The following is a 58,345-nucleotide window of genomic DNA, read 5'->3' as shown; positions in this document are numbered from 1 at the left end:
GCCGTACCGGACATGTTAGAACTTCAGTATGAACTGGAGTCAAAGGCAGCCAAGTGGGATGCCACAATTGACATTGCCAATGCATTTTTCTCAATCCCTTTGGCAGCAGAATGCAGGCCACAGTTTGCTTTCACTTGGAGGGGTGTCCAGTACACTTGGAACCGACTGCCCCAGGGGTGGAAACACAGCCCTACCATCTGCCATGGATTGATCCAGACTGCACTGGAACAGGGGCAAGCTCCAGAACACCTGCAATACATTGATGACATCATCGTGTGGGGTGATACAGCGGAAGAAGTTTTTGAGAAAGGGAGGAAAATAATCCAAATCCTGCTGAAGGCCGGTTTTGCCATAAAACGGAATAAGGTCAAGGGACCTGCACAGGAGATTCAATTTTTGGGAATAAAATGGCAAGATGGATGTTGCCAGATCCCCACAGACGTGATCAAGAAGATAACAGCAATGTCTCCACCAACTAACAAGAAAGAAACACAAGCTTTCTTAGGTGTTGTGGGGTTCTGGAGAATGCACATCCCAAATTACAGTCTGATTGTAAGCCCTCTCTACCACGTGACCCGGAAGAAGAATGATTTCAAATGGGGGGGCCCTGAGCAACAACAAGCCTTTGAACAAATTAAACGAGAAATAGTTCATGCAGTAGCCCTTGGACCAGTCCGGGCTGGGCCAGATGTGAAAAATGTGCTCTATACCACAGCTGGGGAGAATGGTCCTACCTGGAGCCTCTGGCTGAAAGCTCCAGGGGAGACTCGAGGTCGACCCCTTGGCTTTTGGAGTCGGGGATATAAAGGATCCGAGGCCAGCTACACTCCCACTGAAAAAGAGATACTGGCAGCCTATGAAGGGGTTCGAGCTGCCTCAGAAGTGATTGGAACTGAAGCGCAGCTCCTCCTGGCACCCCGGTTGCCTGTGCTGGGCTGGATGTTCAAAGGCAGGGTCTCCTCTACACATCATGCAACTGATGCTACATGGAGTAAGTGGGCCGCACTAATTACACAACGAGCTGGAATAGGAAATCCCAGTCGTCCAGGAATTCTAGAAGTCATCATGGACTGGCCAGAGGGCAAAGATTTTGGGATGTCACCAGAAGAGGAGGTGATGCATGCTGAAGAGGCCCCACGATATAATGAACTGTCAGACAGGGAGAAGCAATATGCCTTGTTTACTGATGGGTCCTGCTGTATTGTGGGAAAGCATCGGAGATGGAAGGCAGCTGTGTGGAGTCCCCTGTGACAAGTTGCAGAAACTGCTGAGGGAGAGGGTGAATGGAGTCAATTTGCAGAGGTGAAAGCCATCCAGCTGGCCTTGGACATTGCTGAACGAGAAAAATGGCCAGTACTTTATCTCTATACTGACTCATGGATGGTGGCAAATGCCCTGTGGGGGTGGTTGCAGCAATGGAAGCAGAGCAACTGGCAATGCAGAAGTAAACCCATCTGGGCTGCTGCATTGTGGCAAGATATCGCTGCCCGGGTGCAGAACCTGGTGGTGAAGGTACGCCACGTAGATGCTCATGTACCCAAGAGTCGGGCCACTGAGGAACACCAGAATAACCAGCAAGTGGATAAAGCTGCTAAGATTAAAGTGGCTCAGATGGACTTGGATTGGCAACATAAGGGTGAATTATTTTTAGCCCGCTGGGCCCATGACACCTCAGGCCATCAAGGCAGAGATGCAACATATAGATGGGCTCGTGATCGAGGGGTGGACTTAACGATGGACACTATTGCCCAGGTTATTCACGAATGTGAAATATGTGCTGCAATTAAGCAAGCCAAGCGGTTAAAGCCTCTCTGGTATGGAGGACGATGGCTGAAGTACAAATATGGGGAGGCCTGGCAGATTGACTATATCACACTCCCACCAACCCGCCAGGGCAAGCGCTATGTGCTTACCATGGTGGAAGCAACCACCGGCTGGCTGGAAATATACGCTGTGTCCCATGCCACTGCCCGGAACACTATCCTGGGCCTTGAGAAACAAGTCTTGTGGCGACACGGCACCCCAGAGAGAATTGAGTCAGACAATGGGACTCATTTCCGGAACAACCTCATAGACACTTGGGCCAAAGAGCATGGCATTGAGTGGGTATACCACATCCCCTACCATGCACCAGCCTCTGGGAAAATCGAACGGTACAATGGGCTGTTAAAAACTACACTGAGAGCAATGGGTGGTGGGACTTTCAAACACTGGGATACACATTTACCAAAAGCCACCTGGTTGGTCAACAGTAGGGGATCTGCCAACAGGGCTGGCCCAGCCCAATCAGAACTTTTACGTCCTGTAGAGGGGGATAAAGTTCCTGTGGTGCACATAAAGAATTTGTTGGGGAAGACAGTCTGGGTTATTCCTGCTTCAGGTAAAGGCAAACCCACTCGTGGGGTTGCTTTTGCTCAGGGACCTGGATATACTTGGTGGCTAATGCGGGAAGATGGGGAAGTCCGATGTGTACCTCAAGGGGATTTGATTTTGGGGGAAAACAGCCAATGAACTCAATTGTACGCTGTTGCCTGCTCTATAACACTTTTATAGCCCACCAGCTAGATATCTTCAGGTCACCAGCCATTGACCCTGACTTCCCTCTGATCATCACCTCAACAAAGAATGAATTTTGAGGAAACCAGACGAGCTCAGCAGTGACCAGACGAGTTTGGCGGTATCATCAGCAGGCAACAACCCAACACTATGTACCGTCCCTCCTGCCCTGAAAGACTATTACAAGAGATGGAGCCTGACATCATGGACTGGATGAGTTCAGCAATTTTACAGGGATTGGTCCATGGACTAGGGAACGATATCTTTCTCTGTGTGTGGGTGTGGGTGTATATATATGTGTATATATGGGACAGGGGTGATGGTGTGCTGAGAGATGTGGGATCTGAGCATGACGTGAATGGTATGGAATAAGGGGTGGATACTGTCCTGGGTTCAGCTATAGCAGTCATTTTTCTCCTGCTTAGTAGCTGGTGCAGTGCTGTGTTTTTTAACTTTCAGCCTGGGAACAACGCTGATAACACTGATGTTTTTAGTAGTTGCTAAGTAATGTTTATTCCAACCAAGGACTTTCTCAGTCTCATGCTTTGCCAGGGAGGAGGGGAAGCCGGGAGGAAGCAGAGACAGGACACCTGACCCAAACTAGCCAAAGGGGTATTCCATACCACAGCACGTCATGCCCAGTATATAAACCGGGGGGAGTTACCCGGAAGGCCTCATCACTGCTCGGGTCGGGCTGGGTATCGGTCGGCATGTGGTGAGCAATTGTATCCTCTCCCCTTGTTATTTCACTAATCGTTATTATCATTGGTGGTAGCAGTAGTGGTTTTGTGTTATACCTTAGTTGCGGGACTGCTCTTATCTCAACCCGTGGGAGTTACATTCTTCCCATTCTCCTCCCCATCCCTCTGGGAGCGGGGGGAGGAAGAAGGGTGGGGGGGAGTGAGCGAGCGGCTGTGTGGTTCTGAGTTACCGGCTGGGCTCAAACCACGACATGGGTTTACTGGACTGTGTGGATCAGGTGGCCTGGCACATCAGTGCCACAGGAGTATAAGGCTCTAGTAGATACCGGTGCACAGTGTACCTTGATGCCATCCAGGTATCAAGGGGTGGAAACCATTTATACTTCTGGAGTGACAGGAGGATCCCAAGAGTTGACTGTACTGGAGGCTGAAATCAGCCTGAACTGGGAGGAAGTGGCAAAAGCACCCCATTGTGACTGGTCCAGGGGCTCCATGCATCCTTGGCATAGACTATCTCAGGAGAGGGTACTTCAAAGACCCAAAAGGGTATCGACGGGCTTTTGGTATCGCTGCCTTGGAGACAGAGGAAATTAAGCAGCATCCATAAGCTGATCCATACACTGGAGAGCCAAGGAGTAATCAGCAGGACCCGCTCACCCTTTAATAGCCCCATATGGCCAGTGCAAAAGTCTAGTGGAGAGTGGAGAATAACAGTAGACTATCGTGGCCTGAACGAAGTCACACCACCATTGAGTGCTGCCGTACCGGACATGCTAGAACTTCAATATGAACTGAAGTCAAAGGCAGCCAAGTGGGATGCCATAAATGATAATGCCAATGCATTTTTCTCAATTCCTTTGGCAGCAGAATGCAGGCCACAGTTTGCTTTCACTTGGAGGGGCGTCCAGTACGCTTGGAACCGACTGCCCCAGGTGTGGAAACATGGCCCTACCATCTGCCATGGATTGATCCAGACTGCACTGGAACAGGGGCAAGCTCCAGAACACCTGCAATACATTGATGACATCATCGTGTGGGGTGATACAGCGGAAGAAGTTTTTGAGAAAGGGAGGAAGATAATCCAAATCCTGCTGAAGGCCGGTTTTGCCATAAAATGGGATAAGGTCAAGGGACCTGCACAGGAGATTCAATTTTTGGGAATAAAATGGCAAGATGGACGTCGCCAGATCGCCACAGATGTGATCAACAAGATAACAGCAATGTCTACACCAACAAATAAGAAAGAAATACAAGCTTTCTTAGGTGTTGTGGGGTTCTGGAGAATGCACATCCCAAATCACAGTCTGATTGTAAGCCCTCTCTACCACATGACCCGGAAGAAGAACGACTTCAAAAGGGGCCCTGAGCAACAACAAGCCTTTGAACAAATTAAATGAGAAACAGTTCATGCAGTAGCCCTTGGACCAGTCCAGACTCAGGAAGACTTGAAAAATGTTCTTTACACCACAGCTAGGGAGAATGATCCTACCTGGAGCCTCTGGCTGAAAGCTCCAGGGGAGACTCGAGGTCGACCCATGGCTTTTGGAGTCTGGGATATAGAGGATCCAAGGCCGGCTATACTCCCACTGAAAAAGAGATACTGGCAGCCTTTGAAGGGGTTCAAGCTGCTTCATAAGTGATTGGCACTGAAGAACAGCTCCTCCTGGCACCCCGGTTGCCCATGCTAGGCTGGATGATCAAAGGCAGGGTCTCCTCTACACATCATGCAACTGATGCTACATGGAGTAAGTGGGCTGCACTAATTACACAACGAGCTCGAATAGGAAATCCCAGTCGTCCAGGAATTCTAGAAGTCTCCATGGACTGGCCAGAGGGCAAAGATTTTGGGATGTCACCAGAAGAGGAGGTGATGCGTGCCGAAGAGGCCCCACCATATAATGAACTGTCAGAGAGTGAAAAGCAATATGCTTTGTTTACTGATGGGTCCTGCTGTATTGTGGGAAAGCATCAGAGATGGAAGGCAGCTGTGTGGAGTCCCCTGTGACAAGTTGCAGAAACTGCTGAAGGAGAGGGTGAATGGAGTCAGTTTGCAGAGGTGAAAGCCATCCAGCTGGCCTTGGACATTGCTGAACGAGAAAAATGGCCAGTACTTTATCTCTATACTGACTCATGGATGGTGGCAAATGCCCTGTGGGGGTGGTTGCAGCAATGGAAGCAGAGCAACTGGCAACGCAGAAGTAAACCCATCTGGGCTGCTGCATTGTGGCAAGATATCGCTGCCCGGGTGCAGAACCTGGTGGTGAAGGTATGCCACGTAGATGCTCATGTACCCAAGAGTCTGGCCACTGAGGAACACCAGAACAACCAACAGGTGGATCAAGCTGCTAAGACTGAAGTGGCTCAGATGGACATAGATTGGCAACATAAGGGTGAATTATTTTTAGCCCAGTGGGCAAAAGACGCCTCAGGCCATCAAGGCAGAGATGCAACATATAGATGGGCTTGTGATCGAGGGGTGGACTTAACAATGGACACTATTGCCCAGGTTATTCACGAATGTGAAACATGTGCTGCAATTAGGCAAGCCAAGCGGTTAAAGCCTTTCTGGTATGGAGGACGATGGCTGAAGTACAAGAATGGGGAGGCCTGGTAGATTGACTATATCACACTCCCACTGACCTGCCATTGCAAGTGCTATGTACTTACCATGGTTGAAGCAACCACCGGATGGCTGGAAACATGCTGTGCCCGATGCCACTGCCCGGAACACTATCCTGGGCCTTGAGAAACAAGTCTTGTGGTGACACGGCACCCCAGAGAGAATTGAATCATTGAATCATAGAATAGTTAGGGTTGGAAAGGACCATAAGATCATCTAGTTCCAACTCCCCTGCCATGGACAGGGACACCTCACACTAAACCATGTCGCCTAAGGCTCTGTCCAACCTGGGCTTGAACACCACCAGGGATGGAGCATCCACAACCTCCCTGGGCAACCCATTCCAGTGCTTCACCACACTCACAGTAAAGAACTTCTTCCTTATATCTAATCTAAACTTCCCCTGTTTAAGTTTGAAGCCATTCCCCCTTGTCCTACCACTACAGTCCCTAAGGAAGAGTCCTTCCCCAGCATCCTTATAGGTCCCCTTCAGATATGGAAGGCTGCTATGAGGTCTCCACGCAGCCTCCTCTTCTCCAGGCTGAACAGCCCCAACTCTCTCAGCCTGTCTTCATACGGGAGGTGCTCCAGCCCTCTTATCATCCTCGTGGCCCTCCTCTGGACTTGCTCCGACAGCTCCACATCCTTTTTATGTTGAGGACACCAGAACTGTACACAATACTCCAAGTGAGGTCACACGAGAGCAGAGGGGCAGGATCATCTCCTTCAGCCTGCTGGTCATGCTTCTTTTGGTGCAGCTCAGGGTACGGTTGGCTTTCTGGGCTGCAAGTGCACACTGCCCGCTCATGTTAAGCTTCTCATCAATCAACACCCCCAAGTCCTTCTCTGCAGGGCTGCTCTGAATCTCTTCTCTGCCCAACCTGTAGCAGTGCCTGGGATTGCCCTGACCCAGGTGTAGGACCTTACACTTGGCTTGGTTAAACTTCATAAGGTTGGCATCAGCGCACCTCAGAAGCGTGTCAAGGTCCCTCTGGATGGCATCCCTTCCCTCCAGCGTATCAACCGAACCACACAGCTTGCTGTTGTCGGCAAACTTGCTGAGGGCGCACTCAATCCCACTGTCCATGTCGCCGACAAAGATGTTGAACAGGACCGGTCCCAACACCAATCCCCGAGGGACACCACTCGTTACTGTTTTCCAACTGGACATTGAGCCATTTACCACAACTCTTTGCATGTGGCCATTGAGACAGTTTTTTATCCACCGAGTGGTCCATCTATCAAATTGATGTCTCTCCAATTTAGAGACAAGGATGTCGTGCGGGACAGTGTCGAACGCTTTGTACAAGTCCAGGTAGATGACATCAACTGCTCTGCCCCTGTCCATCAGTTCCGTGGCTCCATCATAGAAGGCCACCAAATTGGTCAGGCAGGATTTCCCCTTAGTGAAGCCATGTTGGCTGTCACCAACCACCTCGTTGTTTTTCATGTGCCTTAGCATGCTTTCCAGGAGAAACTGTTCCAAGATTTTGCCAGGCACAGAGGTGAGGCTTACTGGTCTGTAGTTCCCCGGGTCTTCCACCTTCCCCTTCTTGAAAATGGGGGTTATATTTCCCTTCTTCCAGTCATCGGGAACTTCACTTGACTGCCATGATTTTTCAAATATGATGGACAGTGGCTTAGCAACTTCATTCGCCAGCTCCTTCAGGACCCGTGGATGGATTTCATCAGGTCCCATGGACTTGTGCAATTTCAGGTTCTTAAGATGGTCTCGAACCTGATCCTCTCCTACAGTGGGCCTAAGGTCTTCATTCTCACGGTCCCTGCATCTGCCTTCCAAGACTTGGGTGGTTTGGTCAGAGCATTTGCTAGTGAAGACTGAGGCAAAAAAGTCATTAAGAATCTCAGCCTTCTCCATATCCAGGGTAGCCAGTTCTCCCGATATCTTCTGGAGAGGGCCCACGTTGTCCCTAGTCTGTCTTTTATTTGCTAAGTATCTATAGAATCTTTTCCTGCTATCTTTCACTTCCCCTGGCTAGATTTAATTCTAGCAGGGCCTTAGCTTTCCTAACCTGGTCCCTAGCTTCCCGGGCAATGCTCCTATATTGTTCCCAGGCCGCCTGTCCTCGCTTCCACCTTCTATAAGCTTCTTTTTTCCCCTCTAAGTTTCCTCAGCAGCTCCTTGTCCATCCATGAAGGTCTCCTGGCCCTCCTGCTGCACTTGAATATCCTTGAATATCAACCAGCAGTCTTGGGCACCCCTGCCTTCTAGGACTATATCCCATGGAATCTTACGAAGCAGGTTCCTGAAGAGGCCCAAGTCTGCTCTCTTGAAGTCCAGGGCAGTGAGCTTGCTGCATGCTCTTCTCACTGTCCTGAGGATCTCAAACTCAACCATCTCATGATCACTACAGCCAAGGCTTCCCTGGAGTGTCACATTCCCCACCAGTCCCTCCCTGTTGGTAAACACGAGGTCCAGCATGGCACCTCTCCTTGTCGGCTCCTCTATTACTTGCAAGAATCAGACAGTGGGACTCATTTCCGCAACAACCTCATAGACACTTGGGCCAAAGAGCATGGCATTGAGTGGGTATATCACATCCCCTACCATGCACCAGCCTCTGGGAAAATCGAACAGTACAATGGGCTGTTAAAACTACACTGAGAGCAATGGGTGGTGGGACTTTCAAACACTGGGATACACATTTAGCAAAAGCCACCTGGCTGGTCAGCGTGAGGGAGCAGGGGGAGGAAGAAGGGGGGGAGTGAGTGAGCGGCTGCGTACTTCTGAGTTACCGGCTGGGCTTAAACCACGACAAAATTCTCCTCTTTTCCACCAGCATCAGTCTGGAGTTTCAGTGAAGCATCATAACTTAGTGCAAATTGGCCCATGTCCTTAAAACCATTACCCCTGAAGTCAGAATGGGGCCCTGCAGGAACTAACCCAAGAAAGGACTGCTTTAAAAAACTTAATGAAGAAATGAGGTGTAAATGAAATGAATTTTCACAGCAGTCAATGCAATGCTTTAATGTTTCCTTGGGAAGCCTCTCTCCTTTCCTCCCAGGTTGCCGTTCTCACTTTCCCATTGTATTTTTGTAGTGTGTGGTCATTTTGTGGCGTACCCTGTCTGTTGGCAGAACAGTTCCTTGCACTTGCTCTGTGATTATACAGTAGATTTTAAGTCTGTGATATCTACAAATCTACATCAAAATATTTTCTATAGTTGTAGGAAACAGCTCTGAATTGTTAACCTTCTGTCCAGGTACTGGAAGTAGCACACTGTGAGATTAGATATATATTTTCTTCAAGATATACCACCTGTTGAGTTCATATTTACATCTTTCGTTGATATTTTTTATAGATTAAGAGAGTCTCTTTTCTGGTGATAATTCTGCCAAGTACTGTAATTTGCTGCCACTAATATTTGTCTGAGTCCTAGTTTGCAAAAGATATTTGAAACCACTTTATAATGTCTCATAATAGCTTCTTTGTAGAGCTGATATAATGAGTAGTTTCTTTATCCAGCCTTTATCCTGTTAATCTTAGAGGTGAGTGACTGCTTGCTGGAGTAATTCGGGAATGTCTTAGCACTGCTGAGCCATTTAATTTCACTATTAATTTCATAGCAGTGACACAGAATTGGCTATGAGCAAGTTCACAGTTATTTCAAGGGTTTTCAGTTAGCAGTGAATCAGGACCTGATTCACTAAAATGAAATAAATGCACATGTAGATGTTTGGGGTTTTTTGTTTGTGTTTTTTTTTTTTAAATACGTAAAATGATCTGCATTTATGTGCCAAATCCACATTAAAACATTGACTTGCTGTTGAAGGATGGGAGCTCAACACACGAAGCAGCTCTGGCATCACAAATGAGAACTTGCACCACTGCGCTGGTGGTTCATTCTCTGCTTCCTTTATTGCTGCTCTTGTCTCAACTACAGGGCAACTCCTTGCTTACCCAAGTCTTACTCAGCTTCCTGGAAAATAGATTCACATTTTTCAGTTTCTTTTGGTCATTTTCACAAAGTTAGCAATCACCGTGCTATGCCGTTTCACATGTAGGATAGTGCTTTCTGCAAAGTAGACATTTAGTGTTTGCTTTAAATGAGCAGAGCTGGCTTGTGCAAAACTTTTCTGTTCTCCAAAGTTGGAAAGCAACATAACTTCCCATACAAACCAGGATTCATTTTACCCCAGAGCTGACTGCGTTTTGGAAGGGAGATTGTCCTGTTTTGTGAATATAACCTGAAGTGTGCATTCGTGTGGGATTTTGCTATGTCCATCCTGTTGCTTTTGCTGTTACTGTAACAGTTGGGTGATCTGAAAGAAGTGTGATTTGAGGGTCACTAAACATGAGAGGGAAAGCTTTCAGTTTGGCATATGAAAGAGTATTTATGGCATGTGCTTATGAAATGCTACCACTGTCTAAGTATGCGTACATTTACAAAGTGGGTAAGAATAAAGTTTGGTGAAACACTGGGGGTTACAGGTGGATCCAAAATGTTGAGAATTAAGTCACTGGTTAAACGCACCCTGCCCATAGATCATCCCTGTGGGAAGAGGACAATGGCAAAGACTTGCCTGCACTTTAACATGGGCAATGGTTGGTACTTGATCGCAGTCGCTGCCCAAGAGGGACGCGTGGGGTGATGGATCAGCAAAAACCTGCTGTTCCCCAGTGCCCCAGCACCACAGGCCCCTATGGCCACTGCTGAGCACCCCCCATGCTGCTCTGGGGTCTCTTCTGCCTTGTCCCACAACCTGCACTTTCTGAGCTCCAAAATCCTGGTAGCTAAGCATGTGTGCAGTGGATTTACCTGGGGAACCGACAGAGTAAATGTGCTTTTATTGGTGAGCTGTGGCTGCATGGCAGGGAGAGGTGACAAAAAAATGCTGTGTTATTCTTGCATGAATGGTTTATCTGTATGCATCTTGCATAGGCATCCAGCTCCTGCAACATTTGCCTACAAGCTATGAATTGGCAGGGTGATAATGCCAGCTCCTCCATTGTACAGGCATGTGCATTTAATACTTGGGCCACTGCAGGCATTTTATCATCCAGAGGTCATCGCTGCTAAATATTAAGGGTGAATTTCACACTGAAATACAGAGCTCTGACTGTGCACTTCATTTTGATCTTTCAATGCTTCTGTCATTAGTGACATTGTCATTTAATGTGGACATTCATTTAGATGTGTGTCTGGACCTGCCTGGAAAGCATTTTCAATGGCTGCACTCTCAATTCAGGTCTGCTCCCTCTCATAAACTCTAAGCAAAAGTTGATAGCATTTGAAATTTAATCAGGTTGGTATTGTGCAATTTCTCTCTTATAAAAGTTTCAGTAGCTTTTTTGCACACTTTACTGTTTAAAAGGAATTCTCAAAAGCCTGGAGTTTTTTTTTCCCATTGCTAGGACCAAATTTATGCCAGTATATAGGATAGGTTCTTAAACTTTAATCCAGTGTTTTGTCCACATAAAAAACTTAAGGCCATCCTAATCTTAGGATCTCCATGATCTAGTTTTGCTGCACACCGCAGAATGACAACATTGCCCTGCCAGACCCCAAACACAAGTGGTGGCAAACCATTTTGTAAGGCCTTTTCCCCATCTTTTGCAGACATTTATTTTAAACATCTGGTCTTGAAAATCACAATCTGCACACAGTCTCCTTATTGCTCCATCCAGAAATTCCCCTCCTGTCTGACCAGTTTGTTTTCCAAAATACTCTTGGTCCTTCCAAAAAGAGAGTTTTATTCTAAGTTTCAGATTTAAAAGCAGGATGAGTGAGAGATCTTGGATGAGAGTTGCAGTAGCAGAACTGATTTCTCTTGTTACCAGTTCAAAAGGCTTCAATATGCAGCACAAATGATTCATAAGTATCCATTGTTCAAAGTTCAGGATAAAGAGTTCAGAATCAAAGCTCTGCTTTAATGTGCACTCATGCATTTCTTTTTTCAGTAAGAGCACTCTCTTCATATATATAGTAAATGAAATTCAAACTTATTTAAGCTGCAGTTCTGGTAAATTGCTCTGACTCTGAAGTTAGCTTAGAATATCATGAGAGTTACAGAAACCATTACAGATTTTGCTAGTATTGCAAAAACTTAGTGCTTAGTTATAATCAAACAAGAAATGTTTAATAAATACGACAGCAAAACAAGTGATCACCTCGTGTTTTTCCTGGGTTTGGACTACTCATTATATCAGCTCTACAAAGAAGCTATTATGAGACATTATAAAGTGGTTTCAAATATCTTTTGCAAACTAGGACTCAGACAAATATTAGTGGCAGCAAATTACAGTACTTGGCAGAATTATCACCAGAAAAGAGACTCTCTTAATCTATAAAAAATATCAACGAAAGATGTAAATATGAACTCAACAGGTGGTATATCTTGAAGAAAATATATATCTAATCTCACAGTGTGCTACTTCCAGTACCTGGACAGAAGGTTAACAATTCAGAGCTGTTTCCTACAACTATAGAAAATATTTTGATGTAGATTTGTAGATATCACAGACTTAAAATCTACTGTATAATCACAGAGCAAGTGCAAGGAACTGTTCTGCCAACAGACAGGGTACGCCAAAAAATGACCACACACTAGCTGTATAATATGCAGAGTTTATTAAACAAGCACACTAAAGTGATCAAGCATAGTAAAAGCAAGCACACTAATGTGAATTAGGTAAATGTCTCTCTATATATAGTGAATAAGTACAATAAGGCAAATCAGAGATATAGGTATATAAGTAAAGTACCGAAGACAGTTAGCAATGCATCAAACCATTACTGCATAGAGAGAACAGAGATTAAGAAGAAATACATCACCAATTACCATTGAATCATCATCCAGGCCCACACTTCCAGCTGGGAAGCCCCATTGCAGCCTATGCCAGGATTCTCAGGTAACTGGGAAAATTCCTATGCGGTGCATCCACCCATAGGTGAGTCTTCTCCCATGGCCACAAGACAGTCCCACTTTTATACCCTTATCAAAACAACCAGTTTTATGCCAGATCTCTAATTGTTTACTCATGGGACCGTGCATTTTCTCATGATCTCACCGTTGTCCACTCTGAGAGCGTTGGCCAGACGCCCCAGTGCGGCCAAGTATGAAGGTCATAGAACAGCTGCACCCTCATGTTTTCCTGCCTCTTTCTGACAAACAGTCGTGATGAACATAAACATATATACTCTGCCGAATACGCTGTGGCAAACAACATCCTTTGTTATGTCTCAGTCATGAGAGGGAATCAACTCCCAGCTAGGTTCCCATCCATTATAGGAACCTGGGAACATACTTCTCTACAGTAAAGTGCTGTAACATTGGCTTTCATTTTAATCAATGTTATTCCCAGTTTTTAACAAATTATATTTCATTCTGCAGCCTTTTGGTTCTATTTTTCTCACTATAAACAGCAACAGCATTTTCACCAACACATGTACAATTTCCAGGCTGTACATTGGCATTACCCATGCATTTATCTCCACGTGTGACAGGCGACTAGGAGAAAACAGAGTCACACTCGTAGGACCTCACTGCGAGCTCTAGATTATGGTCTCGTTTGCATCACCATAAATCCAGAGCAACCATACCTTCCATTAAAATCTTGTACAAGAAGTTGTTTGGATGACACTCCAGCACATAGAATCATAGAATCGACTAGGTTGGAAAAGGCCTGAGTAGGTGGCTCAGCCTGTACTTGCTCTGTTCTAGAGAGGCTTTCTGAGAGTTTAGTGCCTGTCATGGTTTAAGCCCAACCGGTAACTCAGAACCACACAACCGCTCACTCACTCCCCCCTTCTTCCCCGTTACGGATTTTGCTAGTATTGCAAAAACTTAGTGCTTAGTTATAATCAAACAAGAAATGTTTAATAAATACGACAGCAAAACAAGTGATCACCTCGTGGTTTTCCTGGGTTTGGACCTCACGTCAGCCCTGCCAGTAGATCCTGAGAGCACAGCCATGCAGGATTTCGGATGTTGGTGTTTTTCTTATTGGCCTTTATCAAGGGGAGAGACAGCAAAGGCTTCTAATTTATGGGCAGATTTTTGCATGGGAATGCAGAGTGACAGTCAGTAGGCAGCGATTAAGAGGTATTCCAATGTCTAGACGTTTTTCCAAGTGTTTGTCATCAAGCAAACTGTGCCCAATATTGCTGCTTTCAGAGCCTTCTTTATCTTTCATTTTAATGTTTCATAGATCTGAAGTACTGTCACTGCTGTACTGTGTTTTCTTCTGGCATCTTGTATCGTGGCTGAGCATACTGAATGGGCTCTCCAAAATCTTTCTTATCAGTGGAGTACAATGAGCCCAATGCAATCATCCTTTCAATTATCTTCTTCATCTCAAGTGTCACCAGATAAGTGCTGGCATAGCACTCTTTGAACATTTCTGATATTGTTCCTTGCTTTTTTCAGCTATAAATGCATGAATATGGGATAAATATTAAGATATTTCACGTTTTACCCTTGTTATTCACAGACAAAACTATGCTTGATCTCCCAAAAGGTTCTTTTTTCCCCCATCTCTTTAGTTTCAATTCTCATTGGGGTCTGGGTGATGATAAGAGTATTGGGCTAACTCTTGTGTGTTGCAATGGGAGTCATGCCCTGTAGGATGAGGGAAAAAGCCAGAGAGCCTGGTTCAGTGCTGTGCAGCTTTTGAAATCAGCTTGACAGCTGGCAGTGGGTTAGAGGATAGGACTCCACAGATGGGACTTTGCAGATGACCAGTCTAGAGTAGGTGGCTCGGCCTGTGCTTGTTCTGTTCTAGAGAGGCTTTCTGAGAGTTTAGTGCCTGTCATGGTTTAAGCCCAGCCAGTAACTCAGAACCATGCAGCTGCTCGCTCACTCCTCCCCTTCTTCCCCCCCTGCTCCCGGAGGGATGGGGAGGAGAATCGAAAGAATGTAAATCCCACGGGTTGAGATAAGAACAGTCCAATAACTAAAGTATAATACAAAACTACTAAGGCTACCACCAATAATAATAATGATAAGGGAAATAACAAGGGGAGAGAATATAAAACTAAAAGGGGAAAAGGAAAAGAAAACACAAGTGATGCACAGTACAACTGCTCACCACCCTCTGATACCCAGCCCGACCCGAGCAGTGATCTGGGCCTTCCAGGTAACTCCCTCTAGTTTATATACTGGGCATGACACGCTGTGGTCATGCTTTTGGCTAGTTTGGGTCAGGTGTCCTGTCTCTGCTTCCTCCCAGCTTCTTGTGTCCCTCCTCACTGGCAGAGCATGAGAGACTGAAAAGTCCTTGATCGGAGTAAACATTACTTAGCAACAACTAGAACATTGGTGTGTTATCAGCGTTGTTCTCAGACTAAAGTCGAAAACACAGCACTGCACCAGCTACTAAGAAGGAGAAAAATAACTGTTACAGCTGAACCCAGGACAGTGCCGTGGGCAGAGGGGGAAGGAGGTTTTAATTTCTTTGCCTTGATTTCTTTTTACTTGGTGAATGAAATTTGTTATACCACAGGCCTTTCTGAACTCTTTAAGGCCAGGAGGCACTTGCAAACAGACTGAAAAAAACAGGGTTCCCTCTATGCTCTGAAGAGGACTAATTCACTACCTCCTGTTCATTTTGAGGTACATAAGGTGTTACTTTGTATACATCTGTGTGTTTTGTGCTATGCAGGTGGTGGTTCCTTCCAAGTTGATGTTGGTATCTCTTCCTGGGCACATCGGTGCATTTGTTTCTGGTGCCACCAGAGAGGGGTCCTCCTTATAGAATCATAGAATTGACTAGGTTGGAAAAGACCTTTAAGATCAAGTCCAACCATTACCCCAGGACTGCCAAGACCACCACTAAACCATCACTGAGGGCCTCATCTACACAGTTATTGAATGCTTCCAGGGACGGTGATTCCACCACTTTCCTGGGAAGCCTGTTCCAATACCTGATCACCCTCTTGGTGAAGAATTTTTTCCTAATGTCCAATCTAAACCTCCCCTGGCTCAGCTTGAGGCTGTTACCTCTTGTCCTATCACTTGTTACTTGGGAGAAGAGACCGACCCCCACCTCACTACAACCTCCTTCCAGGTAGTTGTAGAGAGCGATAAGGTCCCCCCTGAGCCTTCTCTTTTCAGACTAAACAACCCCAGTTCTCTCAGCCGTTCCTCATAAGGCTTATTCTCCAGACCCTTCACCAGCTTTGTTGCCCTTTTCTGGACCTGTTCCAGCACCTCAATGCTTTTCTTGTAGTGAGGGGCCCAGAACTGAACACAGTACTCAAGGTGCGGCCTCACCAGTGCCCAGTACAGGGGGATGATCACTTCCCTGGCCCTGTTGGCTACGCTATTGCTGATAAAGGCCAGGATGCCATTGGCCTTCTTGGTCGCCTGGGCACACTGCAGGCTCATGTTCAGCTGGCCGTCAATCAGCACCCCCAGGTCCTTTTCCACCAAACAGCTTTCCAGACTGTAGCATTGCACGGAGTTGTGGCCCAAATGCAGGACCTGGCACTTTGCCTTCTTGAACCTCATACCATTGGCCACAACCCATCGATCCAGCCTGTCCAGATCCCTCTGCAGAGCCTTCCTATCTTTCAGCAGATCAACACTCCGAGACAACTTGGTGTTGTCCGCAAATTTAATGAGGGTGCACTCAATCATAAAATGGTTAGGGTTGGAAAGGACCTTAAGATCATCTAGTTCCAACCCCCCTGCCATGGGCAAGGATGCCTCACCTCACCATGGGACCATGTTGCCCAAGGCTCTGTTCAACCTGGCCTTGAACACTGCCAGGGAGGTAGCATTTCCCACTTCTTTGGGCAACCCATTCCAGTGCCTCGCCACACTCACAGTAAAGAACTTCTTCCTTATATCTAATCTAAACTTCCCCTGTTTAAGTTTGAACCCATTACCCCTTGTCCTATCACTACAGTCCCTGATGAAGAGTCCCTCTCTGGTATCCTTGTTAGGCCCCCTTCAGATACTGGAAGGCTGCTATGAGGTCTCCACGCAGCCTTCTCTTCTCCAGGCTGAACAGCCCCAACTTTCTCAGCCTATCTTCATATGGAAGGTTCTCCAGCCCCCTTATCATCCTCGTGGCCCTCCCCTGGACTTGCTCCAACAGCTCCATGTCCTTCTTATGTTGAGGACACCAGAACTGCACACAGTACTCCAAGTGGGGTCTTACAAGAGCCGAGTAGTGGGGCAGGATCACCTCCTTCGACCTGCTGGTCATGCTCCTTTTGATGCAGCTTGGTATGTGCTTGGCTTTCGGGGCTGCAAGTGCACACTGAAGCTGGCTCATGTTCAGTTTCTCGTGGACCAACACCCTCAAGTCCTTCTCCACGGGGCTGCTCTGAATCACTTCTCTGCCCAACCTGTAGCTGTGCCTGGGATTGCTCTGACTCAGGCGTAAGACCTTCGTTTTGTTGAACTTCATGAGGTTAGCATTGGCCCACCTCTCAAGCATGTCAAGGTCCCTCTGGATGGCATCCCTTCCCTCCAGAGTATCAACTGTACCACATAGCTTAGTGTCATCAGCAAACTTGCTAAGGGTGCACTCAATCCCACTGTCCATGTCACCAACAAAGATGTTGAACAGGATTGGTCCCAACACCAACCCCTGAGGGACACCACTTGTTACATGTCTCCAGCTGGACATTGAGCTGTTGATGGCAACTCTTTGCGTGTGGCCGTCCAGCCAATTCTTTATCTACCGAGTGGTCCATCCATCAAATTGATGTCTCTCCAGTTTAGAGACAAGGATGTCATGCGGGACAGTGTCAAACGCTTTGCACAAGTCCAGGTAGATGACGTCAACTGCTTTGCCCCTATCCATCAATTCTGTGGCCCCATCATAGAAGGCCACCAGATTGGTCAGGCATGATTTGCCCTTAGCGAAGCCATGTTGGATGTCACCAACCACCTCGTTGTTTTTCATGTGCCTTAGCATGCTTTCCAGGAGAATCTGCTCCAAGATTTTGTCAGGCACAGAGGTGAGACTGACTGGTCTGTAGTTTCATGAGTCTTGAAGGTCTACATTTTCACCATTTTTTTGCAGTGGAAATACATCAGCACGTGATTTTCACCATCAAAGCCCACGGTGTCATAACCTACTGCAGAATTGTGGCCTTAGGTTTCAGCAAATGGCTGTCAATTTTAAATGTTTGCTGTTTTCTTTCAAAATGAAAAATACAAAATGAGACCCTCAAGCATCATCACACAGAAATAACCATTTTGGTTCTGTTGTTGCATGCATGTGGAAATGCTTTTTAAAACCTCCGTGCTGGCGGTGCTGCTCTTGCATGCAGTGCTGGGGACCTCGCGGTTGCAGGGTCTGTGCCTCAGGTACTCTCGAAAGAATATAAGTTTGATTTGGGTGCTGCATCCACAGCAGAATTTTTTTTTCAAGGTCTAAGGCCAAGAAGAAGAAAAATTTTACAGGAAGATGGGTCCAGTTTTAATTACAGCATCAGAAATACAACCCTGGCAAAACCCTGCAGAATAGACACCTCTTAGCATTTCCCTCTCAGAACCACAGCAAAACACATGAAAGGTCATATACAAGATAGGATTTGACACAATAAGATTTCACTCCCATGTTAATGCACCTCAGATCAAGCCTGCAAAATTGAAATAATAAATTTAGGAAAAGCAAAATGACCCTACTGGTTGGTTGGTTGGTTTTCTAGATACAATCTACATATTTTAGAAACTTACAACCTTCTAATAGAAATGAATAAACTACTCAACCATGAAGTTGCTATAGAAGATATGCTTGTTCTGATTGGAAAGGGCATCTGCTTTCTGCAATATTGATAATACTTTTCAAATTTCATCTGCTTTTGTTTGCATTCTGTGTCATCTGTTTAAACACACTGGGAATAATAATGAATACCAGCATTATCTCCACTTTTTCAAGGCCAAACATATAACTTTATCACAAAAATAATTAAAATTCTTTGGCCTTTCCATTAAATGTTATCAAGCAGTGACAATAAACTAACATCAATCTAAGGCTGCCCATATGCTGCTTTTACAAAGAATGCATTTGTCCCAGGGTGAGATACATGAATTTTGTGTTTACAGGGTCAAACAATTCCAAAGTTTTTTACAGTGTAAGGCCTAAAAAATCTGTGCCCGCACACATACATGCAAAATGTACCCACACAGACACACACATGGAGCTGAGGATATTGGGTTCAGAGGGAACACCTACAAACTGGGCTGTTAAAACTTCCATTCACAGACAAATCTTAGCAGCTTGATTTGGAGAACCGAAGATGTAAATATTTTGCATACTTGTACAACACAGTCAATCCAATAAATGATGCTCTGAAACATTCTTGGATGTCACATGCAGTTAATCTCAGATGTAGCGAATAAGTTTTTTCTGAACTGAATTTCATATATAGGGCTATATATTATCTCCTACACATAGGAATAATGTTGCAACTTTATTTTGAAATTAATAATTTTACTTCAGTATGTTTATCATCTTTTGTAAACCACATTTCCTTTGTTATCCAAGGTAATATAAAATAAAACATATCCTCTGTTAATCATTGCTTGATATTGATTAATACTCATTGGTTATTTAAGAAAGAAGCCACTGACAGTTCATTTTTTCACACACCTCTAATTATTTGCCAACAAAAACAAGTATAGATTTTAGAATGCATTGCTAGAATATCTGACTCCAAAGTCTTTATGATTTTTATAACGTGTGCTAACTTCTGCTTAAAATGTAGTAAAGCAGTGATGTTGATCTCATTTCAGTACCACGTACACAGTATTGCATAGTAATGCACTGGCTTTTATAAGCCAGGAAACAGTACCAACTCACTAAACAGATCCATCAGGATAATTGAACTCATTTCAGGAGAACTCCCATATGAAGGCAGAAATCTTAAAAGATGTTACATTTTCTTTTTGTGTATTGTTGGCTCGCTTGATAAGCAGTAGCAAGTTTATACAGCTCTGCAGCTAGTGTAGAATGCTTAAGCAAGAAATCCATAACTTCTAATATGATGATATTGTCCTGCTAGGAGATGGATTTTTTCCAATATCACTGCTAACAAACAAGTAGAGTTTCCTGTGTCAGCACATTTCTGTTTCTACTCTGCAGCACACGTGCTTCATTTAGAAACAATACATGGCTTAACACTGCACCAGCTGCTAGGAAGGAGAAAAATAACTGCTACAGCTGAATCCAGGACAGTGGACCACTGTGTTTTCTTCTATGATCAAGTCCCTTTGAGGGATGTTCTGCAGAGTTACTGTTTGGCTGTGACGAGCAGGCAGCAGCCATGGGAGCATCCGTCGGTGTGGTGCATGGCACAGCTGGGCTTGCCCCGACGCCAAACCTAGTTACAAGATGTTCAGGGTGTGAGACATACCAGGACACTGCAGAAGGGATCCCTGGGCCGTGCAGGCACTGGATAGCATCGCTCTTGCAACAGGAGCAGAATGGAGACAGGCCTGCCTTGGCTGGTGCTCAGCAGAAGATAAAAGCGAGCTGCAAAAAGTGGCACTGGTGACCATGGGTAGCAGCACGGAAAGAACACTCTCCCCCATCACTGTGCTTTCAGCCAGTGCACAGCATGATCTGGCAGGATGGACCTGGAACCTTCATTCTGGATAATTATGAGAATGTTGCAGCTTCACTTTGCTTTTTTTTTTCACCTTCTTCCCTTCTCCTACCTAACCTCCCTTTGGTTTTCTCACATATGTACGCCTACTCAATTCAATTAGCCTTGGATACAGCACCGAGGCCTCAGATACCTGTAGTCATTATCCCAAGCAATTTTCATAAGAGTACGGATATTAGTCCCAAAAATCCTGGCAAAATTCCAGCTAAGGTAATGTATTTACAGTCTAACCTCCCCAAATGTATCTCTTAGTTTTAAATGAGGGAGTTATTCTTCATTTGCTCTCCTTACTTTGCTGCGTAGAGTTTCTCACAGTTAAACTTATTCCCCATGGCAGAATAATGCAGGATTTTTCAGACTTACCCGCCTTGCAACACACACTTACAATTCCCCCCTTTGAGACTTACAGGATACACATATATCCTATAAGCCTCATCTCATATTATTTTCCCATATTTAATTCTGAAACACCATTGTGAACAGCAACTATAACATTGAATCATGTGTGCTAGGGTACAAACACAAATAATAATTATTATAATTATTACAAACAAATTCTTTAACCATGTCCAATTTGGTAGCCAAGAAGTAAGTTTGTACCATAACTCTTCAAAACCCCATGAGGTGTTGTCTCTAGTGACTTGGTGAAAGATTTGTCTGTTCCCAAATTTCAGCCAAATCTGTATATATTTTGCTGCTCTGATCTATGTATGTGCAGCAGTTTGTATTTATAATTGTGCAGATGCCTCCTTGGGAAGCTAATAGCAAGTCAAGGGCCACACAGTTTTGCAATGTCACCTAGGATAGGCTGGATACCTCAAATCTGTAATGCATGTACTCACTCCCGACCAAGGGAGAAACCATCTAACAAAACTGTGAAGTCAACTCGTTTGTTTTCACAAAATCCACCCCTTATTTCCCTGAGAGGTACACATGTAATACAAAGCAGGTGAAATACAATAGGCAGGGTAGTCATCTCAGGGAGGCAACATGTTAAGTTTCCTTTGTCAAAATTTTACCCCTTATGTCCCTGGGAGGCACACAGGTGTGAAAAATGCAGCACTAGATTAGGTCCCACAAAACAAGTAATTTGCCTTAATTATTTTCAGTGAGCTGTCAAATATATATCCACCCTCCACCCCTCCACTCACGATCAAGGGGTGGAGCTAGTTAGTGATGGGGGCCCCCCACATTTTTCCTTTTCTTTAGGGCCCATGGGGTTTATTTCGGGTCACTCTAACACCAGCTTTTCCAATTTGTCAGTGGGTAATCCATCCATTAAATCTTTAGGAACACCCTTTTGCCACCCCAATGCCCACAACCCTTGCCTTTTATTAGGAATATTTCTACCTCCTGGGCAAGCAGGGGGTGTCCAGCACTTCTCGTTAGTCGGGCGAGGAGGGGTTTTTACCTCTGTTCGTCTCAGTCCCTTAGTATCAATTTTACTAGTGGGACCAAGCCATTAGGCCTTAGCTGAAATAACTTTACTTTTTAGCATGAGTATGACTTAGCACTTAAACATGACTTCTCGCTTAACAGGGGGCCCCTCTGCGGGTGGGGAACTGGCCTTCTGCTCGCTTAGCAGGGAGCCCTCTGAGGGTGGGAACCTGCCCTTCTGGTGAGGCATGATAAGCAATGGGTTAGAATGCGGGCCTGTAGACAGCTTGCATCTGCTTCTGTAAATTGCTTCTAAGCAGGGACATCCCTAATGGCAAGATATGATAACAATTTGAACGAAGAACTAAGCACGTAGCTCGCAGATATTAGCAGTTGATCAATAATACTAAAGCTAAAAGGTAAACACCTGTAAGAATCCTGATTAATACTAACCAATAAACTGTCGTTGTAGCCCTAACCCAAGTGTGCAGTAGGATAAGAGAACTACAGTTATGTAACTTACCGAATTGTATGTGTGGATGCTTTAGATAAAATTATATCAAGATGGAAATGTAAAGTATAAAAATAACCCCTGAAATTTACTGTGCTTTGGAGATGTATATGGAGGTTTGAACCCCCACGTGCTCCCGGCGCCAATAAAGGTCTGCGCTTTACTTTACAGTGTGTACTGTGATTTCTTTGATTCACTTCTCAGTAAAATTTGATCTCCCTCAGACAGCGATACTCTCCAAACATATTCTGATTCCTTTGAAGTACGACCGAATTAATTTTTAAGTTTAGCTAATTCCGTAGCAGTATACGGAATCTCTTTGATGGTAATTTGTGGGAATTCATCCTCTCCGCCTTCGTAAGTATATTCCGTTTTTATCGAGGGGTGGAAAGAAGCGGCAGGAACGTTTAATTTTTCTAACCTTAGTCTAGCCTTTTCCAGGTCACTGTGGGGGTATTCAATTGTTTTCTCGGACCGTGGAGAAGCGCTTTTCTCTGCAAGGAGTTGCTCTTTCAGGGCTAATTGCAAGTAGTTAGCCTGATTTTTCTCTTTGTCTAACTGTTCTTCTAAGTTAACTACCTGGTCCTGCAGGGATCGGACTAGATCTTGTAAAGTTTGTATGAACTGAGATTCAGCTGTTTGTTGTTCTCTAGCCTCTATTGCAGCAGCCAAGCTGGCGCCTAGTACAGCACAATCGATTTACCCTTTCCGGGCCGCAGTTTTGCGTCCTTTTGCAGGGCGCTTATTCGGTCTGTTACACTTTTTGCAAATTATGCCAATTTTTCTTTGCCCACTCTACCCCTGGCAGAGAGGGGCTAGCATTATGTTTCTCTAAAAGACCACACAACACATCTCTGCCCTGAGGGGCAGCCTCGCTGCTGTTCATTTCTGAACGGGACGATCGCCTCAGGGAGGCAGCACGTTTTGCTTCAATAAAACCCACCTCTTATGTCCCTGAAAGGCACGCACGTAATGCAAACCCAGTTAAATACAGCAACAGGTTGTGTAGTCGTCTCAGGGAGGCAGCACGTCTCTGTCAACAAAATCTACGGCCCTGAGAGGCACACACGTACTCCCTTACACTTTACGTGACATGACGGTACTTTTCAGTGCAGGGGATCCTGCCCGTGACGCCAATTTCAATGTCGGGGTGCAAGTGGAGAAAACCCCATTGCCGGACCCTGCTTCGTTCGTGATCCCAAGAGTGAAATTAAGACGCAAACGAGGTCGAGTACCGTAATCGATCAGTTGGTTTATTACAAAAAGACAATTATTATAAAACTGGAAATTATTATAAAAAGGAGATAGCGATAGGACTGACCGGAGAAAGGACAGAAAGGAAGCAAGAATTCGGGGTGCAGAGAGAGATGGTCACCACCGTGGGTCCACCGGTGTCCCAGGGAGTCCATTGCGTCGTCAGAGGTGGTGGGAGTCCTCCAGGGTCTGTAGTCGGTATCGGAGCAGAGTGTCCCCAAGAGTTCGTAGTAGTCGTCGGAGGTGGGTGGGTGGGTGGGTGGGTGTCCTCGTGGAGATGTCCTTCTGGAGTTGTCCCATTGAAGGTCTGCACCGCGAGTTGTCCTCCTTGGCGATGTCTTTTTCCCCCTTTTATAATGAGTTGGGGGGAGTACCTCTGTTCTTAAGGTCATGTATTCCTGGTGGACCAGTTTCACTGGTCTTGCAGCCAGCTCTTCAACTGCTCGTCTGCAGCAATTCTTGGGATAATGGACAGCAATTCCTCACACCAATCCTCGAGATAATGGACGGAAGAGTGTTATCTCAGCTCTTCCCACCCATCTCTCAGGCAATGGATGGTGGAGTCCCATTTCAGCTCCTCACACCCATCTCTCAGACAATGGACCGTGGAATCCCATCTCAGCTTCTCATACCAATCTTTGAGACAATGGACGGTGGAGTCTGATTTCAGATCAGTCTCTCACAATATCTTTTGTGTGAATGGCGGGACTGGGACCAAACCCTGCCCTCCTGCACAATGCCAAGACATTGTCAGCAGGGTACAGGTAGCGAGACAGTCACTACATACACCTCTGTCTAATAGGGACAGCCATTTTAAGGTGCTTTCTCAAGGTTTGGCTTCCTCTGTGTTTTCCTTGCTGGCAGGATGAGGGATTTATTGCCCAGCCTCTGTCATACTGTTAAAAGAGAGGTGCAGCAAACCCCATCCAAAGGTGGGTGCCCAGCTCCCACAGTATGCTGCCACATCCCTGGCCATCCACCCAGCCCACCACTTGCATATTTCCATAGCTGGACTAGATGGAATCAAACGTGCACATTTCAGACTCCAGAGGAGTCAGACACTTAACTCCTCCTCACTCAGTTTGGTAGGTTCTCTTGCCAGGGAGATAATGGAGCATTTTGGGTGTGATCCTTTTCATCGTCCCCTTGGATCTGGAGATTAAACCAAGAAAGTTTAAATAGCATTTCATTTCATCTGCAGCATTATTTACCGGGGTGCTCTCACAACAGTCTCACAAACATTATTCATTAGTTCACTCACCTATCTGTACCCCTACCCAGCTACCCAATATTTGAAGACAATCAGCAAATTAATGATTTCACATTTTCAGCCCGTTAAATTATTTATTGTTGGTATCAATAGAAAATTTTTAAAAGGTAAAATATCTTTGCATATTGACTGCCAATTCTACATGGATGTAATGGCACCAGGCAGTGTACCACATCATGAAATAAAAATTAAATTGTAGTTGGGCTTTTAAATCAACTCAAAATAAGAGATTATTGGCTTGATATAGGGAAATATTTGTATTATTTCCAATTCTATTTGTTAATACATTGACATATGTGCTATTTTTTAAATGTAGCACTAAGTGCACTTTCTGTCAATGCCATAGATTTTTTAATAGACTGAGAAAATTCATTTCATTTCATCTTATTTTCCTTCAATACATCATTTGGTTCTGCTTTTTTGCCTGCATGAAATTAATTTTCTAATGGAAATATTTGTTTTGTAAATTAAATATGTATTATGCACAAAATGCAAAGCACAAATTAAATTGTGTTAATGAAATAAAAGAGATATGAAATGCATATTTCATGGACAAAACATAACCTCAGCAAACAACCATTTCTTGATAAAATCTTTAAACACAATCTCATTCTGTGACAGATATATTGTTAAAGCAGATAGATAGCATCCCATTTAAATGGTTTCCTTTAATATTAGTGCTTAGTATATAATTGTAAATAACTTTTGGGATGAAAAACCAATAATGAAATACTGTCTTTAATAGTTTGCTATTGATGTCAGCATAAAATTTGCAGTAGTTGAATATTGGAAATTGGGAGTGCACACACATATAGTCAAAAGCTGTAAATGATTGCATGTTTAAATAGAGCTAAGGCAAAGATGTTATAGATATTAGTAATAGGCAGAAAATTATGCTGACCTAACATTATTTGACAAAAACCACTGTTTTAAATTTTATATTGGTTACACTTAATGAATAATAGATTCTGTAGGTGTTGTTTCTCATATCATAATGCTGATGACACTATATGTTGGAGACTTCTTAGTCATCCTTCTGACAATAAAGCAGGAAGATCTCAAAAAGGTCACCAAAACATGAAATTGTATTTATGGGTCTCTGTCCTAGCCCAGTCTTCTGCAGGACAAATATTCCCAAAACTAGGAGTAAAAGACATATTCCATGTTAAACCTCAACAAATACAATGTAAGAAAAAATCACTTGAAATAAAGCTGGGGATTTCATGTAGGTTTGGAGTTGCTATGCTCTCCTAAGAAGCAGAGTCATTATATAGATTTCACCCATTTGGTGGGTTTCGTCACTTTTCTGCCATTTGACCAGATTCGATGGGTCGGCCCATGTCTGCAGCATACATCAATCCATTGTCCTCTCTGCCTTGAGCATACACAAAATCAAAACAGAGCTCTTGATACATGAGCCAATTCTTTCAGACATTTTAGGGCAGCAAAGTGTATTAAAATCACCAGAGGGAAATGTGTCTCTTCTCTGCTATACTATTTTTATCAAAAATGCTAAGAAAGAGAAAGAACATGATGCACAGTTAAAAGGAAAAAAAAGCCAACAAAAACCCAGCACCAAAACTCAGATGATCATTAGAGATCTGGGAGATGCCATAATCTAACAGGTGATAAGAAGACCAAAACGCTTATTTGAATGTTGCTATTCTTTGTGTGAAAGCAGGAGAGCTATACATAATTAACTGGGATCTGCTTCATTTTCTGAAGGTGAACATATTTGGTTTTATATTAAGTATTACAGAAGACACTTAAGATCCAGGCACTGATACCTGATAACTGTTTATCGTCTCCTTTTTTGCGGGGGGGGGGGGGGAGCAAGATCGATGGGAAAACCAGAACAGTGTTATCTGGAGGCCTTTGGCTTTTAAGTCACTTTGGGTTTAGGTCTTAGCCTGGTATCATAACTGCCCCAGTCCAGCCAGCAATTCATTTCATTGTTGCAGTGGATGATAAAGTACCTGCACTGATTTGTTTATAGATGTCAGCTGTTGCCTTTGATAGCAGTGATAACAGTGCAACAATGATAAAAGTCCTCTGACCCTTTATGGAGAAGCTCAGATGCCCGTGCTGCTCCCAGGAATAATGTAGGACCCCCCATGCCAGTGGTACAGAGGATGCTGCGTGAGGCCATAGCTGAAACCCAGGACCTCAAGCAATGCAGCGGCCAGGATGCCTGTGACACTGTGGAGCAATGCTCACCAGAGCCTGGGCAGAGGTGGGCTGGTGAAGAGTCAACTCAGAAAAGACCACAACAAAAGGGACAGAAAAATATGCTAAAAGCACAAGCCTGAGTTGACTCTCAACTCATAAACTATATTAATCCAACATACAGCTTGCCCCCCCGGCTGCTTTCTCCGCTGCCCCTGCACAGCCCACATCTGTCAGGATTGTGCTGCACCACTGCACTGTCTGAGCTTTCCCACTCCCAAACAGCATCTCCAGGTGAGAAAGTATCCCCAGAATGACAGAGGGGCAGATTGCCCCCAGGCTGTGCTCTCCCCACCGGCTAGCTCCTCCAGCATCAACCCTGCCAGCAGGGTTCAATCTCAGCTGCTGCCAAGGACATCTTTCCAAGCAGTCAGGCTTTGTGCCATCCTCTGCATGCTGTCAGCTATCACAGTCAAGATAACTTTCCACTTTAGTCTGAGGGATAGACAGGCTTTTTGGTGCCTTTAGTAATTTTCCCAACAGCCTTGATATCAAATACATAACGCTGAGATAAGCTTGGCAATAAATACATATAGCAAACACAGTGAGGCAATACAAAAGCAAAGAGCTGTGTCCATGTTAATCCATCACAGTGCTGAGGTGCCTGTGATGGAGGGAAATAGGGCAAGTATGATTAATAAGTAGTTTATTGTAGGGATGGGGAGCTGTGTGGGACAACCCCTCTAGTCACACAGCTCACACAGGGAAGAAAATGTCAGGAGCAGCAGGATTTGGGAGCATGACTATAACAGATCTTGAGGGCCATGGAGTAAAGTCACCAGCTAGTGAAGGCAACCATGTCAGTGCCATTTTGCTGGTGTGGCACTGGTAGCCATCCTCATCTGCTCAAACCAGGCTGGGTACATACTCATGCCATAAAACCAGTTCCAGTCTTCCTATATGTTTTTTGAGTAGAAACCATGGGACAGATGTTATTCTGAGTCAATGGAACAATGAATATATAAATCAGAGTAAAATCTGGTCCCTAACATTTCCGTTGTGTATATACCACCTATAGAATAATAATGGATGCTAAATCTAAATTATGCTTCCTACACTTATTTCATAGGAAATACAATTTTTTTATCCATTTTATCAATTTCTAAAATGAATCTTTTCCCTTTTACATTATCAAATTTCAATCTCATCATTTCCAGCACCACCCCAAGCCATTCTGGAGTTCTTGTTTACATTACTAGAGATTAATATTAGGTGTTTGTAAAAGGAGGATATTAGCTTCTCCCTTATATCTGTCAAAATTAATAACTTTTTTATCACAGATAACTCCAGGTCAATATTAGATTCACAGATGTGGCCAGGAACAAAATATACAGAAATATAATATCTCATTTGTAAGTATCAGGGGGGGGGGAAAAAAAGAAAAAAAACTCCAAAGTGTTTTCATTATTGAAATTTAGACTGCAACTGTTCAAAAGATCAAAAGACTTTGAGGGCTGAACGTATCTTCCATATGGCCTTAGCCTTTCAAATAGAAAACAAATTGGAGGTCAGCCCAGTGTAGAAGAGAGAAGCAAATTTTCTACAAAACAGGGCAAAAGAAGGGATCAGGATCCTCTCAACATTACATGTACACTTCTATCTGAACATATATTGTGGCCAGAAGAAGGGCTCCAGACATAAATGTTTGTACAATGTACAATAGATGTAAATACTTGGGTGATGATTGATAATGATTATGTCTGGCAGATGTCCACCTCCTGCACGGCTGATCCATATTGCAGCAAGAAAATCCCACACTTTTGGTCCAGCAGAGATGATGTTGATTATTTTTGTTAATGGACCATACTGTTGTCTCCTGAAATCTACTGATTTAAGAGCATTAGCAGACACAAAGCTCGTTTGTGGCCTGAGGTACGACAGATCTTGGCCGTTTCCCATGGAGCACTCAACTTAAAGGACTTTCTCCAACTCTTGGCATTTTTAAGAGTTGTATCAGAGACATGCTCAAATGCTGAACTGCACTCTGCATTGGACTTCAACTGTTCTGCTTCATTCCCTAAGTACGGACTGGGCAGGTTAACTTCCAGACTTCTGATGTGAAAATAATACTCTTAATTTTGGCTGGATTTACTGGCTTCCCACCTACTTGTCCCCATCTCACTGCCACGGAGGCAGGGGCTCAGCAGCTTGCATGCAGAGCATGGGTTCAAGAGATGAAGAGGAAAAGAGAGTTGACAATGCAAGATCTATTTTTACATAGGTTTCAAGGGAGAAGATGAGATAAATACATGCTGTGGGAATACAACAGAGGAGAAGATGTATGAGGTGTGCTTTCAGAAGTAAATAACATGGGAACCAGTGATTTAAAAGCTGTTAAATTAATTTTACCAACTACTTTATTCACTGTGATCAAAATTATATCACTGATGTTCTTACTAATATATCCCAATAATATTTTATTTGTAATTACAGGTGAAGAGGTCATTTTAAAAAAGCCTGCAATGGGCTTTAAAGAATTATGCTGCTTTCATTTTGTGTTTATAAGCAATTGAGGATAGAGGACAAAATTAACTAATGCTACCTTCTATGAGCAAAATATTAAAATGTCCTCAGTCCATGTCATAAATTGTGACCACAACGGATCATAATCCAATTAAAATTTTATTAATTATAGCAAGTAGAATATGAGCAAAAACAGCGCTGGACGACAGGGGAGTCTGCGCTCCGCCACTGCCGTGCTGAGCAGTTCAAACAGTCCCTTTTTATACATCTTTACTTCCGTGTTCATGAAGTAGTGGAGGTACTCTGCGCATGCTTCAGTTGTTGTTAGGGGGTCGTTTTCTACCTCCTGGTGGTCGTTGAGGCCGAAATAAGAAGTCTTTCTCCTTTATCCCATAGTTGACCCCTCATTCACATGTCCTTATCTGGGGTTGTTTGTCCTGTTTCTGTCGGTTCCTGGGAGTCTGGCGGTTATCTCGCGATTGTGGTTATCTTATCTTACTCAAGCAGTGTCCGAGTTTCTGTCTGCATAAGCGATTTCACATCTTTGTTGCCTAACCTTTACATTGAGCTTAACATAAATCTTAATAAACAATATCCTAGTCCATAGTTTCTCACAATCCCCCCTTTTTCTTTTTATCCTATTATTGTTTATTAGACGTTACTTTCATTTTCGGCACTGCGAACAAACCTTTTTCCACAATCCCAACATTTATCATAACACTCACAAGGTAATACCTCACAATTACAAAAGGCATAGTTCTCACGTGGCATAATGCATTCACAACAATCTTCATCTTCATTAATAGATACTAATTTTGACTCTGGTAAATTATATACTTTCCAAGCCATAGGTTCATGAGGGTTTCCATTTGCTTGGGTTATTATCAATAACAAAACTAACGGTATACCAGAAAAAAGGGTGTCTGTCAATTTTGCCAATTTAAGTATATTTTACCAGTCCTGGGGAAGTTCGGCCATTGCTGCTTTTGTGTCCCATCGTTCTGGTTCTTTTCTCCACAGTTTGTTCCTCCTCTGCCTCGCCCGTCGACTCGGTTGCTTCGAGCCACGGGGTGTACCATCTTCTCGGCAGCAAGGGAATTCTTCAGGAGAACAGCTGTTTCGGGCTTTCTGCCTGTTTATATAGGCTTCCCACTTTGCAGCTTTAACTAATGGGGCAAAGTAAGACACGGTCAGTACTTCCCTTCTGCATTTTATAACCAAAATTTCAGCTACAAAGGGGACTGGTTCGTTGGAGTGGTAGCAATAATATCGAGGGTTTATTCCTTTGGCAAAAATTTCCCACCACTCATGGGATTCCCGAATAATTTTTTGTTTAGACTCTAATTGTTTTAATTTCCACTCAGTGAGAGTTCTTTGGATTTTCCAACACTGTGTGCAAACTCCTATTGGAGGGTATCCACATTCACAATGTGTCTACCATTTATCCTGGCATACCTTACACCTAAAACAAGCAAATGGATAACAATTGCAGTTCAAATCATTACACCTAATTCGTATATCTAGAGTGCATATATTATTTACATCAACATATCTTCTATATTTAATATTGTGAGGTTGCATAAGTTTAGCAATTTCCTTCAACACACTTTGTACGCTTCCATATATAATAGAAAAAAAGAGAAATAATTATAGCAAATATAAACAGCAATACACACTTTATACCAAAAGGTAATGCGGCAAAATAATCAAATAAAGTCTTTATCATTACGTTATCTTTTCAGGGTTATCTTGGTGTCACCTGGAGTACTGATTACTTTCCAGTGGGGTCTCGTCACTGGGCCTTTAATGCGACTGGCATGAGTCCATCCACGCTCAGCAGTTCGGACAGCTGTTTCTGTTGTAAGCAAAACAAGATAAGGTCCCTCCCAATTGGGTTTTAGGGTTTCTTCCTTCCACACTTTAATCAATATCCAATCCCCAGGTTTAACATTATGAATTTTTAAGTCCAACGGGGGTCGTTGTACAATCAGTCCATGTTCCCAAAGCTTGTTACGATGTTCTGCTAATTGTGAAACATATTCATTAATCACACGGTCTCGAATTAAAACATTTGTTTGTGGACTTTCAATTCTATAAGACATTCCATACACCATTTCAAACGCTGATATTCCTACATCTGCTCGGGGTCTGGTTCTGAGAATTAATAGTGCCATGGGTAGGCACTTAATCCATGATAATTTGGTTTCTATCATTAATTTAGTCAAAATAGTTTTGATTTCTCCATTTATCCTTTCAACTTTTCCCGAACTTTGTGGATGCCATGGTGTATGGTATTCCCACTTAATCCCCAAGCTTTCAGCTAGATCTTTAACAATTTTTGACACAAAGTGTCTTGTGCTAACAATCGATCAATTTCTGGTTTTAATCCCCTCCGTCCTTCTAGGGATATGGGATATTGCCTTACCCTCACAGGTATGTGGGGTTCGGAAAGTTGGATTTTAATCGGTGGGATTTTCAGTCTACTAATTGTGTCCGGAGAGTACCAGACATCGGGGTTAATTTGTTTTTGATCATCCACGGTTAAAGGATAAGCAGACACTGTTAGCTCCTGATTTTTCACTTTAATTTCTAATTGCAATTCAACAATTAAATCTCGTCCTAACAGATTAAATTCTGCTTCAGGGACGAGCAAGAGTTCACCCATTCCAAATTTATTTTCAGTTTCGAATACCACATTTTTGATTTTGCTTACTTTAAAGGGTTCTCCTTTTGCCCCAATTACTTGTACCTTTTCAGGGGAAACTTTACATCCCTCAGGTATTTGCTTAATAGTTGATTTCTCAGCCCCAGTGTCTACTAAAAAGGTGAACTCTTGTTTATGGGGACCTATTTTTAATTTTATCAAGGGCTCATGATGACTCCGGTCCCCTAAGATATAGAGCCCCTGACTCTCTGCTTGGGGTCCCTGGGCATGTTGAGCATCCCACAGTCTCATTCCTGCTCGTCTAATCATATCTCTTTCCTCGGTAGTAAATAATTGACCAAGGATAGATTGCATCTCATCCCAAGTATAAAGGTTTGGTCCCAAAAATTGATTTAATCTTTCTGCCACTCCCAGTGGGTCCTCAATTAAGTTTCCCAATTCGGTTCTTTTAAAATCTCGTAGGTCAGCCGAGTTTAGGGGTACGGAAATATATCCGATCACAGGTTGAGGTCCCCCCATGGGTATTTCCCTTAGGGGGTACATCTGAGCTGCCCCTTTTTGACTTCTAGTTACGCGTCTAGGAAGAGGGGGAGACCCTTGTTCCGACTCTGGTGGGGGAGTGGGCGCTCTGGGGACTTCTGTGGGAGCAGGAGGAGGAATGTAAGGAGGGGGGGTTAGAAGGGTTTCGTCTAACTCTTCCTTCTTTTTCTTTTGTTTAGTTTTTATTTCATTCAGCGGATAAAGTCTAGCTCTCGGTCTTTCTAGCCACACTTCCGCATATTGACTCTCCTCCGGGTTAAGGGGATTTTTATTATTAACCCAGAGGTTTAATTGCTGTCTTACCCAATCTTCTTCTGACCCATAGACTGGCCAAAAGACATTTTTAGAAATCTTCTTCCCTCCCCATATCTTAGTACAATATTCTATCATTTTTTGCTTATCTTTCCCTAGGGTTCCAGGGGAATATCTCCAATTGTCTAAGATATATGCCAGAGGGGTATTTTTAGGTACAGTGTGTACCCTCCCCATGGGAGTCGAAGGCTTGCTGCCCTTCGCCCCCATCTTCTGGATTATCCACAAACACACACTCACTCGCTCCCCTTATTCCTGGCCCAGTCCCTCGCGGGAGGTGGAAAACGCAGTACTAAAGGGTCCACACTCGCTTGGTTCAGTATATCGAACCTCTCATTCGTTATAATCCAGGATACCCAATCCCGCCCGAACGGCGAACCCGCGAACAACTTCGCAGTATACTTACGCGTCCTGCGTCTTCGTCCGGACTCCCGTGCACAGAATTTTATGGGATTTTACCGGTCCTTTTTTTGCTCAATATCCTAGAATTTAGGTTCGTCGGTAAGGTTGGAGTGAGCTGTTGGTCGCGGGGCCGCGAAATGTCGCGGGGCGCCTCCCCGAGGACCAAAGCCCACCGTTCCTTATCCGAGTCACGGCACCAGAAATTGTCATAAATCGTGACCACAACGGATCATAATCCAATTAAAATTTTATTAATTATAGCAAGTAGAATATGAGCAAAAACAGCGCTGGACGACAGGGGAGTCTGCGCTCCGCCACTGCCGTGCTGAGCAGTTCAAACAGTCCCTTTTTATACATCTTTACTTCCGTGTTCATGAAGTAGTGGAGGTACTCTGCGCATGCTTCAGTTGTTGTTAGGGGGTCGTTTTCTACCTCCTGGTGGTCGTTGAGGCCGAAATAAGAAGTCTTTCTCCTTTATCCCATAGTTGACCCCTCATTCACATGTCCTTATCTGGGGTTGTTTGTCCTGTTTCTGTCGGTTCCTGGGAGTCTGGCGGTTATCTCGCGATTGTGGTTATCTTATCTTACTCAAGCAGTGTCCGAGTTTCTGTCTTCATAAGCGATTTCACATCTTTGTTGCCTAACCTTTACATTGAGCTTAACATAAATCTTAATAAACAATATCCTAGTCCATAGTTTCTCACAGTCCATATCCTCATTTGCCCAAAGGAGTTTTTCCTATTGCTCTTCTTCAACTGCTGGCTTTGTGCACCATCTGCCAGGTTGGACGAGGCTTGGAGCAACCTGGTCTAGTGGAAGGTGTCCCTGTCTGTGGCAAGGTGTTGGAACTGGATGAGCTTTAAGGTCCCTTCCAACCCAAACCATTCTATGATTCTATGACATTCATATCCTTCTATTTTCTTGTTGGGTGTCTTCTGCCACATTGAGATCACAGTGGTCCACATGCCCTGTCTGTCCTTCTGGACCCAGAGCAAAGTTCTGGGCATGGGGAGGCACCAGAGGTGGTATAAACATCCTCAAGCCTTGATATTTCCAAGTTGTGCTGTGAAACTCTCTTCACCAGCCAAATGAATGCTGAAGAGTCAAGTGAATGTGAATGCACAGTGGCTGGTGCCCAGCACCCCAGGGACTGGTACCTACTGGGCAACTGCTAGCGCCAGATCAGGCGGCAACACTCACTCCCAAGGTCCCTTTTGAACAGGCACATTCTTCCTACTAAGCATCATAACTACAAAAATATAAGTCTTTATGAAGGAAAGCATTCCCTGACCCATCTTACCACATTTCAGTCTGAAGTGCTGTTTGTCATCACTAAGCACTACTCTCCCAGCCAATGAGTGGTATTTCTCCCTGGAGCTGCTCTCTGCTTTAATAGGGTGTGAATACCTGGAACAGCTATGGTGCAGTTAATTGTTACTCCTGCTTGGCTCCTAGCAGGGAAACACAAAAGCTGCCACATGAACTTTTCTACTTTTCTACTTCAAGATGATACTAACATGTATAATATTTCAAAAGATGGGGGAAATAATATCTTTATGACCTAACTTAGCCAAACTCACAAAAACAAAGACATCTCCATTGGGAAGAATAAAGTATTGAAGTGGGATTCGGAGAAGACCAATTAATCAGCCCATTCCCTTGTGTACAAACACAACCCTTAGACCTCAGTTCTGAGAGACTTACACATACCTCTGCAAAGACATTCCCCACTTTTAGATGTTTTTCTTAACATTAGAAATTAAGAAGAGGGGGGAAAAAAATGTGTTGTCCCTTCAATCTCAATCAGCTTCAAAGACTGAGTTAGGGTTGAGAACCTCCAAGTCCAACCTCAGCGCTGGGCGAGAGGGTCAGAGGACTAAAAAGGAGGAAGAGGAGAAGGAGGAGAAGGAAGGCTGCCTGTCTGGTGCTGCAGGGAGGGCCTCCACATCTGAGCAAGGTAGTGATGGAGAAAGAGGAGCTTACAAAGAAGGTGAGAAGCACAATGCAATGCAGATGACTTTTAACAGGGGTTTTGAAAAGAGCAGTTGCAACCAACTCTGCTTCCCGGGTAGCCCGGAGAGGACCTGGGGCAGGGGAGCATCCCTCAGGGCTGTTTACAGGATGGGTGGAGGAAGGCTCAGCAACCAGTGAGTATATCCTGGCCATGAGTATGTGGGAGATTCACAACAGAAAAACACTTCTAGTGATCAGAACAGGGAGATTTTGAAATACCCTTCCAAGATAATCAGTTTTAAGATGCTACCTGTGCAGTTTATCTTGAGTTTAGGCTAATGTTCTTGTAATATGAGGACCAGAGATTCCTTCTCACTCCGTCTTCTTCTGGAGGAAAAAAAAACCAAAACGGGAAAAGAAAAAACAACCCAATAATCCTCAACAAGTGAAATGTGGTTTTGGCGCATTTGATAGACATTGTCATGCGGGTCTGGGTGGGAGCTTTAGAAAAACAAAAAGTCTGCAAATATTCAATCACATTTTTAAATTAATTTACTGCAGCCATGTTTATTTCCCTGGGATTTGCTTTCCGCACACTTTTGAGCAATCAAGTTTTACTGGGCAAATGTTTGCACAAGACAAATTTCAAAATTGCATGCAGAGACAGAATTTTGTGTGTTTTCATGCCAGACATGCTTGTAGGCTTCTCCAATAAGCAGGCAGAAACAATATCATGTGATTTATCTGACCCATCACAACCAACCTGCATACCTTGACTAACGAAGATCAGACACTTGCAGTTGTTTGTGATCAAAACACAGAGTTGGTTTTTTAATTACAAAGCTATCCATCAGTAATTTCAAATAATAAGTAAATTGGAGGGAATTGTGATCTGTCTCCAGATAGCCTGTGAGCAGAGAAAGCAGCTAAATTGTTGAATAAATTATTCATTATGGATTATTCGCAATAGCAATGACATTGTTTAATTTAATAGCACATTAAGGGATCTTTTTCCTTACACAAATGAGTGCATTGCTCCCAGCAAGTTGACTCTTGAAGATGCAATACTGGAAACCTGTAAGAACAGCTACCCCTGTCCAAGGTTCCAATTAGGACCTTCATAATACACCACTATTTTTGGCTACAGTCCTTCTGTGGGGGTACAAACTTGCTTGCCAGAATATGGGACTATGTAAATCTTGTAAAAAAAGCTAGAAACCAAGCACATGGGTTTGTTTTCTTCACTGAGAAATTGACTGTGCCTTGAGATGGATCTGAAAATCCCAAAGCCAAAAGAAACCAACTTTTATTCAGATCTCATCTTTACCTTCCACTGTAAAACTCTAGCAGATCCTCTTCCCATCCCATAACTATGCTGGAGCCCAAAACTCAAAGACAGACTCAAGAATAATGAAACTCTGCCAACCAAACCAACACTTTCTGAACAGCCACTGCAGGAATACCAGTCCTGTTAATTTTGTTGATTGTCTTGATTCTCCCTGAAGACAATGTAAAGGATGGCAAATATTTTTATAGCTCATTTACAACTAACTACCTGTAGAGGAAACCTCTCTGGTAACTTTTCCTCTGAGAAATTAGGATCTTCAATGTCCCAAAGACCTACCACACAAACAGCTGCAAAACATTGTAACGACCCAGCCCTAGCCATGCTCTTTGATCACTTTTTCAGATACATATTTCTCAGCCCTAACAGATCCTCTCCAGCATAGCTCATTTCCCAGTGGCTATCTCCAGTGCCCATGCTGTTGCAGAGCAGCAATGCCTGGGTGTCACCACACTTCACCACGCCAAAAATGAGAGGAGCAACGGTCCTGGCATGAAGGGGCTGATGCAGCAAGGATGGGCACTCAAACACGATTAAGATAGGTTGTGACCATTTGTGCTGTATCAGATCCTCAATGAATATTCCCCTTCTCTTGGTTGTTTGGGTTTTTTTTCAGCTGGCATTATAACTCAGCATTGTAACCAATGTGGGCAACCTTTAGTGGCCAGTTCAGGGCTCAAATCTCTGCTGTTTCTGTACATGTATATATTATATGTATACAAATACTGTATAGATTCCTGGCCATTCACTTTCTGCACTGTATTACAGCTATAAAACAGAAAGGTGAGTGTGATTCAGGAGTAAAATTAAAGAAAATCAATGGGGCACCTACAAATACCTAAACATTAGAGAAAAGAGAGAGCAATGCCACACAAATCCTTTGAGTCCAGTCAGAGCAACTTCACTGAGCCAGCAGGTACAAGGAGAATACATCCAGGCAGGTGCAGACCTTTCTCCTTCCCTCCTGTGGTACAACTGTTTATATCCCTTTCTTCATGTATTGTATTTAATATCTAATAAATACTATATATTTATACATTGAGCTACAATATTGCATTCATTTTAGCCTATCTGCAGGCAGGTTGCCCATTCTGCCTGAAAGCACCATATCATTCTGCCTATAACCTTAAAATCAAAATGCCATGTAATATTTTCTACTGTCAGTAGCAAGTGTTATCTTACCTTACATTCTATTATATCATTGTACTTTCCTCCCTGCTTGATAAGCTGTCAATATTGTTTTGGCATGAGAAATTTCCATCTCACGCATCAGATGATCTCCATGACCTTTAAGCAAGTTGCCAGTAAGATAATTTACTCACATTGTTGTGACAAAATAATATCTCTTCTGCCCAGGTCACATGACATGATCATTACATGATTTTCCCAAAATTATTAAATTTTGCACATTTGGGGGCTTGAAGACCTCTGTGGAAAATTGAAATTACTAGATTGCTTATCATTTCAGTTAACTACAAAGGGTTAAAAAGGCTACTTGCCATTGCTTCCCCCAAGGAGCACATCCCAAATTCCCACACTACTCATAACTCTCTTTTTTAACTTAAGTCTCTATTTTCAATTAATTTCTTTCTTTAACTGCTCAGCCTTTTGCAAGGAATGTTTTGATACAACTGTCTTTGCATTGCCTTGTATCAGCAGGAGGATGTGATCACAAATATATCCTTTTGGCATCTTTTTAGCTCCCTGCGCATAACAAAAATGTCAAACAGATTTTAATGAAAGGGTGCATGCTTGTGGGTATTGACAGTTTGACATAGAATCCTAATTTTCAGATGTCTTGTTCTTACTGGTTTTAACACACAAATACTTGCAGCATAAGAGCAAGGCACCACAACTATGGAGAGCCAGTATTTATATATTGTCCTCCTAGCCATAATGGGCTCCACTCAGCAACATAGAATCATAGAATAGTTAGGGTTGGAAAGGACCTTTCTGTGGGTTTGGGCCTGAGAGCTTTTGTGGCTAGGCTGCAATCATGTCTAATACCAATTTAGAAACCAAATTATTTCTTTTCCTCACCCTCAGAGCCTGGGCTCCCGCTGCTGCTGCACCCTCCTAGGGATGTGGGCAGGGGCAGCCCCAGCCAGAAATGAGGCACAGTGGGGGGGTGTGGGGATGATGGGGGGGGCCAATGGGTGTCCCTGCAGGGAAACGTGACCCATCTGCTCACAGGCTGCATGCCAGCTCTATGGGCTGCAGAGACCATCCCATGAAGGACAGCAGGGACCAGGAGAGCTCTCTGCATCAGGGGTCCCTTGAGGTACCCATGCATAGGGAATGCATGTGCACATATATTCATATTTGTTTATTTAACTGAAGTTGGGCTTCCTCCTCCTGTGCTCTCGGTGCTGGAAAGTGGCAGCTCTTTGTTTCTTTGTAGAGAAAATGTCAGGACTTCAGAAAAGGGGCGTGTGGCTCCCTCCATCATTTCACTTGACTATTTCCTATCTCAAATGCCCTACACCATTAGCATTGGCTACTTCTGCACGTAAGTAAGGCAAGATCAGAGGAACTGTTTATTCTATGAGATATTAGAGAATAATAAAACTGAAAATTAGAGCTGAACGGCATCAGGAAACTCCACTAGGTAAGATATTCTCCAAAGTTTTTCACAGGCAAAAGCTTAAGGTGGCCATTATCTCTACCAGCTTTAAAATCCCTCACGGCCATGGACACCACCCTTGCACCACTGGTGGCTCAGCTCCAGGACTTCCCTTCCTTCCCACAGCAGTGGGACAGAACGGCTCTTCCTAGGCATCTGCTCCTTGAAAGTGCCCCATTCTCCCCATATGCTTTGCTGATTATCCTCTGTATTCATGATGTCTCCCAGATTTGTGTGGCAAACAAGTTTTGTCAGCACGTTCCCTTGTCCTCAATATGAGGTTGGAGGCTGATCCTGAGAGGCAAAACCATGGTTTCTCCTTAGACCGGTGCTTCATCTTTCAGCAGGACCCAGCCCCATTTCCCTCCCCTGTCTTGCTGTTCAGGTACTTGTCCTAATAATTTCTCATGTGGCACTGTATCAAATACTGTACTGTGAGAGATGAGATCTACCTCATTTCTTTTATCTAGAAAATCAATGATCTTATCAAAGCAAGATATCAGGTTCATCTGTTGTAATCTATGCTTTATTTCTTTTAGACCATTTTTGCAATTACTTCTTTGGTTATTATTTCTTCAAAACCACGTCCCAAGCTTTGCACCCAGCAGATTAGCTCAGCAGCCTCATTGACATGGCTCCAGCTCTGCATTGCTGCATGGCCGTGTGGCCTCAAACTGCTCCTGTGAGAGCCACCTTCCTCATAGCCTTTCATGTACTCAGGCAAAAAAAAAAGAGTTACATTTCTTATTAATTGCTGATTATTTTGTTTGATGGGGTCTCATTCATCTAAGGCTGTCCCATATCTCATGCCTCCATCACCTTCTCTGCTATTCTCCACTATACGTGCAAGTTAGATGACCTAAGATAGCCTTGGGACATCATCTTTGTACTGTTTCCATGAGCCTACACAGAGACACAACTCCAAAGAGCAGGACACGAGCCCAGCTGGGCTTCAGAAACCCAAGCCAACACTACTGTCTTTTTTTAAGGCAATTTAACAAAGTTTGCATCACTGGCAAAACACTCACTGCAGCTCTGCAAATAACACCAAAGATCAATGTAATGCCCTATTGACAAAGTCTGAGCTATAATACATATATTTTCTACATTTTTATTGTGTTCATGTATGTTGATTCATAGCTGCCTTATCAATAAAAAAACACTGCACAAAGTTTTATACTATAACTGTCACCAAAAAAATAATTTATTACTAGGATAATGTCCTGGGTTCAGCTGTAGAAGTAATTTTTCTCCTTCTTAGTAGCTGGTGCAGAGCTGTGTTTTCAACTTTAGCCTGAGAACAATGCTGGTAACACACCAATGTTTTAGTTGTTGCTAAGTAATGTTTACACCAATCAAGGACTTTCTCAGTCTCATGCTCTGCCAGGGAGGAGGGGCACAAGAAGCCGGGAGGAAGCAGAGACAGGACACCTGACCCAAACTAGACAAAGGGGTATCCCATACCACAGCACGTCATGCCCAGTATATAAACTGGGGGGAGTTACCCGGAAGGCCCAGATTGCTGGTCAGGTATGGCTGGGTATCGGTCAGTGGGTGGTGAGCAATTGTACTGTGCATCACTTGTGTTTATTGTTTTCTTTTCCTTTTCCCCTTTTAGTTTTATATTCTCTCCCCTTGTTATTTCCCTTATCATTATTATTATTGGTGGCAGCAGTAGTATTAGTTTTGTATTGTACCTTAGTTACTGGACTGTTCTTATCTCAACCCATGGGATTTACATTCTTTCAATTCTCCTCCTGTCCTGGGTTCAGCTATAGCAGTCATTTTTCTCCTTCTTGGTAGCTGGTGCAGTGCTGTGTTTTTTAAGTTTCAGCCTGGGAACAACGCTGATAACACTGATGTTTTTAGTTGTTGCTAAGTAATGTTTATTCTGACCAAGGACTTTCTCAGTCTCATGCTTTGCCAGGGAGGAGGGGAAGCCGGGAGGAAGCAGAGACAGGACACCTGACCCAAACTAGCCAAAGGGGTATTCCATACCACAGCACGTCCTGCCCAGTATATAAACCGGGGGGAGTTACCCGGAAGGCCCAGATCACTGCTCGGGTCGGGCTGGGTATCGGTCGGCGGGTGGTGAGCAATTGTATCCTCTCCCCTTGTTATTTCACTAATCATTATTATCATTGGTGGTAGCAGTAGTGGTTTTGTATTATACCTTAGTTGCAGGACTGTTCTTATCTCAACCTGTGGGAGTTACATTCTTCTGATTCTCCTCCCCATCCCTCCGGGAGCGGGGGGAGGAAGAAGGGGGGGAGTGAGCGAGCAGCTGTGTGGTTCTGAGTTACCGGCTGGGCTCAAACCACGACACCTCCTCATCCCTCCAGGAGCTGAGGGGGAAGAAGGGGGGGGAGTGAGCAAGCAGCTGCATGGTTCTGAGTTACCGGCTGGGCTTAAACCATGACAGGGAGTTTGTGGCAAATTAAATTATTCTAATTGTTATTTGAAAATTGATGATAATGGTAAAATATATAAAACAGATCACATTTGGAATTAGAAAATTGGTTCATGTTCCTGTTCAAACCTGGAAAGGATGGGAGTTTGACCCTTTTTCCTGGCTGCCTGGAGGCCGGTGGATTAACAAATTTTATGTGGGCAGAGATCCTTTGTGGTAAGATGCTGAACTATAAAGAGACAGACAGAATTTCCTGCTCTATACATCATCAGCCTAAGGAAAGCTGATAATTTCATATAATCATAGAATAGTTTGGGTTGGAAGGGAGCTTCAAAGGTCATCTAGTCCACCCCCCCTGCAATGAGCAGGAATATCTTCAACTAGATCAGGTTGCCCAGAACTGCAGCTAGCCTGGCCTTGAATGTCTCCAAGGTTGGCACATCCACCACCTCTCTGGGCAACCTGTGCCAGTATTTTACCACCCTCATTGTAAAGAATTTCTTCCTGACGTCTAGCCTGAGTCTCCCCTCTTTTAGTTTAAAACCATCACCCCTCATCCTATCGCAACAGGCCCTGCTAAAAAGTCTCTATCCACTATATAGAGTCCACAGGCGTGCACACATATATCTATATGCCCATGCTCATGAAGGTCATGTAGGCATTTGCATCACATATTTATACAACTATTTCCTCCTAAAGAGAGGCATTACAAGGCCTATGACATGCTTAAAACAAGACAGATTCAAGAAACACGAAGTGAAACACTTAACAAACTTGGAAGCCATTAATAGCCTGTCATCAATTATACCTCAGAAACACTTACAAAGGGCCAAATACTGTAGCCTTTCATTGAGCAGATCTCCCCTCAAGGTCACCGAGAGGGTTGCTCAGTGAAGAGCTGCAGAACTTCACCTGAAGTTATCAATTCACATATTTGTGGGGTCTGTTTCCACAGCAGAGGCTTTCCCACAGGGGTCCCACTCCCCAGCCTTGGGACCACAAAGCCATCCCTCTCTGCCTTCCTATCAGCACACAAACGAAACAGCAGAACTTTTACTTGCCCATGCAGAATAGTTGGGGTTAAGGTACGAAACATGCAAAAATAAACTGCTTGGAATATTTACTAAAATCTGTTTGATTAAATTTGATTTGCTGAGGTGAGTAGCTCCAGAGAGGACGCCTTCAGCACCAGAGCATGGGGAAAACACAGCATCCAGGAGTCTCGATCCTGATCAGCCAGAGCCACCAAGGGAGCCTCAAGTCCTCATCAGGACTTGCCCAGGAGCTAGCAGCTCTGCTGACGTGAGCAGCTGACTTATAGGGGGCAATGCCAGGAGGGATGGCACCACCCCTGAGCAGATAAAACACCACACTGGGGAGTGGGCAAACAGGATGTGGTGCGGCAGTCAGGGCGTGGGCAGGGCGTGCGGGCAGGTGACTGGGATGGTGAGCACTCGTCTTAGGACCAGGGCCCAGTCTAGGAGCTTTGCACTGGCTACCCTGGCAGAACTGATGAGAGGGGAGGCTGCAGTGCAGACCTCAGTGTAGAAAGTGCCTCAACTTGTCTCTTGAGGAAAGGGTAAATAATGGACAGGGCTGCACTCGGTGCGCCCTGGTGGAGGATCTCCTGCAGCAGGTGGCTGAGCTTCAGGAAACTGTCAATAGACTAAGAGGTATCAGGGAAGCTGAGAGGGAGCTGGACTGCTGGCTGCTGGCCCAAACTGTGCAGGGGCCACAAGCATCCACCCTAGCACAAACAGAAAAGGAGGGCATTAATCCAGGAGGTCAGGAACTTGTCACCAAAAAAAAAAAAAAACAACAAAAAAAGGAGGAAGAGGACAATTAAAAGCAAGGGGCTTCCTCCAAAACCTGACGTCCCCACCCAGAACCCCTCCACAGCTCTGCAGGGGACTAACGAGGCAACACCCACCACAATGGAGGAACAACCAGTTGCTGCACCAGTAGAGAGGATAACTACTAGTGCATTCAGGAAAAAGTGTTGGGTCATAGTAGTAGGTGACTCTATAAAAGGTAGAGAGGCACCCACCTGTCAGCCTGACCTGATCTCAAGGGAGGTGTGTTGCCTACTGGGGGTGCAGATCAAGGATGTTGCTGAGAGGCTGCCTGGTCTAGTAAGTCCTGCTTACTATTACCCACTTCTAGTGGTCCATGTGGGTGCCAGTAATAGTGACAGCAGGAGTCTGGGAAGCATTAAGAAGGACTACAGAGCCCTGAGAAAAGCAGTTAGGGGCTCTGGGGGTCAGATAGTTTTTTCATTGATCCTCCAGGTCAAAGGGGAGGACCTTGAAAAGGCCAGGTGGTTTTAACAGGTTAATAAATGGTTAGAGGGGTGGTGCTATAGTCAGGGGTTTGGTTATTTAGACCATGGGACTTGATTTAGGAAGCCAGGTCTACTGGAGGTGGATAGGGCCAGTCTGACAAAGAAAAGGGAAGAGCTGCTTTGGTAGGAGACTTGCCAGGCTGGTCAAGGCAGCTTTAAACTAGATGTCTTGGGGGAAGGGGGCACTGATCCATCCCAAAACTACCAGTCAGATGCCAGCACCTGTAATGAATGCTCAGAGCAATGCAGAGCTACTTCAGCTGCTCCAGCCAATGAGTCGACTTTATTTAGAGCTTGGCTCAGATGCCTCTATACAAATGCCCGTAGTATGGAGAATAAACAAGAGGAATTAGAGATGTGTACATGTCTACTGGAGTGTTGGAATGGAAGGTTATAGGCTCTTTAGAAAAGACAGCCTGGGCAGATGGGGAGGGGGAGCTGCTATTTATGTCAATGATAAGCTGGAGAGTATGGAACTCTGCCTGGAGACAGATGATGAGCCAACAGAGACCTTGTGGGTCAGGATCAAAGAGAGAACTGTGATGGGAGACATTACTGTGGGGATCTGTTACAAGCTACCCAATCAGGAGGACTCTGTGGATGATGCCCTCTATAGACAGATAGGAGCATCCTCACACTCGCAGGCCCTTGGCATCATGGGGGATTTCAACCATCTTGATACCTGTTGGAGGGATGGTACGGCCCAGCACAAGCAATCCCGGAGGTTCCTTGATTGTGTGGAAGACAACTTCCTCTTGCAAGTAATAGAGGAGCCGACAAGGAGAGGTGCCATGCTGGACCTCGTGCTCACCAACAGGGAGGGGCTGGTGGGGAACGTGATGCTCCAGGGAAGCCTTGACTGTAGCAATCACGAGATGGTTGAGTTTGAGATCCTCAGGACAGTGAGAAGGTCACACAGCAAGCTCACTGCCCTGGACTTCAAGAGAGCAGACTTTGGCCTCTTCAGGAACCTGCTTAGTAAGGTTCCATGGGATAAAGCCCTAGAGGGCAGGGGTGCCCAAGACTGCTGGTTGATATTCAAGGATCACCTCCTATGTGCTCAGGAGTGTTGTGTCCCGACTAGAAGGAAGTGCGGCAGGAGGGCCAGGAGACCTCCATGGATGGATAAGGAGCTGCTGAGGAAACTTAGAGGGGAAAAAAAGAAGCTCATAGAAGGTGGAAGCAAGGACAGGCAGCCTGGGAAGAATAAAGGGACGTTGTCTGGGAAAGCTAGGGACCAGGTTAGGAAAGCTAAGGCCCAGTTAGAATTGAGTCTGGCCAGGGGATGTCAAGGGTAAAAGGAAGGGCTTCTATAGGTATGTCGCAAACAAGACAGACTAGGGATAAAGTGGGCCCTCTCCGGAAAGAAATGGGAGAACTGGCTACCCTGGATTTGGAGAAGGCTGAGGTTCTCAATGATTTCTTTGCCTCAGTCTTCACCAGCAAATGCTCTAACCACACCACCCAAGTCTTGGAAGGCAGATGCAGGGACTGTGAGAATGAAGACCTTAGGCCCACTATAGGAGAGGATCAGGTAGGAGATCATCTTAGGAACTTGAATGTGCACAAGTCCATGGGACCTGATGAAATCCATCCACGGGTCCTGAAGGAGCTGGCGAATGAAGTTGCTAAGCCACTGTCCATCATATTCGAAAAATCATAGAAGTCAGTTGAAGTTCCCGATGACTGGAAGAAGGGTAATATAACCCCCATTTACAAGAAGGGGAAGGTGGAAGACCCGGGGAACTACAGACCAATCTCACCTCTGTGCCTGGCAGGATCATGGAGCAGATTCTCCTGGAAAGCATGCTAAGGCACATGAAAAACAATGAGGTGGTTGGTGACAGCCAACATGGCTTCACTAAGGGGAAATCCTTTCTGACCAATTTAGTGGCCTTCTATGATGGGGCTACAGAACTGATGGATGGGGGCAGAGCAGTTGACGTCATCTACCTGGACTTGTGCAAAGCGTTTGACACTGTCCCGCATGACATCCTTGTCTCTAAATTGGAGAGACATCAATTTGATGGATGGACCACTTAGTGGATAAAGAATTGGCTGGATGTCCGCATGCAGAGATGATGTGGTCAGCAGCTCAATGTCCAACTGGAGACAGGTAACAAGTGGTGTCCCTCAGGGGTCGGTGTTGGGACCGGTCCTGTTCAACATCTTTGTCGGCGACATGGACAGTGGGGTTGAGTGCGCCCTCAGCAAGTTTGCTGACAACACCAAGCTGTGTGGTTCGGTTGATATGCTGGAGGGAAGGGATGCCATCCAGAGGGACCTTGACATGCTTGTGAGGTGGGCCAATGCCAACCTCATGAAGTTCAACAAAGTGAAGTGCAAGGTCCTACACCTGGGTCAGGGCAATCCCAATCACAGCTACAGGTTGGGCAGAGAAGTGATTCAGAGCAGCCCTGTGGAGAAGGACTTGGGGGTGTTGGTCGATGAGAAACTGAACAGGAGCCAGCTTCAGTGTGCGCTTGCAGCCCAGAAAGTCAACCACATCCTGGGCTGCATCAAAAGAAGCGTGACCAGCAGGTCAAAGGAGGTGATCCTGCCCCTCTACTCTGCTCTTGTGAGACCTCACTTGGAGTACTGTGTACAGTTCTGGTGTCCTCAACATAAAAAGGACATGGAGCTGTTGGAGCAAGTCCAGAGGAGGGCCACAAGGATGATAAGGGGGCTGGAGCACCTCCCATATGAAGACAGGCTGAGAGAGTTGGGGCTGTTCAGCCTGGAGAAGAGAAGGCTGCGTGGAGACCTCATAGCAGCCTTCCAGTATCTGAAGGGGGCCTACAGGGATGCTGGAAAGGGACTCCTCATCAGGATTGTAGTGATAGGAGAAGGGGTGATGGGTTCAAACTTAAACAGGGGATGTTCAGCTTAGATACAAGGAAGAAGTTCTTTACAGTGAGGGTGGTGAGGCACTGGAACGGGTTGCCCAAGGAAGTGGGAAATGCTCCATCCCAGGCAGTGTTCAAGGCCAGGTTGAACAGAGCCTTGGGCGACATGGTCTAGTGTGACATGTCCCTGCCCATGGCAGGGGGGTTGGAACTAGATGATCTTAAGGTTCTCTCCAACCCTAACCACTCTATAATTCTAAATTTACCAAAATGTACCGCAAACTTCAAAGGGAAAAAGGCTCACCTTTTGAATGTAAAAAAGATGTAAATATATTCCTGGTAAACCTGACCTTTGTGTGATATACAAAATGACTGTAGTCTTCTGTTTCAAAGATATTCTTCCTTGTAAAATATCCATTGTTATGGTATTTCCTTCACTAAGTAGAAATATCAGAGGTTATGCTTCAGCTATACACAACAATATTATTTCTTTTAATATATGAATGCACCAAAAGGTTCATATATAAAGAACACTGATAGAGTTCCTGGAGCTGTTCTCTGCTTCCTATTGTTACAAACAATAATTTGAGGAAAGGAGAAAAAAAATCCTGCAAAGAAGGATTTCAGCTAAACACGAGCAATACACCTCCTACACATTTTTCCTTTTATGCAGCTTTGTTTCAGTGATTTGAGCATGTTCTAATTTTGTCATTCAAGCCATCTGACTTTCACTGCTCTATACAAACAAAACCTAATTTAGTCTGAGATGTTTTAAGTCATAACAATGGTGTATGGCCAAGGTTCAGGTGTGCTAGAATATTTAAATACCTAGTCTATATTTTCCTGATATAGACAGGCAGCTTTTTGTACTCTGATTAATTATGATTTTGTGTCTGAAAAAAATAGGTCTTCCTATTCTACATTATTGGTTATTTAATTAGGGATTCTGGTAGCTTCAGATGTTGGGTAGCTAAAATTGTGCTGTGGTTGAAAAAAAAATTAAAAAAAAAATACTATCAATCATCTCCATACTGTTGCCTTTTTGTATCTTACGAAGGTCACAATAAGATGTGATTGTTTGGCATAGCAGCAGTGAATTATGCCACCCAGACAAGCTTTTAACCTATGTGCCTTCACTCTGAGTGAGACACACAGGGATGTGCTCTCTTTAAACAGTTCTCTACTGAAGAGGATTCAATTACCATAATGAATCTGAGGCCAGGCAGCAATCTTATGCACTGAAAGAATTTCTAAAAGACTGTAGAATTTGTAAAATGAACAGCTCGCAGACTAAATGGCTGTGTGGGTGAATCAATTATTGCAGAGCTCGCAGTAGTCATAATATTTAGTACATATCATAGAGTGTTTCAGGTACAATAAGATATGCTAGTTTTTTCCCATTCCTGCTTGAAAGTGGTGTGTGCTCCACGAACTTAGTCAATCTTCAGGATCTATTTAGAACTAGTATTAAGTCAATAAAAAAATCCATCTGCAGCTGCGGTGCATGTACCACGATCCAAGGGACTCACATTGCTAAACAGTAATTGTATTAAAGCATACACCACTGAGCTGCTCATTGGGAAAACGCATGATCTATGGCGAAACACAAAATGCATCAAGGGCTGAAATATTTTTAGAGGTAGAGTAGGGCCAATGCTGAAAAGTTTCCTTATTAATACATTAATTATTTTATTTTGACTGCACCATTTATAACCATATAGTCTGTGTCCAGCTACCCATATTCCCATTAATCAATGATTTGAAGACAACTGTCATAATTTCATTTTATTATGACTTATAGGTTCATTGCAGTTCACTTAAAAGTTGCAATAAGCAAGACACCGGTGGGTAAGAACTGGACCTTCCCAGGCTGTCAAGTGCTCATGTCCGGCGTTGGCCAGGATGGCAGCAAGCAGCCATGCCCTGAGCAGGGGCTGGGGGGCTGGGGGTCATGTGGGACAAGCAGGGGTGCTGGGGGGGTGTCAGGTTGGCTGCCGGAGAGGTGCTGAGGCCATGCTGGTGGATTAAAAAGCTGGATGGGCACTTTGGCTCACAGATAGGACATGCAAACCCCCCAGCTTGCAGTGGGATGATGCTGAGATGCTATGAGAGAAAATAGGAAGGGCACAATGCCTTGAGAAAGGAAATATTGCTGCTAAAATAGAAACCCTCGATGGCACCAGAGTATATATCCAAAGAACCTGAGGACACTTCTCAAACCTCCAGCCTGGCCATGAGTTTGCAGCACCCACGCTGCACTCAGCCACTGGCAAGCAAACAGGGACCCCCCGCACATGGCTCTGTGGTTTGGCTGTGCCAAAGCTGCATCACCATGTTACCGAGCCATGCCAGAAAACACCAAATGCACTTCCACATTGTCTACAACCTCCCCTGAAATGCACAGGGCTAGATAGCAAACAGGGTGTCCCTTTAATGAAACTACAACATATTATAAATTATTACAGCTTCGTCTTTTCAGGTTTTAGACAATGTAATGTGATTTATTCAAAGAAATGCTGATGATTAGACATTAAATGGCACTAAATATTCCACTTCCTCTGTGCTGCCTGATAAACTGGTTTCATTAACATTATAAGTAACAAAAGTTTCCATTTCAGTCAGCCTATTTTGTTTTCCTCACAATCCAAGTTGCAGCTGCACAGCACTATATTGCAGGGACTTCGCAGAGCGGCAGCTTTAGGCTCTCCATCACTCCCTACAGTTAAAGGGACCGAGCCAGCTGTGGGTGGCACACACAGGGATGTCCCGGCTCGGTGTCCCGGCCCCCTCCATCCACAGTCCCCAGGGGCCACCGCAGCACCTCCCTGCCCAAGCCAAGCTGGCCTCTCTTTGCTCCGGTCCCCAGCACACGAGGGACACCGAGGGACATCCCCTGGGGCTGGCACAACCATCCCAACTCCATCACCATCACTTTTCTTCCCCTCAAGAGATTTTTCTTTAGCCACAAAGTCTCTCTCTATTAAATCACGTGCCTCAGCCTTAAGTGCAGGTTAACACTGTGCCCTGAGTGGAAGCTACTGTATTTGTCAAGGATACCTTCATGATTTATCTCTTCCAGCCCTACAGAAGAGTTCACATCTGGATATACAGTGCCTCTATATAATTTCCAAATACAGCAGTTCTGCCTCCTCCCTTGGAGACCTTGCTGGGGATCTAAACCTGCTAGAATTACAGTTAATTCCCAATTCAGGCCCTTATTTCAGGGGAGGGGGGCATCGATCCATCCCAACACTCCTGGTCAGTTGCCAGCACCTGTAATAAGTGCTTGGAGCGATGCAGAGATATTTCAGCTGCTCCAGCCATTGAGTCGGCTTGATTTGGAGCTCGGCTCAGATGCCTCTATGCAAACGCCTGCACTATAGGGAACAAACAAGAGGAATTAGAGATGTGTGCATGGCTACAGGGATATGATGTCATTGGTATCACAGAAACATGGTGGGATGGCTCCTATGACTGGAGTGTTGGAATGGAAGGTTACAGGCTGCTCAGAAAAGACAGCCCAGGCAGACGGGGAGGGGGCGTTGCTATTTATGTCAGTGATAGGCTGGAGAGTATGGAACTCTGTCTGGGGACAGGTGATGAGTCAACAGAGTGTTTGTGGGTCAGGGTCAAAGGGAGAAAAGCGATGGGGGACATTACGGTGGGGATCTGTTACAGGCCGCCTGATCAAGAGGACTCTGTGGATGAAGCGCTCTACAGACAGATAGGAGCAGCCTCACGCTCGCAGGCCCTTGTCCTCATGGGGGACTTCAACCATCCTGACATCTGTTGGAGGGATGGTACAGCCCGGCAGAAGCAATCCAAGAGGTTCCTCGATTGTGTGGAAGACAACTTCCTCTTGCAAGTAACAGAGGAGCCGACAAGGAGAGGTGCCATGCTTGACCTCGTGCTCACCAACAGGGAGGGACTGGTGGGGAATGTGACACTCCAGGGCAGCCTTGGTTGTAGTGATCACGAGATGGTTGAGTTTGAGATCCTCAGGACAGTGAGAAGAGCATGCAGCAAGCTCACTGCCCTGGACTTCAAGAGAGCAGACTTTGGCCTCTTCAGTAACCTGCTTAGTAAGATTCAATGGGATACAGTCCTAGAGGGCAGGGGGGCCCAAGACTGCTGGTTGATATTCAAGGATCACCTGCTACGTGCTCAGGAGTGTTGCGTCCCAACTAGAAGGAAGTGCGGCAGGAGGGCCAGGAGACCTCCATGGATGGACAAGGAGCTGCTGAGAAAACTTAGAGGGAAAAAAGAAGCTTATAGAAGGTGGAAGCGAGGACAGGCAGCCTGGGAAGAATATAGGAACATTATCTGGGAAGCTAGGGACCAGGTTAGGAAATCTAAGGCCCAGCTAGAATTAAATCTGGCCAGGGGATGTGAAAGATAACAGGAAAGGATTCTATAGATACGTAGCAAATAAAAGACAGACTAGGGACAACGTCGGCCCTCTCCGGAAGCTATCGGGAGAACTGGCTACCATAGATTTGGAGAAGGCTGAGGTTCTCAATGATTTCTTTGCCTCAGTCTTCACTAGCAAATGCTCTGACCACACCACCCAAGTCTTGGAAGGCAGATGCAGGGACTGTGAGAATGAAGACCTTAGGCCCACTGTAGGAGAGGATCAGGTTCGAGACCATCTTAAGAACCTGAACGTGCACAAGTCCATGGGACCTGATGAAATCCATCCACGGGTCCTGAAGGAGCTGGCGAATGAAGTTGCTAAACCACTGTCCATCATATTTGAAAAATCATAGCAGTCAGGTGAAGTTCCTGATGACTGGAAGAAGGGTAATATAACCCCCATTTACAAGAAGGGGAAGGTGGAAGACCCGGGGAACTACAGACCAATCTCACCTCTGTGCCTGGCAGGATCATGGAGCAGATTCTCCTGGAAAGCATGCTAAGGCACATGAAAAACAACGAGGTGGTTGGTGACAGCCAACATGGCTTCACTAAGGGGAAATCCTGCCTGACCAATTTGGCAGCCCTCTATGATGGGGCCACAGAAATGATGGACAGGGGCAGAGCAGTTGACATCGTCTACCTGGACTTGTGCAAAGCATTCGACACTGTCCCGCACGACATCCTTGTCTCTAAATTGGAGAGACATCAATTTGATAGATGGACCACTCGGTGGATAAAAAACTGGCTCGATGGCCGCACGCAAAGAGTTGTGGTAAATGGCTCGATGTCCAGTTGGAAAACAGTAATGAGTGGTGTCCCTCAGGGATCGGTGTTGGGACCGGTCCTGTTCAACATCTTTGTCGGCGACATGGACAGTGGGATCGAGTGCACCCTCAGTGAGTTTGCCGACGACACCAAGCTGTGTGGTTCGGTTGATACGCTGGAGGGAAGGGATGCCATCCAGAGGGACCTTGCCACGCTTGTGAGGTGGGCGAATGCCAGGCTCACTTCATGAAGTTCAACAAAGTGAAGTGCAAGGTCCTACACCTGGGTCAGGGCAATCCCAATCACAGCTACAGGTTGGGCAGAGAAGTGATTCAGAGCAGCCCTGTGGAGAAGGACTTGGGGGTGTTGGTCGATGAGAAACTGAACAGGAGCCAGCTTCAGTGTGCGCTTGCAGCCCAGAAAGTCAACCATATCCTGGGCTGCATCAAAAGAAGCGTGACCAGCAGGTCAAAGGAGGTGATCCTGCCCCTCTACTCTGCTCTTGTGAGACCTCACTTGGAGTACTGTGTACAGTTCTGGTGTCCTCAACATGAAAAGGACATGGAGCTGTTGGAGCAAGTCCAGAGGAGGGCCACGAGGATGATAAGGGGGCTGGAGCACCTCCCGTATGAAGACAGGCTGAGAAAGTTGGGGCTGTTCAGCCTGGAGAAGAGAAGGCTGCATGGAGACCTCATAGCAGCCTTCCAGTATCTGAAGGGGGTCTATAAGGATGCTGGTGAAGGACTCTTCCTTAGGGACTGTAGTGGTAGGACAAGGGGTAATGGCTTCAAACTGAAACAGGGGAAGTTTAGATTAGATATAAGGAAGAAGTTCTTTACAGTGGGGGTGGTGAAGCACTGGAATGGGTTGCCCAGGGAGGTTGTGGATGCTCCATCCCTGGTGGTGTTCAAGGCCAGGTTGGACAGAGCCTTGGACCACATGGTTTAGGGCAAGGTGTCCCTGCCCATGGCAGGGGAGTTGGAACTAGATGATCTTAAGGTCCTTTCCAACCCTTACTATTCTACGATTCTGTGACTCTATGACCTGTCCAGGGTGTTGCAGCCCTGTATCACTGGGTAGGGATGCTCTCACATGGTACCCTCCCAACACACTGCAGCTCACCCAGTCCTTTCCCCAGCCTTTAGTCACATTTGCCTTCTTTCAGGGAAAACATCCCTTTGCCATAAGCCACAGAGAACACTTTCTGAAAGAGCTTTTAAGAGTAAGGCTGCAATTTAAGCACATGCCAGCCAATTCAACGAAACCTCACTCCTGCCCTTGGGCAGCTCTGCTGGCTCAGGGTGGCACTGGCTGTATTTTGGGTGGGGGGCAGGGGTTGGTCCAACCACCTCCCACCACTCGCTGCACAGGAGAAAACAAACCTTTTGCACCCACAAACCGCTGACTTAATGGGGCAAAGCAGCCCCACTTGCAGGGCCGAGCCCAGGTGACACATCCCGTCCTCCTCCTGCATCTCGGGTAGCATCTACACACACACACAGAGATATTTAGAAGGCTATATATTATTGTTTATGTAAAGCCATAGCTTTCCCTTGATTGCAAGGCATGGTGGGGCTGCTGCTGAGGTTTGCTCTTGACATTTCTGCATTAGCTGGCTTTTGTCAAGCCTGGCAGGCTGAGAAATTCTATCTTAAGGGCTGTTCTTTATTAAATTTGCAAGATACAAAACTGTGACTGACTCTTTTCTTTTGGTGAATGCATAAATAATAAATCCAGATCGCTAAAAACAACAATTAAAATATTGCTCAAATTTAAAAGCAAAAAAAAAAATAATTGGTGATTTTCCGAGAGCTTGGCAAGGGCTGCGCGAGCAGAGGCAGCATCCGTCCTCGAGGGCTTCTGACAGCTGTCAATACTCAAAGTGCTTGAGGAGGGAGACAGGGCTGGAGAAAAAAAGAGCGTGCCTGAGCCGAGCCGCTATGTGTTTTACCAAACTTTGTCAGAGTCTTTTATACAACTCCTTTATGCAGGATCTGTGACATAATTCTTATTTTTTTCCACCAGCCATTATATATGATAAATAAAACAATGCACTGAAAACACTGAAATCTCTCATCAATGTCTTTGTGAAAAGGAACCAGATAAACGAGTCTTGGAATCAAAGGCAGATTACATGACTGACCATGTATCATCCTCTGTGTATTGAACATAGTCTTTGTAAAGATAGAGTGGTAATAAAAAGTGGTATTGTGTGCTGTGAAATGCTGTGTGGGTCTGTGCATGACTAATCTGTCTTTCTGTATTATTTTATTCAATCTTCTCTGACTTTATGCCTTTGACATTTTTGCTACACTCAGTAAATTTGAGTCAATAGGCAATTTTAAAGAATTTTTATAGGGCTTCAGAGAAGTCATACACAGACTGTATCTTTGTTCAGATTTAACAGTTTAAATATTTCCTTTGTCTAGGATGCAGAGTAATCTTTAGGCAGAGGGGGGATGGGGTAGGAAATGCCTAAACCTCCCTTCATATTTTGGCAACTTCCTGGCAAGGCTGGTGGTGGGAGCAGTGCCAGGGGCTGATACCGGTGGGCACAGCGTGCCCAGGGAGCAGGGGACGACGGATCAGGCCCTGGCAAGTTTGTTGCCTCTGCCAAAGAAGGGCTACGGGAATACTGGCTCCCTCCACGCAACTTAAGTGGGAAGAGGATGAAATGTGTAAAGAGCTATTGTAAATATAGGCTTAAATATGATCCTCTTGCATCAGCCAATTTCTCTGACAAGATATTGCAAGGGTTGCTGTTTCTTAGTAAATAATGATTTTATTGCATCTCTTTAATGAAATGATAACGTGATACACAGTAAATTATCTGCATCTATAACATTACTGAGGATAAGCAGCGTGGTTTTAGTAATTTATACCACAGAGAGACATGCATTATAAAAATAGGAAAATTATTTCCTTTGTTAAATTGTGCAGAAGACTTTACCTGAGGAACACCAGACACATCAATCTCCAGAGATCCACTCACTTGTATTTAAGCTGTTGAACTGTTCACTGTGGGGTTTTTTCCTCAGAACAGTTGAAAAAAACATTTTGTGAGCCAGAATTGACACTGTGGGTATTGTTCCTGCTCACACAAGTTATTAAAATAATTACTAAGCTATTTCAAGGTAACTTGAAGCTTTCTTTAAAACTTAAAGCCAGATCTGAAGGAATTAGTCTAAATGATTTGCATTGATGCAAACTGAGGTGTTGCGGGCAGCTCACATGGGTACCTCCTGGCAGCGCAGCCCTATTGCTCACCACACCCCAGGGGCTCCAAGATGGCCATTGCTGGGTGGGACAGAGTTTGGGGTGAAATTGGGAGATGCCATGGGTTGGAGAAACCATTGCTCATGGGGGGCTGCAGAGAGGCTCACGCCAGACCCCAGAGCAGCACCCACAGCATCACCCTGAACTGCAACACTCAGCCCTGCTCATGCTCTAGGGGGGAAAGCAATTTCTGCTGCTCACCCTCATGAAAGTGAGCCCAAAACTATTTGGGATTTGTCGGCTGGCTGCAGACACCTGCAGCACTTGCTGCGATGGGGCTACTCTGGCGGGATCCTTACCTCCCATCCAGCCCAACAGAGCCCAACACCAGCTTTCCTCACCAGCTACCAACAGCCCAGCATGGCCTGAAACTGGGGTTGGTCACCCAAGTCAGGGCAGTGACCAGTCCCCATGGATGCAATGCCAGAGGGGTGGACCACGTGCTGGTGAATTTTTCTGTATGCACAGGACAGCCAAGAACAGAGTTATGATGTATCAGGAGGTGGTTTGTGGGTTTTGGGGGTGGTGGTGATTTTTTGTTTAAGTATCACCACTAACCTTCCAAGGAGACCAAACTGCACCGACCAGCTGGGACCCCCATGCACTGGGCCACCCCATTAACTCAAAGCCCATCCTTCTGAGATGAGCACATCGCTGGCAGATGTTCCTTATGTAATCATGCTTTAGCATCTTCAAAATTTCAATGGGTAAAAATTCCCCATCTTGGTGTGAGGCTGCATCATGAATTCCCTCTGCCTCATATGGCAGGGATGGAAAAATACCACTTTTCAGCCTTGCACAATGCTTGATGTAAGTTTCCGAAAACAAGTGCTCTAGTAAACCCAAAAGTATAGGATAATAGAATCATAGAATCATAGAATAGTTAGGGTTGGAAAGGACCGTAAGATCATCTAGTTCCAACTCCCCTGCCATGGGCAGGGACACCTTGCCCTAAACCATGTGGTCCAAGGCTCTGTCCAACCTGGCCTTGAACACCACCAGGGATGGAGCATCCACAACCTCCCTGGGCAACCCATTCCAGTGCTTCACCACCCTCACTGTAAAGAACTTCTTCCTTATATCTAATCTAAACTTCCCCTGTTTCAGTTTGAAGCCATTACCCCTTGTCCTACCACTACAGTCCCTAAGGAAGAGTCCCTCCCCAGCATCCTTATAGGCCCCCTTCAGATACTGGAAGGCTGCTATGAGGTCTCCATGCAGCCTTCTCTTCTCCAGGCTGAACAGCCCCAACTTTCTCAGCCTGTCTTCATACAGGAGGTGCTCCAGCCCTCTTATCGTCCTCGTGGCCCTCCTCTGGACTCGCTCCAACAGCTCCATGTCCTTTTTATGTTGAGGACACCAGAACTGTACACAGTACTCCAAGTGAGGCCTCATGAGAGCAGAGTACAGGGGCAGGATCACCTCCTTCAACCTGCTGGTCACGCTTCTTTTGATGCAGCCCAGGATACGGTTGGCTTTCCGGGCTGCGAGCGCACACTGCCGGCTCATGTTAAGCTTCTCATCAACCAACACCCCCAAGTCCTTCTCTGCAGGGCTACTCTGAATCTCTTCTCTGCCCAACCTGTAGCTGTGCCTGGGATTGCCCAGACCCAGGTGTAGGACCTTACACTTGGCTTGGTTAAACTTCATAAGGTTGGCATTGGCCCACCTCGCAAGCGTGTCAGGGTCCCTCTGGATGGCATCCCTTCCCTCCAGCGTATCAACCAAACCACACAGCTCGGTGTTGTCGGCAAACTTGCTGAGGGCGCACTCAACCCCACTGTCCATGTAGCCGACAAAGATGTTGAACAGGACCGGTCCCAACACCGATCCCTGAGGGACACCACTCGTTACAGGTTTCCAACTGGACATCGAGCCATTTACCACAACTCTCTGCTTGCGGCCATCGAGCCAGTTTTTTTATCCACCGAGTGGTCCATCTATCAAATTGATGTCTCTCCAATTTAGAGACAAGGATGTCATGTGGGACAGTGTCGAATGCTTTGCACAAGTCCAGGTAGATGACATCAACTGCTCTGCCGCTGTCCATCAGTTCCGTGGCTCCATCATAGAAGGCCACCAAATTGGTCAGGCAGGATTTCCCCTTAGTGAAGCCATGTTGGCTGTCACCAACCACCTCGTTGTTTTTCATGTGCCTTAGCATGTTTTCCAGGAGAAACTGTTCCAAGATTTTGCCAGGCACAGAGGTGAGGCTGACTGGTCTGTAGTTCCCCGGGGTCTTCCACCTTCCCCTTCTTGAAAATGGGGGTTATAATACCCTTCTTCCAGTCATTGGGAACTTCACCTGACTGCCAGGATTTTTTGAATATGATGGACAGTGGTTTAGCAACTTCATTCGCCAGCTCCTTCAGGACCCGTGGATGGATTTCATCAGGTCCCATGGACTTGTGCACGTTCAGGTTCTTAAGATGGTCTCGAACCTGATCCTCTCCTACAGTGGGCCTAAGGTCTTCGTTCTCACAGTCCCTGCATTTGCTTTCCAAGACTTGGGTTGTGTGGTCAGAGCATTTGCTGGTGAAGACTGAGGCAAAGAAGTCATTAAGAACCTCAGCCTTCTCCAAATCCATGGTAGCCAGTTCTCCTGATAGCTTCTGGAGAGGGCCTACATTGTCCCTAGTCTGTCTTTTATTTGCTAAGTATCTATAGAATCCTTTCCTGTTATCTTTTACATCCCTTGCCAAACTTAATTCTAGCTGGGCCTTAGCTTTCCTAACCTGGTCCCTAGCTTCTCGGGCAATGCTCCTGTATTCTTCCCAGGCCGCCTGTCCTTGCTTCCACCTTCTATAAGCTTCTTTTTTCCCCTCTAAGTTTCCTCAGCAGCTCCTTGTCCATCCATGGAGGTCTCCTGGCCCTCCTGCTGC

General features: G+C 45.1%; 1 long non-coding RNA gene across 1 annotated transcript; it reads right to left on the bottom strand.

Annotated features, from left to right (window-relative positions):
- Positions 1-30,583: 30,583 nt before the first annotated feature.
- Positions 30,584-33,645, bottom strand: LOC115619128. Its single transcript, XR_003994926.1, has 2 exons — positions 33,493-33,645; positions 30,584-31,424 (listed from the first exon to the last, which is right to left on the bottom strand). It is a non-coding gene; the product is annotated as an uncharacterized LOC115619128 (long non-coding RNA).
- Positions 33,646-58,345: the final 24,700 nt, after the last annotated feature.

Source organism: Strigops habroptila, chromosome W (assembly GCF_004027225.2).
Source record: "Strigops habroptila isolate Jane chromosome W, bStrHab1.2.pri, whole genome shotgun sequence".
Classification (NCBI taxonomy): Eukaryota; Metazoa; Chordata; class Aves; order Psittaciformes; family Psittacidae; genus Strigops; species Strigops habroptila.
This window is presented reverse-complemented; position numbering and strand designations above follow the sequence as displayed.